Genomic DNA, 71,746 nt, shown 5'->3' with positions numbered 1-71,746 from the left:
CTGATTTCTGAGTGGCTGGTTTTAAAAAGGCATGCCTAGCTCCACCTCTGGAGTTGAATAGGTCTGGTCAGGGCCAACACCAGGCAAATGTCCTGGAAACTCTGAACTCCCTAAAGCAGGGGTGCCCAAATTTTTTCCAAAGAGGGCCAGATTTGATGAAGTGAACATGCGTGAGGGCTGACCAAAGTTGAGCTTTTTTTAGGATTGAGGTTGTTGAGCTTTTTAGGATTTTCTCCTGGGACATATACTGCCACTGGGGCCTGTTTAAATTGACCAGCGGGCTGGATTAGGCCCCCAAAACGGACTTTGGACATGCCTGCTCTAAAGGAAGATAGGAAGGATAGACAATGGAGGAGCAAAATATAGCAACTAACAAGGCTGCAATTCTGAGCATGTTTACCTGGGAGTAAACCATGTAATGTTAGGATCCCCCCCCCCGGTGTTCATCACCTTACTATTCCCATTGAACCACATTAACCATTTTGTACAGTTGCTTTGGGAGTTCAATTCCAATCAGCGCCCTCCATGTGTCTTCCTCCCCTACTGTACTCAAGCAGAGTGAACTTGAAAATGTTTAGAGGATGTGGTCAGGGCCCCTTTCTTATGAATCCTGGAACTGCCTGCTAGCAGCTGTCTTTCATGACATGGCCTGAAGGGAGGAGGATGTGGCAACTGTGCAGAAGCTAAGCGTGTCTGGATCTCACCAGGGTCTGGGTGGGTGAGAGACTGCATGGGAACTTTCTGCCTCCTGCCTTTGAGATCCATGTTGGAAGAGATGCAGCAAGCGTATCAAATAAATAAGCAAAACACCTTGACTGCAAGGAGCCAGAGTACTAAGTACTCTGCTGATAAAGCAGGTGAACTACTCGCTCACAAATAATTTCGTATATTTTAAATTGGGGGGCCTAACAATAAATTAGACAGGCAATGCCCCTTCTGAGTTTCAGACACCTAGTCAAAACTGCTCTATTTTCAGGAGGTCGGTGAACCCTAAATGCTTTACACATTTTAAAGAAGGGTTTTCAATTCTTGAGGCTTTAAATTTTGGAGGTTTGATTTATGTCTTAAATTTTGTATGCTGTAAGTTTCATTGTGAGACCTACATGGTGAAAAGCAGGATCTCATTTTTTATATATAAATAATAAATATGTGGGGAAGCAAATTTCTGCATGTCCATTCCCAGCACACACAAAGTGGCGGGGGGGGGGAGGCAGTAATATGCAGTTCCCTTTACTGATCCACCATTCCAATAATCTGTTTGGGGGGTGGGGGTGCCAGAAGCCAGATTTGGTGCCCTTTCCTTAACCTTTCTGGAAAAAGTTTGTGCCCGAAGCCCCCTGCTGCATGGGCAGACTTTGGTCTTTCCAATTTCAGCAGTGCCCTGTGCGAAGCCAAAATTCAGTGCCCTCACCTCTTGCCTTCTGTTCTGCATGTGCACTAGGCCATGGTTGTGATGCCACGAGGCGTACCCTCTTGGCTCGGTGCCCAGTGCGTGGGAACCAGTTGTACTGCCCTAAATCCGCCTCTGCCAACTGCTCTGTGGGTTGGGGTAGCCTCCTGAGCCTTATACCAGTGAACAATGCAGGGCCAGCTGGCACCAGTGGCACACACACACTGGGGGGTCATTTTTATGCTCTAGACTTGGAGGTCCTGCTGCTCATTCCGCTGAAGAATGACTGGCCTAGTACCAACCAGTGAGATGCGGGGGGAAATTACTTCCTTACCTGCAGCCAAGCTTCTTAGCTGCAGTATCAGATATAGACAACGTGGTACCCTCTCCAGACATTGTTGGACTACAGCGCTCATAATCCCTCACCATCCCTCACCACTAGCTAGGGCTGATGGGAGTTGTAGTCCAACAACACCTGGAGGTTCCTACATCGGCTACCTGTGCATTTGGACAAACAACTTGGCTAGGAATTTCAGGAAGACACAGACCTCTATGCTGGCTCTATTGTACACATTTGTGTCACAAGGTTACTAAGGCACTTGGGTGGTGCCCTGTGGTACCACACACATATACAGACCCGTTTGACAGAATTTACTGCCGTTCCCTACTGAGAGTGGAAGAGACAAGAGCTAATATCTACCACATGAGGTTGACCCACAGTCTCTGCCCATGCACAACTCTTGAGGCGGGTGGGCTTTTAGGTGTGTGTTTTAAAGATAAATGAGGTGAGGTATTCTGTGGGAGGATACTTCCATTTTCTCTACAGCTGCAGGTTTAATATAGCATGGGAGAGAGGAAGTGTTTTTCTGTCATGCCACTATGGTAACACCAGCTGTTGCCACAGTAACCTTACCGCAACCAGCAGTGCTGACATAGGGGGGCAACGGTCTGCCAGTTGCCTTTGGGCAAAAGACCTCTGGGCCAAAATGACTTCTGGGTAGTTATTGCACCACCTCCATCTCAACAGGAACACCAGCGAGGCAAGTTCAGCATGGACCCAACCAGATGTAATTGGTTCTTAACATCTCTTTTCTTTCTTCTGGCATTATCAGACCAATCTCTTTCCTCCTACTTTTTTCCTTCCCCACTTCCTCTGCTAAGTCTTGCCTTTGAATTTCTAAGCCTGAGGGCAGGGCCTACATGACATGTCTTATTTTCATTTATACACAGTGTATCCCAGTGGCACTGTGTATTGCATTTTCATTGGTGTCGAGACTTTTTTTTTTTTGCTGGAAAACAGACTAATAATTGTGATGCCCACTCCTGCTTTGACAATTGTCCCTCTGTGATCTAAAAGCAAAGCATATCCACGTTGCTTTAGATTAGAACAACTGCTTTTACCCAAATGAATATTTAATCATATTTTTTAGTAGATTAAACTACTAAAGATTTCTTTAACTGGGTGACAGACTTATTGAAAACATATTAGCCATGGAGTGCATATTTCAAACTCAGTCAACAGGAAATTCAGGACGTAAGCAATGTTACTATTGCCTGTCAATGTCAGTGAAGTCAGGGACGGCGCTACCATGAGAGAGTGTGGCAAATGTTCAGCGGCGAAGAGTGGACACAGTGAGTGCACTGCGACTTACCCTGTGCACCCATAGCTGCCAAGTTTTCCCTTTTCTCGCGAGGAGGCCTATTCAGCATAATGGAAAATCCCTTTAAAAAAGGGATAACTTGGCAGCTATGGTGCACCTAACTTAGCCAGCTGCATTCAAGTACAGAAGACGGTGTCCCATTGCCACTGTTAAAGTAAGCTTCAGCTGCCAGTCCAGTCTGCTTCTGTATGTGAACTGGTAAGACGACATCACCTTGCCCTTAGCTTAGCAGTGAAATGCCATGGGTGAAGTTTAAAGAGAAGGTTATCAGCATCCCTGCAGCCATATGAACATACTTATTGGCAAGTAAATACTAGAGCTGTGTGCAAAAAAAAAACACCCGGCATCCACCTATGGCCCCGATCTGGGTTCCCCAATCAGGTGGGTCCACCTGGGAATCACCTGCCCTGAATCCAGTCCCAAATTAGCTTGACAATGTTGCACCTCCTCCCCACATGACTTCTGACCAAGAGCAGAGGGGTCAATTCTCTGCGGGGAAGCACTCTGCACCATGCAGGATCAGTGCCTCTGTGCAACACCTTTGTTAGGCTCCTTTGCAAGCGGCCAATTCTTCCCCGAATCAGACATTTTACAGCAAACTAGAGTTAAGCTCAGCAAAGAAATCACACCCCAGTCTCACTCGCCTGCTTCTGTGGCCTGCTTCATACATTGAAATGTTTGAAGCTTTTTGATGCGGTTGGTAAGACAAACAGGAAGTGGGTGTCAGAGATACATGGGAGGGTGCTTTAAATGGTTCCATTGATCTCCGGCATGGTTTAACCACAATAGGGAGGATGTCTTCTACTTTCAGGCATGAGATAAATTATTTTTTTCCACCCCAGAGTGTTAAGTTTTATATGATGCACATTTCTGTATATTTCTGAAAGCATGGTGAAAATCCTAACTGTTGTTTGACTAGACACAAGAGTGGAACTTCTCTTCCTCCTCACAAAAGTGAATTTGCGCCTTGCTTTAGAAATACTGCTTTTACCCATTTGCAAATTTAATTGTTAGATTAAGGGTATGGGGTTTAGCAGATTAATCTTTAACTGGATTACAGCCTTTCTGAAAATGTTATTAGCCTGCATAATGCGCATCTGAAGCTCAGTTAACAGTTAATCTAAAATGTAAGCAATGTTACTATCATCTGTCAATGTTGGTTATTAAAAGAAAAGAACAGCTTATCAGAATGGGCATCATCATCATGCTCAGCTCTCTTAAAAACTATTTTCTGTCTCCATCCTTAGGATCAAACAGGGAATATGCAATAAATAGCTTTTTAAAGATTTAATACAGCCAAGAAATAAGTGTGTAGAAAGCCATATATGTTCAACTTTTAGCATTCACTGCAATACTATAGTTCCTACTACCCTCCACTGATAAAATTTCCATTCACATAGCCTCACTCACTGTGTCAGTGAACAAAGTTTGGAAGTAATCATAGGGTAGATCTACACACAGGAAACACCCCCCTCCTGCCACTATAAATAAGTCAGAAATTAGATCGTTATAACAATAAACCCTATGGAAAAACACACAAAATTTTCCTGCTCTCTCTCGCCATCTAGTGTTGCATGTTTATAGCACATTCAAACCGTTGTTCCTTTACTAATGCAGCTGAGTCCATGTACTGTACTAGCTGTACAAATAAACTGAGGAAACAAGGAAGTCAGTTGGGGAACAGCAAATGAACAGTGGTTTAACTTCCTTACATACAACTGCCAGATATCAAATGCATATATATATACACCATAAAGATTTATACTCTGTTTCTAAATTACAGCCTTGTCTCTCCCATGGCATTCATTGATTGCCTTTGATGACATGATGCACAGCAGTGTTGGCTGCCATTGAAAATCATGTAGCACCTCAATTCCTTGTTATGCCTGAGATTTGAGTGAGGGCTTGGCTGCCCCACGCAGTGGGAGTCGGAAGGGTCCAGGAGCTGCATCAATGCAGCATAGTAACATTGCAGATAAGATTCATGACCACCAGTTTCAGTTTAGGACTCTGCTGAATTTCTGTGAGGTTCCATTTCTGACAAGGGAGTTCTGTCCAGGCAAGGGTGTGTCTGTAAAAAAAGAAAACCCTAGCTTCTGCTCTTGTACACGTCTTTGTTTCTAGCAGCCCTTGTTGCCCAACTTGCTGCTGCATTGTCAGGCGGTGGGGTGTGGGGTATTGTTATCAGGAACGCAGTGGGCGGGTGGCAGTGGCGGTGTGGAAACCTCAGGCTTTTGCACAGCTGGGATGGAGCTCACTGTACAAAGATAAGACTCGAAGGTTGCCTCCAGATCAGCAAATTCTGCCTTAAGAGGGGTGGGTGGGTGGGCCAAATCACAATACATCCAGTGCTAATATCCATACATACCCTGATGAAAGCTGAGCAGTGAAATTCCTTTCCACAAGAACAATGCTCTAGCAAAGAATTTAGATACAGTATTCCTAAAATGGATTAGGTATCAGTAGAAACTGCCCCAGACCCTGCAATCACCTTCTGAGGCCCTTCTTCATGTGCCTCCTCCACGAGAAGTCTGGAAGGTGGCAACACAAGAACAGGCCTTTTCTGTAGTGGCCCCCCTTTTGTGGAATGCTCTCCTCAGGGAGGCTCTCCTGGTGCCTTCAATACATATCTTTAGCACCAGGCAAAAATGTTTCTCTGCAACAAGGTGTTTGACTGATTAACATTCTCTACATTCTTTTAAAATGTGTTTGTGGGAGCAGGAGGTTATTGATTTTTGTTTTCTTGTGTATTTTGCATTCACATTTTGCATTTCTCTTTTGTGAACCACCCTGGGATCTTTGGGTGAAGGGCAGTATAGGAATCATAAATGATGATAAATGCCAGCTAATCAAGCAGTCTCTTATGTTCCTTTTTCATTTTTAACATTTTCTAATGGCCTCCGAGGGTAAGAAATTTGAGAACCCCTGGAATACCCTAATGTAGACATCAAAGGCCGTTGGGAGGAATAAACTTCTAAAAGTCACATGGCTATTTCATTTAGATACGGCAGGTAATATTCTATCTATGGAATAAAATGATTTGATAAAATTGCATAGGTTTCATGATGTCACTGCTGGTAAGAAATCATATTAACTGGTTTTGGAGAAAATGTGATTGTGATTCGCTGGTTTATTAGGAAGCTGGTTGGCCTTTCTCCACAGAGCACATTATGTACCTTCAATGCTAGATTTGCTTTTACTGATTCTAGGTTTTAAAGGGTTTCTTGATGTCCCAAGAATCAAGGGATTTCTTTATCCCCTGCTTAACCTCAGGATAAAGAGGGCAACTCTAGCTTATTAACAAAGGAAATAAGAACTCCTATTGAGAAAGACTTTTAAGGAATGCCACTATAACAGCCATTGTGAATTTGCTCACATATTGCTCAGTCCTTTGTATTGATAACTGGAACTTGGAGAATTTGCCTCAGTTTGTTGTATGAACCAGTAACAAGAATTGTGCCAATATTTGTTGATCAAAGGCTACCTGTGGTACATCTGGACACACAGATTATTTCTAATTTGCGGTGTACAGCATTTGATGCTCTGCAGACTACAACAGATTTTTCAGTTTAGATTAGAATGTAATTTGCAGCAGTGTCTAATTGCAAAAAATATGTTTTGATGGGACGTGGGTGGCGCTGTGGTCTAAACCACAGAGCCTAGGGCTTGTTGACCAGAAAGTCGGCAGTTCCAATCCCCACGACGGGGTGAGCTCCTGTTGCTCGGTCCCAGCTCCTGCCAACCTAGCAGTTTGAAAGCACATCAAAATGCAAGTAGATAAATAGGTACCACTCAGGCGGGAAAGTAAACGGTGTTTCCGTGCGCTGCTCTGGTTTAGTCACGCTGGCCAGATGACCTGGAAGCTGTACACCGGCTTCCTCGGCCAGTAAAGCGAGATGAGCGCCGCAACCCCAGAGTCATCTGTGACTGGACCCAATGGTCAGGGGACCCTTTACCTTTATGTTTTGATGCAAATAGGTGGCACTAGTAAAAACGAAATTTGCTGTGGTACTCCAAAAAAACTATCATGGGAAAGTGATTGGAGGCCTTTCTGTCTCTTACATGGAGAAATATGCTGAGTGTAAAAGGCATACCCTCTATCAGCCTACAGATATTCTTACACAAAGGAAAAAGGTTTTAATTTTACTTCTGCAAAACAGAGGCACTGCAAAGGCAGCACCAAACTGCACAGTGCTACCGTATATATGTTGTTTGCATCCGTCTGCCTTGGGAGACAATGGAGGTGTGCGCCTTTGGGGGTGAAGTCAAACTGTTGGAAGGTTGCAGCACCTGCTGTGGCTGTAGAGACCGAAGTTTTGTTGCAGCCGAGGCTGATGAAGGCATGAGGTTCTGCTGATGCCGACATTTGTTCTCTCTGCGCTCCTCCCAGCTGTCATTCCTCCTCTGGTCACTGCTATGGATGCACAACCTGTCTGTCTCCAGGCATTGCGGTCATCTGCAAGGGATTCCCACATAGCAGGGTTAATGTTGCCTGCTAAGGACCACTTTCATAAGTTTCCTTGCTCACTTGGAGAAGCATAGCTCAGTGGTAGCGCATCTGTTCTGCATGCTGAATGTCCTCCCAGGTTCAAACCTTGGCATCTACACAGGACTGGGAATGCCCTGGAGAACTGTTGCCAGTTGACACTACTGAGGTAGATAGACCAATGACTTGACTCAGTTTAAGACAGATTCCTAAATTCACATAGCATCTCATAATTTTCAGCTTAAGATAAATCTCGTGTGCCTTTTTTCCTGATGCATTTCAGTGGGTGGAACACATTCCTCCAGTTTCAGTTTTTATTTTCAGTACCAATGGGTCTTCAGAGCCAACATATGGCTTCAGCTGTTCATGAGAAGTCTAGTTCATTTATATCCCATGGTGGATCTCAAGGCAGTGGACTTGAGGCCACGTCGCACCTGAACCTTGGCCAGACACAGATCAGATCAGCTTCAGCAAGGTTATTGCACTATGTGCCTTCCTTCTGCCCACAACCTCCCCACTAGCATCTCCCTCTCCCAGACTTTATTCGTTTCAGTGATTGCACTCAATCATGCAAACTTGCATTTGATGCTCCTATTCATCCAGGATTCCTATGTCATGTGGCTTGCCGAGTGCCAGGCCGGAGCTGTTTGTTCCTCTCTTCCCTTCCAAGTGCCCATTTGAGATGCTTTCACTGCTAGCATAATTGAAGGCTCTATAATTACTCTCTTGTCTCATGGGCCCCACAGGGATTGCGGGCTGCCAAGGCAGTCCTTTGCGATGTAGTACCCAGACGAGGACATAATCTTTCTGTCATGGCTGTGTGAGTCCCCTGTGCTACAAATGATAAGAAATGATATGGAATTCTGCAGCAAGGTAGCCCATATTCTGCAACGAGGAAAGCCGAATTCTGCGATATGAATAAATAATGGCTTGCTCTTTTGCACAATTTATTCATAATTGTTCAAGGAGTGGCACTGAAGCAGGCTACACAGTAGGAGCCAATCTATACTGGCTGAGCCTCCATGCGAGAACTGTACTGTGATAGGAGGCAGTCCTAAGTCTCTCCTTCACAAGGCTGTTGCGAAGCTCGTTGGTAAAGCATTATAAAGGATATCTGTAGGGAGCAATGGAAAAACTCAAGTCTGGTCCAGCTACTCCTAGAATAACATTCCTGGAGGGCACTGTGCTACATCTGGCCATAAGAGTAGGGCATTAAAAATAAAGGACATTGTGTCCAGCTCAGGAATGGTCCCAGAGGGAGGCAGTCGACAGAGCTCATAAGCAGGAATGACTTGCCTGGGGCAGCAGAGCCACAGCAACAGCATCCCAGCAGCAGCACTTACTTCCTAGTGGGGTGAGGAAGTTATGAGCTTGGAGCTACATGCTTTCTCCTCTTCCAGCAAATAGCAGTGGCGTTGCTGCCAGGAGGCTATTGCTGTGGCTCCATCCCACCGGCTGGAGTCGCTGTTGCTGAGAAGTAGCTAGGCAGCCAATTGAAGTCTTTCCAAATAGGAGTTTTTAGGGCACTCTGGCCGTATCAGTCAGGATTCTGGCAGTTGAGTTTTGCAGTTACTGTAGCTTCTGGGTCTTCTTCAAGACAGACAGCAGCACTCCAGCCAGGAAGTTACCAGAGCGTTAAGCACTGCCAGGGGCATTTGCTGCCCAGGAATGGCTGCAGCTGCCAGAGCAAGTGAAGCGGGTGAAAGGAACCCATTTAAACCAACCATAGATGGTGAAATGTGAAATCTGAAGGAAATCAGCCCTGAGTGCTCATTGGAAGGACAGATCGTGAAGCTGAGGCTCCAATACTTTGGGCCACCTCATAAGAGAAGAGAAGACTCCCTGGAAAAGACCCTGGTGTTGGGAAAGACGGAGGGCACAAGGAGAAGGGGACGACAGAGGATGAGATGGTTGGACAGTGTTCTCAAAGCTACCAACATGAATTTGACCAAACTGCGGGAGGCAGTGGAAGACAGGAGTGCCTGGCGTGCTATGGTCCATGGGGTCATGAAGAGTCGGACACGACTAAACAACAACAACAAGATGGTGAAAACGTTTAAACCATAAAAACTTTTAAGTATCCTACCACTACCATAGACTTCACCAAAGGCAAGTAGAAATAACCAGTGTGGCCCAAATAAGCAGCCTTGTGAAACCAGAGGAGGAAGAGGCACTCCTCACCTCAATCAGCCAGGTATTCCAAAGCTTTGGGCCTGTGATAGCAAAAGGTCCCACTCCTTGCTGGATAACTCAGTTGGTAGAGCATGAGAACCTTAATCCCAGGGTCGTGGGATCGAGCCCTACGTTGGGCGAAAGATTCCTGCATTGCAGGGGGTTGGACTGGATGACCCTCATGGCCCCTTCCAACTCTGCAGTTCTATTATTCTATTATTCTGCCGTACTATTATCCAGATGGGGAGAAAGGATTTCCTTCTCATCATGACTGCTTTTACCAGTAAAAGTCTGGCTCATTCTACACCTTCACAGCTCATTTGACTCTCATGAACAGCCATAGCGATAATGAGTCACCTCCTCCCAGCTCATCTTTATGACAGTGATGACAACTCTTGATTGCCCCTAGTAGAAAGGATGCCATATAAAACAGCAAATTATTGTCTTATGTGGCTTTAGATGCTGGGCCAGTGAAGGAGATAGTGAAGGCTTCTCTATATATACACATCAACCCAGCAGGTTCTCTCTCTTAAAAAATATGTTGTTTGACTTTTATAAAATGTATGCTTCTTAAACTCCACATATTGTTATGTGCCACAGGTAGCCCAGACTCCCATTCACAACAAGCTTGCTCATGTGTTGCAATGAAAATAGGTACTGCACACATTCACATGCTTGTGTGAATGTACACCTGTTAATCTGCACAAAACTATTTGTGTTACATAGGTTCACACATCGTGCACTCATCAAATTGAGCTCATCGAAAGAAAATGTGTGATAGAAATATAATTCAACAACACTGAATGTAACATTTGAGCACCCCTAGGATATAATGTGAGGATATAATTGCATTAATTGCACATTGTATGAAAATTGAATGCATGGTTCCTAATGTGGCCATGTAATCTGCATGCAGACTGATTCTGCTTCCAGGTCTCCTTCATTGGCAATGTACTGGTAGCAGGATATGACTGCATATTAATATTTGGAGTTGTTTGATAATTAGTCTCATGGGAAGCATAAAATAAGCACTGCTGATTCATCTCGCAATGTGTTGCATTCTCTGTACTGCTGCTTATTTAAATCTGACTCTCCACCCCACCCCGTTTTTAAGGGCCAACTGCTTCTCGAGAAAGGCTGAACTCTCACAATGCCAGGAGAACAAGACTTTGCAGAGTTGAAAGAACTTGAAGTTTATATTCTCCAACTCCTTATGTATTAAGGCCACACTCTTCTAAATCTGGCATCTCACTAGATTAGCCTATTTCTTCCACAGGCAGGATCAAGAATAACTATTTTATTAAAAGGTGCACCATGCCAGATGCATATTAAGGATAAATGAGTCCATTCAGCAGAACATAGATAGTTGGCTCAAGTAACCAAGTAAGGAATCAAGCTGAGATGAGAAGGTGAAAATTGCCTTCTCATCTCAGGATAATTTCTTCTTAATTTTAAATTGTGGGGAATTTACTAATCTTAGACCTCAAGACCAAGATTACTCTATCCGATAGCCATTTGTAGCCTTTCCACATTAGATAGAAAACTTCTAGGCAACAATTCTATGCCTATGTAATTGGGATTAAGCCCCACTGAACTCAGTGGTACATCTTTCCAGGTAAACATGGGTTTGGTAGCAAGCAGACTACTCCTGAAGCATCAGATTAAAAACAGGGTTTCAGCTGCTGGTCAGCACCTAAAACTAAGGAAGTGCCTAGCAAAGTTGTAGAAAACAAAACCAGTCTTGGGATCTTCATCTCTCTGGATTCTATTTTGAAGACCAACCAGGACTGGTTGGTGGTGGTTGGCCTCTAAGCACCATGTTCCATTGAGAAAGGGCATGTAGGTATGTTGCTCCCTAGCTTTGCAATTCTGTTCCAGGGATATGAGGGTTTCTATACACATTATGTACTGTTCATGGTTTTTGCTAAGAAGAACAATCCTCTGCACCCTAGCAGCCCACAAGTTATGCTTATATGGCTCTACCATGTGCACTGGTCTAAATTAGAGAACATTCAAATGAGATATTTTAGAAGCTATTTTTTGCACCTCTGTACTGTTAATGGTTGGGGTGTTGTTGCTTTTTCTCGTAAAATTATAGTTATACGAGATTATTCTAAACCAGGGGTGAATTGAATCTGACTGAAAGGCCAGATCCTGGATTCCATGATTTATTGAAACTCTGCCCGCCCCCCTCTGAACCATCAGTTCCCTGACATCAGGTGATCCATTTTCTTTTGTAGCATGACAAGTTGTGCTACAAAGGAGAATCCAAGCCAAGTGAAGGTTTCAGCCTCCACTTTGGACAGTGACTAGTTGTGCTACCAGGTTCCCCCAAGTAGAATTCAGTAGCACAGCTGATTCAACAAGGTTGAAGTCACCATTTTCCTATTTATTTAACTTCCTTAAAGTTAAAAAGTTGTCCAAAACTGCCATGTGCTTGCAAAACAGGCCTGGAAATGTGCCTGGAAATGGTGCTATGAGATCACATAATGTTGTTGGTAAGGGCAGTTCAGGGGAAAGGTGGCTTCTCACATGTGGTGTTGTGGGGGGCAGTCATCTTTTTCCCTCATGTGAGAAAAGGGTACAACAATTAGGGCTTTTTAGTTTGAAAAAAAGGCAATCGAGCGGATAGTGGGCATGATTACAGGTGTATAAAATGAAGCACAGTATGGAGAAAGTGATTAGAGAGAGTTTTTCTCCCTCTCATACAGTGCCAGATTACCAAATAGGCAGAGCAGGCAGCGGCCTATGGGCTCCGTGCCTTTTAGGAGCCTGCAACAATGGATCAAAATAATATTGATTTGATCTTGAAAGTAAATTACCATCAAGCTTTCTTAGTTCAATGTTATCCCACTAGAGCATGCACACAAGGCACCCCACGCCAAGATTTTGACTGCTTAGGGACCTCCACAGGGTTTAATCCAGCACTGCTCTTATAATAGTAGAACCTGGGGCTGTCTAATGAAATTGAATGTTGGAAGGTTCAGGACAGGCAAGAGAAAGAACTTCACATAATTAAACTATGGAATTTCCTCCCACAGGATGTAACGATGGCTTTTTGCCACCCTGGACTCCTTTGGGTGGAAGGGTGGGATAGAAAATTAATTAATGAAGTTAAGTAAAATGAATAAGATAAAGAGGATAAGATGGTCCATGGAGGATAAAGCTATCAAATATCAGGCTATCAATTCATGGAGGATAAGGCAACTACTCTTGGCAGCTGCATTCTACCTCCAAAGTCAGAGGACATACACCTCCTGATGCCAGTCACTGGGACTCCTAAGTGGGGAGATCCATGTCCTGTTTGATAATTTTATTGGGTTTTGGCATTATTTCATTTTCTTTGTAATTGTCAGGTCTCTATAGAGCGGAGGAGGAAAAGTGGGGTACAGACAAAGACGGACATGAAATAAACATAGGCAAATGAGATAAACTATCTTCAGGTGATTGTGCCATGGCTGGCATAGGGATCCTGTGGTCCCCACAAGATGAATCAGATGACACATAGATTAGTTAGTAATGCCCCTACCCCTTACCACACACACACACACACACACACACCTCCCTCCATGTGCAGAGTGCAGCAAGCCTTGCCTGGAGAGATACAGTTTGCAGTATACATTACTGGGCGCCATTGCCTTCACAAGAGAACAAGGGAGGCATTCATGGTGAGTTCTGACACCTCTTTTTCTAGAAAAATAGCACTCATTACTGTATAGGGCAGTTTTTAATGTTTGATGTTTTATTATGTTTTTATATCTGTTGGTGGCTGGGTACAAAATAAATAAATAAATAATAATTTATTACTGATAGTCATTGTGAGAATAAAAGGCTGGACTTTGTACTGATCCAGCGGAGCTCTTCCTATGGTAAGGACAATTGCCATTTGCCTAACTGTGATGCTTGAGCCAGTAAGAAAAACTGGACCAGACAAAATTTCTCATTTAAAGTCATTGTTAAAGGCACAAGATCCCTATGCTTTGGCGCATTGGATGCCCATCCTTTTAGCATATAATTTTAATCAATTGTTTTAAAGCATTAAAAGAAAAACAACCTATGAGCTTTTGTGGGTAAGGACAGGTTTAAAATGGAAATAATTGGGCCCGTGGGTGTGTGATGGTGGCAGATGGAACACCGAGCTATCTGGAAGAAGGATAGCTGAAAGTGACACAATTGCGTGCAATCCTTCCTCCCTCACTTCCCACTTTCACAAGTTTCAAATGGACTCTTTGTCCGAACAAGAGCGATTCAAGGTTTAAGCAGAACATTTAACCTGTTTGGGAATGTTAAGCTGGTTAACTCACAGCTAATGTGACTCAGGGTAGTCACTTGGTGTGGATTAAAGATTTAGAACAATCGCCACTCCTGTTACAAGGCTGGCATACAAAGGGCCATTTATGACAACAAGGACAACAATCTCTGTTTATTACTGCCAGGCTGACATGCTGAAAGCCCCACTCCTGCATGCCAGCACAAAAAGCTTTGTTGCTTGTAGATTGTTTGTTTATGTAAATTGACATGGTGCATTTTATTATGCAACGGGGGAAAGGCTCTAAGTGACAAGAAAAGTGCTGATTGGACAGCCTCTTGGAAAGGGACCTCTGACAAAGCCAAGGCAAATCCTGACATTATTCCCTGCTTGGCTGCAACAACTTCAGGAGGACAGAAAGCTTGTTGACTCTTCAATATATCTATCTATTTGGTGGGGGAGGGATAGTTGTGGATGGTTTGATTTCTGCAGCGATTCTGGGATACCAGATCATCTCTGGATACATATCTGCAAGGAACCTCTTGGATACTGCAGGAATCATGACAGAAGATGTCCAAGTTCCAACCAGCATGTCTGAATATAATCGGAACATGCCCTCTGAAAAACCTCAGCTCCAGGTCATTGATATTATTGATCAAATTGCAAATTCTGTCGAGATATTTCCTTACGAAACGGCAGATCCTATTCCTGGTTCCCCACTTGCACAAGGAAACCGAGGAGGAGGCAAACATTTAGCAAAGAGCACAGCATATGAAGTTTCAGTTGGGATAAAGGAACTTCAAGGTAAAATGCCAGCTTATGCATTCTCCCCCCCCCCCCCTTTTTGTCTTGGGAATGATGTGAGAATCTTTATTATATTTTTATTTTTCATGAAATGTGAGAAATATAAGTGTTTTAAATGTTTTTCTTAAAGCGTTCTTTTTATTTCTGTAAGATTATAAATCCTTTGTGTTGAATGAGTAACAGTGGCTGACAGTTTCTGAAATTTTCTCCAACCCTCAAAAAAAAAAAAAGTCCCATCATTGACACGGATATGGATATATATATATATATATATATATATATATATATATATATATATATATTAAAAAAAGCAAATGTGGATCTAGTTCTAAACACGATCTAGCCAAAGTTAAGTGCTTTTTAATTCTCCTTAATGGGAGAGATATGAAATGAATGAGAATTAAAAGCAAGAGAGATTGAAGCATGTGCTGCATTCTCTTTGAAACTGACGCAGTTTCAAGTAGCTTAACTTTGGCTAGATTGTGCACAACTTTCACTGATTTTCTATTAATTTTAATTGAGTTTTAATTTGTCAATTGAATTTGCTTCCAAGTGTTTGGTGAAACCCCCCCCCCCCCAAAAAAAAGAAAAAGAAAAATGGAGGGGAAGGCACTACATTCCATTTCAATGGAAGTGAGTCCATTGATTGCTGCAGCACATATTTCCTGCTGCAAGTGGCTCTAGATCAAAATCTAATGGAAAAAGATCACTCCAGGCAGAAAGGTTTAAGCTGCACTATATGGCTGAAGAGATTAGTAATTGCCACTGTAATCACTAAACACTTTGTAGGAGATGTCAATTTTACACTGTCTTGTATCTTCTAAAGGAGAGCCAGATGGAAACAAGGAGAGAGAAACTGACATCTTTTCCCAGGAGACAAGAAGTTGGGAAGAAGAATCCAGAGAAGGTGAGGAGTAGAGCTGCCTTACTTTTTAAAAAAGTAGGAAGAAAGCCACAGCTTTTGTTAACGGTCTAACCAAGATCCAACTTAATTCAATGAGGCACTTAAGCATACGCACAAGTCTCTCTCATGGAAATCTGACGAAGTGTGCATGCACACGAAAGCTCATACCAAAATAAAAGCTTAGTTGGTCTTTAAGGTGCTACTGAAGGAATTTTTTTTATCATGGAAATCAGTTGAGGCTAATTCAGTCTAGATATAAGAGCTCAACTCAATATGAGTTTATACTAAAACTGGTGGCTATTTCTTCAGGGTCGACAGCCAACTTTGCATACATGATTAAATCCCAGTGAAGGATGTCAGTGATACTTGCAGGTACAAGATGAATGGATGAAAGACTACCGCTAAATTTGTGCCCCACAGCAGGGGTTATTTGTCTCCCCCCCTCCCCACATTTATTCATTCTTGCTCACAAATATTATGTACCTGTTCTCTTTATCTACCCATCTCTCTAAAAATCATGGTTTGAGCTCCAATGATGGACTTCATTAGGCAAGGCAGAGTAATTAGGGCCAAGTTAGATCATACATTTACTTATATGCGAGTCCCATTGTGCTTCGGATTTCAGTCTAGGGGAAATAGGATAGCAATTTTACAGCTGTCTTGGCTTCAGAAAGGTGCTAGTGGTATAATTTACACATTTATCAGAAGTGACCTTGTCAGTCTTAAAACCTCAGTATTTTGGAGAGATCAGCTCATGAAGAATGGCTTTTCCCGCCAACACATATCTGCATTCACGCTGCATTGTACAAGTACACAATAAAACCTATTAAGTAAAATTTGACACCTCCCCCCCCCAACTCCCATGCACAAGCACTTTATCTCTAAATTGCAGGCAGCATTTTTACTACCTATCCAATTCAACCTAATTAATACTTAAGGCGCCACAGGCAGAAGTTGAATGGAGAATTTTGTAACAACATTAAAGCACCAATTAAGCCAGAGAAGAGTTGAATACGACAAGTGTGCGACACCCATATAAATGATCATGTAGCCTGCCTGTCTTCGGGTAATGCAGAGAGACTACTGTATATACAACGTGGCGTTTGGTCAATCCATATGGCTACTTGCTTAGCCGAGTAGCCATGCACACAACTGGGTCACTTGTTGCACAATAAAGAATAAATACTACACATAATGATAGGTGGGTTAGTCTCTTCAAGGCAGCCCATAGTGTGACTCAGGTCTCACAAACATGTCTTTAAAAGAGGGTTTGACCAATTCACGGAGGGTGGGGCTGTCAATGGCTACTAGGGTTGTGAGCTGCCCAGTCCAGCAGGATTTTTCTTACATTTAGGTCAGAACCTTTAAAGGAGCAGCCAGCAAACTGGCACAGAAGGCAGGGCACTCTTTAGAAAAAAAGTAGTAGTGTGGAACAAACGTTCGTTTCTATTGGGGATCAGAGCTATGAGTGCCAAAGGCCTGCCATGCACCCTTTTCAACTACCATAGTCTGATGTCCTCAGACATTTGATGGGTGAAAGACATTAACTAGGTTTGCCATATGTCAGGAAAATCCCTGACATGTCCTGTTTTTTGGGCATAAAAATGGCATCGGGGGGAATTTTGCTGAATCAGGGAAAACCGGGATGTATAGCAACACGATGGAAATAGCAGTGGAAGCAGCTCCAAATTTTGCTCAACATCTTTGCGGATGTCACGATTTTCTTTAGATAAAATATGGCAACCTGAGATAGCTGTTTTTAACTGTTTTAGATTTTAATTTTTTTAAAAAAAATGTTTTATTATTGCTTCCTGCTCTGCACCCCTTTGGGAGTAAGGGTAGGATAAATAAATAAAAATATTCTGTTGCAACTGCTGGAAATAAGATTTGACTACCAGACCAGTCGGCTTGTTGTAGTTTTGTTGCTGAGCAACAGTGTGCAGAGCTCGATGGAGTGGGAAGCCAGCCATCCAGAAGTCTGAGATGCACTTACCTGGAGACAGAGACAGCATCCGAAGTCTGGTCTAGTCCTAGGGTCAGTTGAACAGCAATCTATGTGATCAGACAGTCCAGGAGTCAGGTAATCCAGTGATTAGCGGGCCCAGGGTCAAAACAACCAGGAAGCAGCAAGAACTCCAAACATTGTTACCAGCAACTGACTGTTTCTGGAAGCTCTGCTTAAGAAGTCTGAACCCAGCTGCTTCTCATCAGCACATTCTCCTCTGTGTCCTTGATGGCTGATCAGTTGCAGGTGGAGTCTTTCCTCTTTCTTCCCCTTCAGGCTGTTGTTCAGCAGGCAAAGCTGACTCCTGGCTCATGACACATCTTCTACATGTAGAATGGGGGAGGGTGCCATTTCGTCCTTTGCCTCAGAAAGCAAAATGGCTTTGGCTAGCCCTGTTAAGGGACTATACTGCAATAAACAAAGTCTGAAATCTGGGGTAACCAGGAGTCTCCCATTTAAGGTACTGATCAGGCACAGTGAATTAACTGTGTCCTGTTTAAACACAGCCCCACATCCAGATAATGTTCTCCCTTTTCTTCCCTTAGACTAGGGGGAAATCCCTGCTGTAGGCCTGCGTTTAGGTCTCTGCTTAAGGAACCCTATATATCTTCCAGTTTAATAACCCTGTTATATTACAAACACCTGTGTGGAGGCTGAATGCTCAACGTTTCATGGACAAACCAAGTTCTGCTCTTGCTTAGTTTTTGCAGTTTCTAGAACATTATATATAGTCTCAGTCACTGATGATCCTTGGATTTGTGTGATGTAAAAAAATAAAATAAACAAAAATCTGGAGTCTACTGTGGATTTAGAAATGATAATTAAGCTAATAACTTCACCTACAGTAGAGTGAGGCATTTCCCACCTGTGGCAACTGCTAGTAATGGAAACTGCAGCCTAGCCTCTTGCAATATCTTCCAACTTGCTGTGATGATGCAGCTGCTTTTGGCTTTTGCATGTCTGAAGCTGGACACAACAGCAACTGCAGCATGTTGCAAAGCGAATGGCCAAAATGTCATGCTTAGGGACAAGGTATATATACTCTACATGGTTAAATGGTCTTCTGTGATACATAACCTTTATGGCTGGTTTGGACTCGTTCATGCAAGTGGTCTGACTGCCCATGAGCTTCCACTCTTACTGAGCAAACACCATCACTGTCAACCAACAGGCGATGGCAGGCTTCTAAACATATATATGATGGATTGAATCCCATGGAGTGTGATGCAGCACATTTGGTTTCCTTTTTCTGGGGCTTTGGACATGGATACCTGTCATATTTCCTTTTGTTACACAGCTTCTAACAGATGGTCAGTGTGGTCAGCTTGGACAGTGATGATCATCACTGGTAGGGACTGAAACTGGATTCTACATTCCAACCAAATTTGCATCCATTTGGTAGGCAGGAATTGTCTGACTCGGGTTATTCCCTCAATTGTTAATCTGAATTCAGCTGTGATCTTCTAGAAAATCCCACATGAAGTTGTTAACTATGAGAGAAATTTAAACAGAGTGAGGTACATACTTCTATTGAACTGGTGTGCATTATCTTCTATTTGAGGATACTCCCTGCGCCCCTCAGATTCCTTGGCATTGGCACAGCTCTGTTAAGAAAGTTTATATTTTAGAAGGAGGCAAATGTTTAGACAGTTCATGCCTATGTATATAAGGTACATTTTGCCATTTATCCTTCTCTTGACTTTAGATTCCCCAGTGGCAGTTTGTGTAATAATTTAAGCAAGGATAGCAAAAACCACTGTGCTCATCTTTATGGACCAATGTCTTATATGAGGGAAGAAAGGTAAACAAGGGCTGTAGTTAGAAACACAAAATGGAAGTCAGATAATATTTAACCAGGACCATCCAGAACCTTTGCTTTCCCGTGTTTTTGTGCACAGCATTAAGGATCCCAATTCTGGCAAAGCTGGGGGGTGGGGGGATGGTGCTCTTGCAATATGTGTTCACACCTAACACCAGTCTCAGAAATGGCACACTATTAGTGTTTGTCTGCATTCCCAAGATGACATATGAAGGCAGGAAGGGTATCTAGTCCAGGAGATGGCATCATCATCAATGCCTCTTCTTATGGGAAGAGAGAGGTAAGCACCTGAGTGACTTGCCTGACCGAGATTCTCATGAAGCCTGGGGACATAGGCAGCCTCTTTGCTTGTGATATTTCTAGAGATCTGAAACAACACACTTTAGAACCCTAGAATTGTAGAGTTGGAAGGGACCCTGAGGATCATCTAGTCCAACCCCCTGCAGATGGTTCAAAAATACTTTTAAAAAAACCAATGGGCATGAACCAATTGTTTAAAATCTACTTGGAAACTCCAATAACTGCCTGTTTGAATGCAACAATTGCAAAGTTCTTCTTTATTATAAGTTCTTCAGAGAAACTATCTGAAGATCACGTTCCTTGTCCATGTTGAGTTCTAACTAATATGAATAACAGTGCAATGATATGCATGGCTGTGTGCAAACCATACGCTTAAAACATATTTAAGTCACACAGCTTCCCTCAATAAATCCTGAGAGCTGTAGTTTGTAAAGGGTGCTAGGAATTGTAGCTCTGTGAGGGCTAAATTACAGAATACCAGGATGCTTTGGGGGACAGCCATGTTCTTTAAAATATATGGTAAGTATACAGCCTAGGTCTACTCAGAAGTAAGTTTTATGGTTTTTTTGGTTCATTGACACCTACTCCCAAGTAAGCATGTATAGGGCTGAAGTCTAAAAGTACCATGAACAGTTTTTGCCCCAACCCATACAGCTCTTCTTCAACCAGAGAATAATCTGGCAAATTTTGCTAACATCAATTTTATGTGGCTCTCCATGGGTTGCGACATTCCTGCTAGCCATACAGCTTAGTCCTGCACATGTTTATGTGGATATAGGTCCCAGTAAGATCAGTGAGACTTGCTCCCTAACAAGTGTGCATAGGATTGTATAGTCCTACAATTGAAACCACATTGGGTACTCCTATTAATTTAAATAGATGCCTGCCCTATTTGAAAATTACAAGTGAAACAGGGGATGGTACTGAATTACCATGTCTCTCCCAAAGTGGGTTATGGTTTCTTCCACCTTTAAATATTTTCTCCAGGAGTATAAGGAAGCTGTATGTATGCCTATGTTCTGGTGACTATTTTAGGAAGGGATTAAAAAGGGCTTTTGATACCCCTTCTCACCTAGAACATCCATGCAGGAAGCTTGTAGAAATGTGACCCAATAGTTCAGATTGAATCAAGTTGGATAAGAGAAGGCTTTTTGCTTTTATAGCTTTATGCCTGCTAAGTGTGCGATTTCACAACCTTGACAACGCATTAACACCAGTTATTTGGATTTTGTTGGCAAGTCATTCCATACATTTAAATCCACTTTAGCTACATGCCAAAAGCCATCAATATCCTGTGCCACACAGAGGGGCACAAGTGATGCTATTCTATCAGTGTGCACACCCTCCGCAGAGCTTGTTGTTGTTGTTTAGTCGTTTAGTCGTGTCCGACTCTTCATGACCCCATGGACCAGAGCACGCCAGGCACTCCTGTCTTGCACTGCCTCCCGCAGTTTGCAGTCCATGGGACCCTCAAGAGCCTCCTCCAGCACCATAATTCAAAAGCATCAATTATTCGGTGATCCACAGAGCTTACAGAAGTGCATTGAACTTTTATAAAATGACTTTGGGCAAAATACTCCAAATATTGAAAGCAGCTACAATAGAAGGCCTAGCATAGTTATCTTATGCCAGATGTTAGTGTTTACTCATTAAGTCTGGACTCTAGGCCTTCCAGATGTTCTTGGACCACAACTCCCATCATTCCTGACCATTGGCCATGTTGGCTGGGACTGATGGGAGTTAGAGTCCAACAACATTGGGATGGTCACAGATTCCCTGGTCCTGCTGTAGACAACTGAATGGGACGCTATGTCTTTCTCTGGCTATCCCACCATTGAGCTATCTAGCAAGCCACACTGCATTTCACTGCGCGCGCGCACACACACACACAATAATTTCAAGAGGTAGAGATGACCGTCACCTGCATGCTGGTGTTGCTGTGACCCAATCCTCTAGATGACTTTTTCTAGCAGGCACCCCATAGCCTACTGGCCAAAGGATGGAAAATAAGCTTCTCAGTACCGATTCTGAGCTTCTGAGGCTGATTCTCCAGGAAGGACTGAAGCCACTGTAACACTACTAGGCCCAGCCAAGAGTTTTATAGTCTACTGCTTATTCAGTATGTTTGCCCAGTTAGATATCAGGATAGAGTGACCATGTGTCCTACTTACAGAGGACAGTCCTGGGTTTGAAGGGCTGCATGGTTTAAATCCCGTTTCAAGGTTAAGAACCATAAGGGAGAGCATTTGCCCATCAACAGTTACCACCAGAACAGGAGACTGAGCAGGCAAGACAGGTGACATCATCATAGTCTTTCCAGCTTCTGTTTCTATTAGTTATTTCTAAATGTGCACCTGAACATATAAATTAGCATAAGCCTATTTTATACAAATCCGTATCATCTTTTGTCCTTTTATTGGGTGGGGGGGTGCGTTTCTATTTGTTGGGAATGCATAGGTAGTCAGTCTATATCAGGTATTTTGCTGAGTAAGCCAGTATCAAACTAGGCTTCTCTCCTATGGTACCACCTCCTGACTGGTCAAAATGATACCAGACTCCACCTACTTACCTCTCAGAATCCCCCTACTGACCAGATATTGTCTGAAAAATTCCAGGCATATTACCCTAATAAGAAGGTTGAGAAAAGTGGCTATTTGCAGACAATTAGTTGCGCTTTGAGTCAAGAAAATATAGCAATCTGTGCCACATTGAGTAAATATCTATTTCAAGGCTTCCAAGCGCTGTATGTTACACCTCAGTTATCTTGCTAATTTGTTTGTGTGTGTGGTGGTGGTGGAATGGGAAAATTAGATGGTTATAATTTTTTTGCAAAATAATGATGATAAGACCATCTGCTCTGGGGGCAGTTCCTATTTTTTTTTACCCCATTTCTGGTAAGCCCCTGCCCTTCCTGTGTCCCTCTTTCTCTTTTATGGATGCCTCACTAACAATTTGTTAGTGCAAGCATATTGCTAGAGAGGTCATGCTTCAGGATTCAAGTCGCTCCACTGGGCCTCCTTAGAAGTACTGTAGTGTTGAAAAATAGGGTGGTAAGGATGGTGGAGAAGAGGGCATGGGGGTCTCTAGTCCATTTGCTTATAAACTCCCATCAGCCCCAGCCAGCATGATTAGGGATGGTGGGAGATGTAGTCAAGCAGGTCCCCCAGCCCTGGTGTATAGGATTGTAGGCACAATCACTTTATATATTTCAGCAAAGGCATGAAAATCAGAAGGGGGGGGCATTCCCCAATCCTATGAATGTTTAGATTGATCTGTAGGGCACTAGTAGACTCTATCAGATGCTGTTGTTGTATGTGGACCATGGCCATACAATCCCATTATTCTATAGTAGAATGTTGTTGTTGTTGCTTTTTGTGTGACAGTATTCACTAGTCCAAAGTACCATCGCCTCTTTTTTTGCTGCCCATTGAAGCCATTTTGTACTGGCACCCACTTATTTTTTTTAATCAAAATACTTCAGTACTTCAGTTTTTACAAAGACTAAACCTCTTCTGATTCTGCTTCCACATATATTATCTCAGTATTCCTCACACCAACCCTGTCAGTATTATTAGTCTTAAATAGCAGGTGGTTTGTGAGTAGGGCTGAGAGACAGTGGATGCCCATGGGCCACCTATTGAGGTAACGGCAAACTTTAAACAACTTTAACCCCACTGTTATTTGTTACAGGCTTTTGTGAGGAGAAGCATCCTGTGAGCACTACAGACCATAAAGTAGCTAAGATGGAAGAAAGAAAGATGGAGGAACCCCAGATTGAAGAAGTCTACAGCACTAATGAGGTGGTGGTAGAGGAGGAACAGGAAGAGGCAGAGCTGAGTGAACCCAAGGAGCCAATGAAAGAGGAAACACAACTAGAAGAAAATGAATCCACGGCAGAGGAAGACTTCGATGGCACTGAAGAAATAATGCAGAAGGAAAGCAATGAGGATAAACATGAAAAGAGGCTGGAGAGCAGCAGCAAGGATTTCCTTTCTGCCACTGCCAGCTGTAACTCTCAGACTGAGAAACCTGCTGATCAGCTGAGCTTGGTGAAGAAAAATGATATCTCCAGGCACAGTTATTCTCGATACAATACAATATCTTACCGGAAGATCCGGAAAGGAAACACTAAACAGAGAATTGATGAATTTGAGTCCATGATGCATTCATAAAACTGAGGCAGAGGATTTGATGGGCATGCTGCGATTCTCCTCCCCTCCCCAATGCCAGACATTTATCCACCTGTAATATCAAGTTATCAAAATAAATTTTGCAGCTTCAATCCAACCTAAGCTTACCTGTAATCTAAGTGCTACAACCCTATGCACCCTTTCTGTTTGGGAACAAGCTCTCTTGATCACATTTACTTCCAGATAGATATGCATAGGATGGGACTGCATGGTTGCAGGCTTATGCATTGTTATCTGGGAGTACTGTCCGTTGGACTATTAGGGGACTTGCTTCTGAGTACATAGCATGTGGATACGCTTGGGCTGGAAGTCTCCTTGAAACTAACAGAACAAGTTAACTGTGCTCCTACTGCTTTTGGTGGGACTGATGCATGTCTGCTCAAAAGTAAGTCCCATTGAGTTCAACTGGACTTAATCCCGCAAGTGTGTCTAGGATTGCAGTCATAAATTACAACTAACTTTCATTGGATTGGAGCTAGTATGTGCAATTTGACCGCACGTCAGAAATGTAACCACAACAATACATGCAGTAACTTAAATCAGCAATGTAATAACTTTAACCTAGCTCAATCAAAAAAGGTATTTTAGAGATAGTTTCCCACCCAACCACCCATTTTTGGTACTGAAATGGAAGAAACAGCTAGGGGATGCCAACCTTTGGCAGCCAGCAGGCACATTTTGAATTTTGAAAGAGTATTGCAGGCACCAGTCATGAAATGGCTGCCGTGGGATCATGGCATGACACAAAACTGCTGCTATGAGGGCATGTCATCTACATCTAAAAGAGAAGAAAATAGACAGGACCACAAAATGGTGTGAGCGCCTCCTCCCAGCTGTGGGGTGGGGAAGGCACATCAGCCACTGTTACACTCACACAGAGAGCTCTTTGCAATTCTCCTCAGTTCAGAACAGATGGGAGGATGGGTGTCAAATCCTGGCATCCAGTGAAATGTGGAGACATGTGCAAACAGGAACTGAGTAGGGAGAAGAAACATTTTTGAGGGGATATTTACTAAGACGCTTTTGTGGGTGCCATAGGACACACCGCCACAACATGGGCATAATATTGGTGACCTTTTAGATAGCCCTGGACTAATTTGTAATCTCTTTAAAGCACACACACAGAATAATCAAGATGGTTCTCCATTCTGGTGATTTCCTGACAAATAGAGTAGACTTGAGGATACCGTTACAAGAATAAAGTTATTACTTGTTGCAATTGCTATGATCTCTGTTTTTAAAGGTTTTCTGTGAGCATGAACTATACCACCTTTGAAACCCACTTCCTGCCTGTTTTCCTATTCTATCATTCTGTGTTGAGAGAAAATAACTGCATACATTTGCACCAGCTAGTTGTATTAGTCTTACATTATAGGCATTGACAAAATGAGTCCAGGAGCTACTTTAAAACTACTTTAAAATCCTTTTCACATTTTCTTGGGAGAAAACCCCACTGAATATGGTGAATCCTCTGCAGAGCTTTGGTAGCCGGTGTTAGAATGGTTAGCAACATATGTGTTGTTAATAAAAAGGCTGAAACACTGTTTTCCATTTCAAAAACTTGAAATCCAGACTAGAACCAGATTTACTCATCTCACAAATAAATAATAACTGTATGCCCACTATTCTCACAAAACTAGTTCTCACAATTTTGTCTGCCAAATATTGTTCCATCACATTCCAGTCAGCAATTGAGAACATCAACACTGCGTACTAGTATCAATTAATATACAGACTGAATGTTAACATCATGTTTGCAAATGACTACAGTATTAAAATATATGTACTTCAGCTGTTAACATTCTTTGGTTGATATATTGTTATAACCTTTTTTTATAAAAAAAACCAGATTGGGTATAAACTGTTTGTGTGTTTGTGTGAGAGTGAGATTGTGTGATTCAAAATGAGAATAGGTTTGCCTTCCTTTTTCTTCCTACCCCAATCTGTATATTTTAGCTAGTAGAATGAAATGCAACTAAAAACCCTTTAAAATATCATTGAAGTTCATTTCCTACCAGTAAAACAGGGAGAAAATTTGCATATCCAAATAGTTGCAGATGATACTGTTTATTGAACCAGCTCTTGTTAGTGCAGATAGCAACTTTTCCAGTAGCAACAGAGTTCCTCAATAAGAATAAGAAGGGGAAAATTAATAGAATTGGCACAAATAAAAGGGCTTTCATGTGATGGCCTGAATAAAAAAAGTTAAGAGTCCACTCCTGAGAAATGTTAAGTGGGGGAACTAACCGTAAGGGAAGCACATCAGTCAAATAAACAGGCTGGGGTGAAATTAGAGGCTATTATAATGCTTATGAAGACAGTTTCTCGATTTCAAATGCTTTGAGAAACCAAGAATTACATGACTTTTCATTTCCACATTCATCTTCTGAAACAGATTCTTTTATATTGGATTCACACGACCATTTTGACAGGGAGGTAGCCAGGGGAAACCATTGTGAGGGATTTTGGTGAGGTGACCAAGCACAGGAATTAAAATGTTCTGCGTGGGTGGTTTTATGGCAAGCCTGGGGAGCGCCAAGCAAGGAATCGAAACCGAGAGCAACAGGCATTTTAAACACCATTGTTAAGAACTGCATGGTTCAAATAAAGTTCCTTGTTAAATACTTGAGTCTCCTGTTCGTTACTTTTCTCATATATATATATATATATATATATATATATATATATATATATCCATTGGTATGATATATATGGTGAAAAGGTGACATTCTGGTAGCTGGATGAGGGCCAACCAACAAACTAAGGCTGAATCTTGCTATGACTAGACATTTTCGGTGAGTAGTTATGTGGTCTGAGAGTTAGGGAGAGAGGTGCGTTCTTTCTGAGGGAAGAGGTAGATAGTTTGGAGGCATTCCTACATTCACCTGTCATTGGACACCCAGGTGACCTCAGTGGGAAGGAGCACCCATTATCAATTTCAGTTGGTACACCAGCTACGCCCTTTCCCGGACAGGGATGTATTGGCCATTATGAGTCAGGTGATGGTAATGTCTCAATTGGACTACTGTAACACGCTCTATGTGGAGCTTCCCTTGAGACTGGTACAGAAACTGCAGCTAGTGCAGAACACTGGGGCCAAGTTGTGGAGTGGAGAGCCAAGATGCAAACATTTTTATAGCTGCGCTTGAGAGAACCGCACTGGTTGCAGAATAGTTACTAGTCAAAAGTTTTGTCAGTCACTCCCTGTCCCTATATTAGACCTGTAAGTTATGGGGTTTTATTCATGGCACTGCACTTTACAGAATATCACAGGACAGCGACCTGAAAACAGGCACTTCCTGCTGCTGCTGCTGCTGCTGCACTTTGGAGAATGTCCTTCCCTCTTCCATACAAAAAGCAGCATCAACTATTTGCTTCATATGTCTTGCAAAAAATATATATATATTGCTGTGTGTAGGCTTTCCTTGATCATAAGATTGGGCCCTGTACCACTGGATCACTGTTTTTATATGATTTCTCCAGCTTTATGCTGATTTGTACTATTGTGCATAGCTTAAAAATAACGATAATAACAATAACAATAATAATTTAAAAAAAATTCCTTCAGTAGCACCTTAAAGACCAACTAAGTTTTTATTTTGGTATGAGCTTTCGTGTGCATGCACACTTCTTCAGATACTTCTTCAGATACTTCTTCAGATACTTCTTCAGGTATCTGAAGAAGTGTGCATGCACACGAAAGCTCATACCAAAATAAAAACTTAGTTGGTCTTTAAGGAAGAACTGAAGGAATTTTTTTTAATTTTACTTCGACCCAGACCAACACGGCTACCTACCTGTAATAATAATTTATTTATACCCCGCCCATCTGGCTGGGTTTCCCCAGCCACTCTGGGTGGCTTCCAACAGAAGTATTAAAATACAATAAACTATTTAACATTAAAAGCTTCCCTAAACAGGGCTGCCTTCAGATGTCCTCTAAAAGTCTGGTTGTTTTTCTCTTTGACATCTGGTGGGAGGGCGTTCCACAGGGTGGGTGCCACTACCGAGAAGGCCCTCTGCCTGGTTCCCTGTAAATTGGCTTCTCGCAGCAAGGGAACTGCCAGAAGACCCTCGGAGCTGGACCTCAGTGTCCAGGCAGAACGATGGAGGTGGAGATGCTCCTTCAGGTATACTGGACCGAGGCCGTTTAGGGCTTTAAAGGTCAGCACCAACACAATTAAGGGCTTTATAAATTTAAATTTAAAAACCCATGCAAAATATTAATGGCAGATCATCTGGAGTTCTCTGGACTGCCACTTTCTAATATTGAAATTAAATATTAGAAATTTAATTAGGGAAAAACAGCCACTGGGAACTGAAATCAGGAGCAGAGGAAGGGTAAGTGCAGTGGTGGTGCTTAACCCCTTTCCCTTCCAGATTTTCCTTGCAGTCACTTCTCCCTACCATAAAAGAAAGAAAGAAAGGGGTATGGGGCAGGGAAGCCTGGGTTGCAGTGAAATCTGCGAGGGTCTGGAACTGGGAGCTTATGATACTGCAGTACTAAAGAGTTCTTTGATGTTTCGCATTTCTGGCAGGATCAAATATTGTTTGAGATTTTTTGTTGTTGTTCATCGTACAAGGCCATTCTTTATTTTCTAACTGGGAGGGGGAAAGACAGTTCTGCATTGTACAAACCGAACACTAACCTCATTGTCCCAATGGAAGTTGTTTATTTGCCCTCTGGTCTGTGTACATTCAAAGGATGTCTCCTCTTCCCATGTTAAGAGTAGTATGGTTTTTGTTATGAACGCCCTCCAAAAGACAAATCCTGGACATTTCATATTCAAAACCTAATTCCTTCTGGGATTGTAGTGTGAACAGGGATGTTTGTAATTCTGATTTAACGGGGGAAAATATTTGTTTTTATTTTTACAAAACCCTCTTTGGGTTAAATATTTGAGAGAAAATTAAAGCATAGTTCATGAAATGTTTTTGATAAATAATGGTTTTTTTATTGTTTAGTTTGACACCCCCTCCTCCAAAAAATGAATGTGCAGATTTTGCTTTTATATTGGGAAGCTGGACCTGTTGGATTTATGCCTGTCATGCAGTTATTAAGACATAGGGACCTCCCTGAGAGAAACACTCGCAAACACATACATAGTGGCAACTGCACACGCCATCTGGGCAATCTCGACAAGGTTGTGGCCCTTCACCTTATGGGTAGCAATGTGATGGTCAGGGTTGCCAAGAATGTTCTCAATGCAGAGGGTTTTTATATGTGCATCTTGATAAGCAGCAATTCAAAAGTTAAGAAATCAATACAGTCATACCTCGGTTTAAGTATGCTTCGGTTTGAGTACTTTCAGTTTAAATACTCCGTAGACCCATCTGGAACGGATTAATCCACTTTCGATTACTTTCAATGGGAAAGTTCGCTTCAGGTTAAGTACACTTCAGGTTAAGTACCAATTACACTCATACTTCGGGTTAAGTACGCTTCAGGTTGAGTACTCCATGGACCCGTCTAGAACAGATTAATCCACTTTCCATTACTTTCAATGGGAAAGTTTGCTTCAGGTTAAGTACGCTTCAGTTTGAGTACTCCGTGGACCCGTCTAGAACAGATTAATCCATTTTCCATTACTTTCAATGGGAAAGTTCACTTCAGGTTAAGTATGCTTCAGTTTAAGTACTCCACGGACCGTCTGGAACAGATTAATCCACTTTCCATTACTTTCAATGGGAAAGTTCGCTTCAGATTAAGCACGCTTCAGGTTAAGTACAGACACCTGGAACCAAATGTGTACTTAAACCGAGGTACCACCGTAGTTGAACAAGCTTTGTAGTGTTGGGCTTTCAGTAATGGGCTTACATGAGCAGATTTTAGTCTTTTGCAGATTCCACTACTATTAAAAGGGAAACGATTGACAGATGCAGTGAGACAATGTTTGTAAAAAATTATGTCAGATTTTTAATAAGAATTTCCCATGTGTAAATAACATTTTTGTCTGAAATGCATAAAAGCTATGTTTTAAAAAACAAACAAACAAAAAACCATCAGGTTAGAGCATTACTGCTACCTACAGATAAGGGTACAATACGAACGCCAGACAGGAAGGAACTAATTACATATATATTTTAAAACCCACAAATTATATTATATAAAAGAAATCAGCTCACATTAAAAAAAATATATATACAGCTTTTTTTATTTAAAAATGAATTAAGTCACCACTCTTTTAGTTCATTTATCAATGTGGGTTCATCTCTGAGCTATATACATTGCATAGCATAGTTAAAATCAGGCATCCCCAAACTGTGGCTCTCCAGATGTTTTGGCCTACAACTCCCATGATCCCTAGCTAAGAGGACCAGTGGTCAGGGATGATGGGAATTGTAGTCCAAACATCTGGAGGGCCGAAGTTTGGGGATGTCTGGTTAAAATTCACAGTGGACAGGTGCATTCAAAGCCATTGCGCAAGGCTTTTTCCCCATTGGATGCAAATTCAGGTTCCTTCCTCCCAACCCCCAATAACAAAATCAAGCAAATTAAACTTTGAGAATGAAACCTATACGGGATCCATCATTAAATTACGTCTGGATAAAATTTATGACAGTATATAAAATGCTAAAATGACTGGTAGGGTCAGATTTTGGTCACTAATGCACCTCCTTGTGCTGCTCCAGCAACGTAAGAGTAATGTTCAAGTTTCCTTAAGTGGTTAGGTAGTAATTTCCTTGAAGGTCATGTCGACGGAGAGGAAAGAGAAGCACAGCTCTGATGCCTTGCCCTGATCATTACCATCTTAGTTCAGCTAAGCACTAACCTCTAAATAACAGGACGCTCCTTATCTTAAGATGGGACTCTTTCATCTCAAGATTGCTACACACACACACACACACACACACACACACACACACACACACACACAGCTACTGGGAAAGTGGTGCATGGAAGCAAGCTTTGGCATGCTCCTTTTCTGGAAAAACAAAACACAAATGCTTGGATGCTGTACTGGTTTGCACATGTGACTCTTAGCACTGGGGTGGGAAACGTGGCCCAGTCCAGAGAAAAATTAGCTGTGCTTAAGTTCGACTGGCACAGAAGGGGCAATTGCACTGAAATTTCAGTGCGGATTCTGACTGGATTGAGGCTGGGTATGAGCTGATGATCAAGCACTAATCACCTATTTGGAGTGTATTATTAAACCTGACAGTGCTAGCCCAGATGTTGGGTTGATGGTAGAAGTATGGACAGACAAGTATTACACAGCAGGACATCTCACTTATTCCCCCGCCCCCCAAAGACACATACGGTACTATTCCTGTGCCAAAATAGCAGTGTTTATTCATCTCTGTTTTCCCCTAACCCCTCCCCAACATATGCTTCCTGCCTTCTTCTGCAATCTAGCAGCCAGTGAGTATTGGGTTCCTAGCTTTCTGCACCCATGTTATTGCTTGCAAATACAGCGGTTTTATTTTTATTTTTTAAAAAGGTTTGAAAATCTATAGCAGAGTGTCTTTCCCACCTTCCAGAACCAAGCACGTTAAGGCTGTGCACAGCTACAAAACAGGAGATGGCAGAGGCCTACCTGTAAAAGCTCTAGCCACAAAATCGGGTCCAATGTAAATGGCGGACACTCTTTATTCGAAGCCATTTCCATCTGCATCGTTGAAACCATCTGCATCTTTGGAAGTTGCAATGGTTTCCTGCCTGGGAATATCAGGATGGAGGAATGCCTTGGGAACATGTTCTTAGGTTTTGGGTTCCAGGAGCTCTCATCTTGCTCAAAATATACCGGTAATTATGATTTTTAAATATCTAGCTGGCATGGTTGTTGTTCCTGCAAGAAAAGCCTACTTGGGCAGTGTTCCCCAGTACTCAATGTTGTAGATTTTTGTGTGTGTCAAGAGTCCAGAAGGGTCACCCAATATGCTTTTTTTTAAAAGAATAAGCAAAGACAGGGTGGACGCGAACGTTTTGCAAATGGCACGAGGGGAAATGCAATGTGACTGTGACATATGGCCACTCCGTGCCTGCTAAATGACAAATGATGGAATGTCAGCGCACAGAATGTAATGAAATTCATGCTCTTGATAAAACGTGAGTGTTCAGACAACATCTGTGTAATTTTTCTGATGGCAACTACAGGGCAACAATACTGGAGGATGCTGGGGGGAGTGGGGGGAGGAGAGACTCAGAAAGACAGTTGGGAATGAAGCTGACTGTGAAGTCTGTTAGGCAAATCAATATTTTGGCAGGTTCAGCTTGCCAAACATTGTCAGTGCTGATATGCGATGTCACGGCAACATTATACAGAGGCTCTCTTGGACATAAAACAGACTTGTAAAAGGCTGTAAACATCACGGATGATGAAAGCTTGGCTGTCATCGAAGCTTGTATTGTGAGGTACAGCTTCAGGACAATGCTCTGAGGCAAAGGATGCTTCTTACTCCAGAGTAGCCCCACCGCCTTTGTGGCTCCTGAAGGCTATGGCTGTCTGATGTTTATGTGGTCCTTCAGGAAGTTATCTTTGAAGTTGCCCAGAGGGCACTGCTCTGAAATAAAACGGTTTGAGGCCTCAGGCTCGCAAAGTTACAGAAGCGATTTAACAATGGCTGTCATTCTCCAACAATACCCAAGACAGCCTACATGAGAAGGGAGATGCAGTGCCATGACCCACTGACCTAACTGCTGGCATTCACATGTTCAGCGGAATTTCTCTGATGGGGCGCATACACAAGACAGCTCCTAGGATCAGAGGGTTTCCAATTACTTCAATCACCTATGGACATACACACATGGGAACTCTTTTTCAGGCATCCCTCTGAGCACATGGATGTTGGGAATTTGTTTATGAAATGTATCACTTGAGCGCATTGGCATGCTGGTCAGGGCGAAGTCGCACTTTCCCCCATGCGCATAGACTAGATGTGTAAAAAAGGAAGACACCTGAAAATCCCTACTGCGCACATATGCTGAATCTGTTGCTGGACTGTGCCACTTGGAGCTTAGAGACTGTACGTCTGATCTCTCCAATCTGGACTGTTTTAGCCCGAGTTTGTCCCCAAAGCTTCTTGAAAGTGACAGCAAGAGGGCTTGCCCCATAAGACATTTTCAAACTCCTGCCACCTCCACACATGTAATAAAGTCAGACTCTTGCTACGACTTCAAAGTGTAGCCTGGCCATTCACCTGGCAGCCACTATCAATCAAATTAGACAGCTCTCAACTTCTATACTCACAGGCCACACATTTTGGGATGCAGATTTGAGATATGTGATTCTCAAGGTTTCCAAAAGATTGGCATTTTTTTTTTTTGAAATAGGGAGAAGAGTGAAACTTGTGAAGTGGAATCTCCATAACGCTCCCGTAAAAAAACCCATACCAAACCAGAAATGTAAACCCTCTAAGGCAGGAAGAACTCTGGTCATTTTTTCCCTGGTCATTTTTTCCTCCCCTGCCAATATGCCAGCCGTGTGTCATTAAGCCGCATCAAACCAGCTGCGCTCTCGCTCCATCTTCTGATCTGGCCATATGCTTCTTCCAAAGTGTTCGGGTTCCGACTGCGGTTTGGGAGGGAGATCGCAGTTTTATGCTCGCTGCTATCGGAAGTTCCACAGCTGTCGCTTTCAAATTCATCGGATTACAAAGCGACTCTTCTGTCCGGTTTGCTCGGCTTCCTCTTCAGGCAGCATAATAATTTCCAAACTGCCACTTCTGATAAAGATTGGAGGAGGAACAAACGCCGGCCCTCAGGGCTTTCTGAGACTGATCCACTTCCAAACACGTGGCCCGCGGAAGGTGTTCTAAGACAATGTGATCCATCTGGAAAGAAAGGAAGAGAGAGAAGGCGTGGGCAATGGGCTGCAAGTAGCAAGCTGATAAACTGCTATTTACACGGGACTAGGGAAGGACCTCCCTAGCTGCTTCTTCTCAGTATGTATTATTGATCCTTCAACAACCAATGGCAGGTACTTATAGCCCAAAACATCTGGAAGAGACCAGGTTGTCGGAGGCTGGTATGCAATTATGAGCTGAATGGGGATTTTGGACAGTGCTCAATATTTCCACCTGTTCTCAAACCGCAACTTTCCTACCCTCTGTGCCACATGGCTTTCCAGTTCTTTGAAAAAGCAACGAGCAGAACGCTTGCTGCCTGAATGGTAATTACCCTGCAAAGGAAATCATCCCAGATGGTAATTGCAATATAGGATGACTTATGGCAGGAGATCCTGCCTTTCATATCGCATTATGTCTCAGCTGATGAAGTAGAAAGACACATACCATGATGGGAAGTGGATTGGGTAATTTGTTAATTAAATCCAAAGGGCTGGGATACAGAATTGGATTATGAAATCGTGAGAAGTTTTGAATGAGCGGGGTTCCTATTCTCATTATTTTGCATTTAGGTGTAGCTAACTTTAATGAGGCAGAGTACCATTATACAGAAGGCTGTTCTAGGCTTACTTTTGAGAAATGCAGGTTAATATCTTGAAGCATCATTTGATTGAAACAGCAAATCATAAAAAATGAAAATGTATTGTTGGGGGGCGGGTAGGCGGTGGAAATGCTATTATCTTGACATATATGCTATAGCGATTGTTCACAATCTGGTGAATGTTGATGTTCACAATGCTGAAAATGCTATCTGAATTTTAGGATTGCCTAAAAATTAGACAATAGGCATCTGCCCATTTTCCAGACAGTTAAACGTGAATGTTGATAGTCACATTTCAGTGGTGTATCTGAGTTTTCAGACATTCACATAATTTACTCTTTTTCTCAGACGACAGTAGTATGTCAAGTATCATAGCCTTTGGTTTACACCATGCATATTTCTCATGTGATGACTGCAATATCTAATGATGGATTTTCATGTGTGAATCAGCCATTGTATATCTGACATCAGAGACAGAACTCTTCAGGTACAACATTCATCAATGAGTCAGTTCACATGTCCAGATATCAGCCAATACAGTACTCCAGGATTGGTCAACACATGCTGGTATTATAATGCAATTGCACCCAGTGTTTTCTCTACCTCTGATCAACTCCACTTGCTGCTCCTTGCAAAGGGCAGGGAATTTTTTTAATGTGATGATGTTGTATCATGTGTCTTTAAACTACACACAACTGGCAAAATGCAGAAGAATACACAAGTCAGCAAGAGCTGTTCATTCCTTGTTAGGAATAACTTTCATGGTTCATTCTGCCTGCAACCAGGGACAGACAAATTTGGCAATTTGGGTGCCGTTTTTTTCTAGCCTTAAATTCAGTTACCCACATTTCTGCATCAGTTTGAGATTTTTTTAAAGCACTCACAAAAATATGCCAGCGTTTTTGTTCACATTTCTCATAATAGACACGCAACATTTGTATATAATTTTGTTCAATACACATATTTTACAAGCATTTTTTGCTAATAAAATGCATTTTAATGTTATTTTCACTAATACGTGCATTTTTTAGCACACTCTGCCCTAACGTATGCGTCTTTGTGCACATTTTCTGTTGCTGTTGGAGAAGTGCACTGCACAATTCAGAGAAGTGCAAATTTCGAAGGGTAGTTGCATTTTGGTTTACGTATTGTTTCAGTAAGTGTGCATCACGGTAGATTCTGGTTAAAGTTTCATCCTACTTATGCCCATAGAGTTCTGAAAGCAGAGACAGCAAGCACTACACTGATCAAAAGCAAGGTAAAACCTGCTCTGTGGATTTGTCCAGAGCTGTTTCTATTTACTACCTTAGTGCAGAGTAACACATCATAAAATGGTAATCTTGTTAACTAATTAATGACAAAGGCAAAGCCTATAGTACAATGGACGCACCCCACAATACGCTTTTAGCTGGGAAAGTTCTTTTCTATTTGATTTCTATCCAGTCATGAACATGGTTGATTGGGGGGGGGGGGGATAAGATTATGTCAATATGCCATCTTCAGTACATGGCTGTCTTAGCAATGATGGAATATTTTTGAAGAGCTGACATTTGGTAGAAACCCAGGAAAAATCCCCATCATTTCAATCTTTGGATCTGCTCTCTCAAAAGATCATTGTTTGTTTTCTGGAAAATGCCCTCTATAGATTCCAAAACGACAACAGGTTTCCCTCCAATCACTACTGTACTTAAGCAAATGCAAAACATTAAGGAACAACCCATTTAAGGAAAACTCAAGGCTAATATATCCTTTAGGAATAGTGCTGTAGTTGTGCCAACAAATGCACACTGGGATGTGACCGTATGCAGGCCACCAAAAGCTCATTGCCCATTCCTGGTTTTTGAGAGTAGAAGGGTTCAAAAATAAAAATGTGCATCAAGTGGCTTGGGTTCTTAGTTTTCACACCTGCATTTAGATTTGCCATTTTCAATTCAGCTCTGTTGCGTCTGGACCACAAAGCACCATCCACCGTGAAGTTGTCGTGTTCCAGTGAAATAAATTTGAGCAGTTCCACCAGTGCTCTTGCACAGCCTCCATTCATTTCACACAAGGATGCCCATGTGGATTGCATGGGCAGTAATGTTTAGGGAAGTTTTAACTGTTCGATTCTATTTTTTAATATTCTGTTGGGAGCCGCCCAGAGCGGCTAGAGAAATCCAGCCAGATGGGTGGGGTATAAATAATGAATAATAATAATAATAATAATAATAATAATAATAATAATAATAGCGTGTTCATAGTGGTGGCAATTTTAAAAACCCAGTTCATGCAAGCTCATGCAAGTGCAGCATAGTGGTTGGAGTGTCAAGCTAGGACCTGGAAGGAAGACCAGGGTTCAAATGAGGTTCACTGGGTGACTTTAAGCCAGGCATTGCCTCTTAGCCTAAGCTAAATCACAGGGTTGTGGTGCGGATTACAAGAGGAGGGGAGAATCCTTGGAGGGTCTAACCTCCTTCACTGGAGGTTTTTAAGCAGAAATTGGGTTATGGATGCTTCGGTTGAGATTCGTGCATTGCAGGGGGTTGGACTAGATGACCCCTCGGGATCCCTCCCAACTCTGCGATTCCATTATTCAATGTATGCAGCCTCGAGCTCCTTGGGAGGAGAAGAGGGGCTATAAATCAATCAATCCATAAATTCCATGCATTGCTCCATGTGTATATATATTCAGCTGCCAGATCTGGGCGAACATCACTGCAGCTGTGTGCATATAGAAATGTCATGCAGTAAGTAGCCCTGTACAATTGGGAGTCCTGATCACCTGGGGCTGCCTATGCATGTACAACTGCAGAGTACCAGTGGCAGAACTGGCGCACATGGGAGCTGTTTGCTCAAATCCTCCTCTTTGTACTCCAGCATAAGCTGAAATGTACAAATGAGAACACCAAAAGCTTCCAAAAGGTACAGGTTTGCTTCCTGATTACCCGCAAAGAACAGGCTGCGCTGTGGCTGATTTTTCTTCATTCTGAACAGTGCAGGTACAAGACGAGCCTGCAGAGGAGAGCCCTTAGCTTTGTAGAAAATAAATCCATCTTTTGGTTTCAAGTGACGGCAATAACTTTAGGCTCCCACAGGGCCAGCCTGCCATCCAAAGCTTTCATAAAAAACTAATTTGATCTTTTACCTTGGCGGATAAAATTCTACGGCTCAAACTTGCTGCTGGCTTAGTTTTGTACAAGTGCAATTGCCCGTATCCAATTGTGCTGAACTGGGTAGTACAATTTAGCAAAGAAGAAGAAGAGGAGGAGGAGGAAGGGGGGGAACACAACAACTTTCTATATTGTGGAAGGTCCAATCTGTTTTAAGGCCCAAAGTTCAGAGGTAGATCAAAGAATTTGAGTGGTGCCTGACAAGCTAACTTAAATGGCTGGCCATTTTTTCACATGCTTTTTCATGCCTAAAAAAAAGGAGCACTACCACTTTTTAGGAGGTTTTGCACCAAGATTGGCAAAGGAGGAACAAATGGAAAGAGTCACAATGCCAGGATCTTGTACAAGATTATCGATCAGATCCTATAATTGCTATTCTTCCCTCTCAACAGCCCCCTCCCCCAAAGTCTTGAAAGGACCTGCTAAAAATCAGCCTCTTTCAGATAGGGAAAAATCATTTTAATTTACCTTGGTCCTTTTTAAAAAAAGGCCTTTAGAATTATTTCTAGAAGCTACAGCTGAGGAGGCTGCAAACGATTTTGGTGTTCGTGTTTTAAATACAGTCATTAGATTGATTTTTGCACCAGGACTGTTTAGAGAATCTATTCTTTATCACTGCAAAGTGTTTCTATGGATGTATGGATGACCACCCTGGAAGGAAGATCTGTGAGAAACTGAAATCACAGTACTTAGTAAGACAAAGTTCAAGTCTTAAAATAGAAAACCACCCCCCGGCACCCAGGGCAGTGTGAGGTAATTGCCTCAGGCAGCAGGTGGGGTGGGGAGGGGGTCAGTCCCCCAACCATTTCCCTTGAGTCCCCTAAACTAGCCTATTCTCTAACTTCTAAACTACCCAGCTGCCTCACCTGCAGTAGAGGATGTTGTTTCATTGCCAGTGTTGAAACACAGGTTCTGCTGGTGGAATTGGATTGGAGGGTGGTGGGTGGTGGACACAACACAATACAACACAACACAGGGGCCAACACTGAACCCCACCCATTGAGATCAACATGACTTAAGTTAGTCACTTCAATGGGACTCCAGCACGACTCACTTATAGTCTGAATCCAACCTGTTATTTTTATAGCCACCTGTTTTCAGACCTTTGCCTCAAGACGTGTGCTGATGTTGCGACCCAAGGAAGCTTTTGGAGAAATCCCACAAATTCATTGGCCCACACGTATGTCTCAGTGGAGAAACAGGACTGAAGAAGCACACCTGCTCGAAAAAGTTCCAATGACTCCTTCTGTTCTCTCTCTCTCTCTCTCTCTCTCTCTCTCTCTCTCTCTCTCTCTCTCTCTCTCTCTCTCTCTCTCTCTCTCTCTCTCTCTCTCTTTCACACATTCACAAACAACACAAACACATATAAAGGTAAAGGTAAAGGACCCCAGAACGGTTAAGTCCAGTCAAAAGCGACTATGCAGTGTGGCACTCGCTTTCAGGCCGAGGGAGCTGGCGCTTGTCCACGGACAGCTTTCCGGGCCACTTCTGGCACAACGGAACACTGTGACGGAAACCAGAGCGCACGGAAATGCTGTTTAACTTCCCGCCGCAGTGGTACCTATTTATCTACTTGCACTGGCATGCTTTTGAACTGCTAAGTTGGCAGGAGCTGGGACAGAGCAACGGGAGCTCACCCTGCTGTGGGGATTCAAACCACCAACCTTCTGATCGGCAAGTCCAAGAGGCTCAGTGGTTTAGGCCACAGCGCCACCCGCGACCCTGTCTGCATTGATTCGTTTCTACGGCCTGGAAGTTTAAGTACGTAAGCTTGCTACATCCTGTGTGGTTGCATGATTAGAGCACAGGTGTGTAATATGCAGCCCTCAACTTAATTTCATGTAGGTGGGGGGAGCCCAGAGGGGGAATTGGGGGGGGGGAGCTGAAATGAATGGAGTGATCAAAGGAGAGGAACAAAACCTTCTGCAAGTGGCAAATCCGGACAACTGACAAAAGCAATCTACACCCCTGCCTGCACCAGGCTACTAGGTATATAGAGGAAGGAGAGAATTGGTGTAAAAAGAGGGTGGGGGAAGGGCGTGTCCTGTCCACTTTTGGCTTCAGTCTTTCCCACTGCCACAATGTGCCACAGTTGATTGACCCTGGTGGACTGTGGCACTTGACAGTCAAAAGGTCTGCCACCCCTGGCTTAAGTGTGTTGGGCTAAGGACCAAGGAAACCCATGTTCAAGGCCCCGTTCAGCCAGAACGCTCAACTCACTGCCGCCATCATCTCTCAGCCTAACCTACCTCACAGGGCTGTTGTGATGAGAGAATGGGTTGATAAAATTGAACTATGTGCACCCCCCAACCCCTTGGACGAAGGGCAGGATAAACATATGGAAATAACTAAAAATGCCCTTGATTCATCAAATACAGCTAAAAGTTAACACCTGCACAAACCTTTTCTTTACTGGAATGACAAATGCCTCTCACATGGCCCCATACAAATGGAAATGAGAGAGAAAAAGGCTCCCTTTGTTTTGCACCCATTCCAGTTTGGCCACAGCGAAGCGGGGTGGGAGGGAGGAGGAGCCCTTTGCAAATGCTGCACTTACGAGTTCTGGATGAAAAGCCACCAGTGATTTATGCAACCATTTCAGGGTATTGTTTCGTTTATCGCAAGGGTGCAGGCCCAGTGTCCCTTCCGCATCAGTCACTGCCACACAGGAGTCTCTGTGCTGGATCAATCTCAGCCAAGTATAGTTGAACTTTTGGTTCTGCGCATGGGAAAGAATTAGTAGCAGGCTAAGTTTCGGTGGTTGGTTATCACGGTCAATTTCAACCCTGCTTTCAGGTGCAGCTTGGAAGACATTTTTATGCCAACAGGCCTACACAACAGGCGACCAATATCTGCACTTTCCAGAAAAAGTTGAAGACCTTTTTGTTCAAACAGGCTTTCTCAGCTAGATAAATGGGTGTCCACTTGTTAGGACTTTAAACTTGTTTTTAATGTATTTGTGGGGTTTTTCTCTGTGTGTATTAAACTGTTTTAAATTATTTTACATGTAGATCACCTGGTTTGGAAGGCGATTTAACAAATAAATTTTAGTAATATTAATATGCAGCTCCTTAAAAATTTATTCAGTAGCCAGTCATTTTAATGATTGTTCTGTATTGCTTTTATTTTACATGGTGTTTTTTTTTAACATTGCTGTACACCTCCCTGATGTTTTGTGAGAGGCTGGTATACAAGTATTTTTTAAAAAAGAAATGACTAAAACTGGCCTTTCTAGTATGCAGTTGAATCCCTCACTATGCAAAATGCAGGCAATCTAAAGCAGCTTTTGAAATTTGCCATGCGCCAGGTGTGTTTTGCACCTGGCCACTGGCCACCTGCAACCAAGTGAAGATGCCTGGGAAGCAGGATGGGGCCTGACGTCTCCGCCATCTGGAGGTGCATGCCTGGGGATCCTTGGATCTGAACCATTTTCACACACTTGGAACACATCCTGCAGGATTCTATCCATTATATTTTATCTGCACAGTCAGAATGACTTTCAGGAACCAAAAAGTCATATTGAAAAACACAACTTTCAAGCCCATCTCGCCCCAAAATGGCAACTAGGCATTCCGTTTGGGTGATGGTTAACCCTGGTTTAAGGAGTTCTTTTGCTGCCTGGCTTATATATCTTCTAACACTGACCGAAAGGCAACCTGTGAAATGGGTAGAGCTGCTGAGACCGTTCTCTACGATCCTAGGATAAGCATCAGACTGCTGTTTCAACTAATTTTAATATTGCAGTTTGATATTGTTGTTACCTGTATTTACGGGTGAGGGGTAGGCATGAAAGCCTTGCCTTTGGTTTGGTGGGTGAAAAACATGTCTCACCACCGTGGCACTTCGCAGTAGTATGAATGGGAAAAGGAACTGGATTGTTTGGAACAACCCACTAGTGCAAAAAGTAGTAACCAACCCCATGAAAATATTACATATCTTTTATGCTTCCTGGAAGCTGCAGGAAATGGAGTGGGGATAATCTGGCCTCCAGAGGCCACTTACATGCCACTGGCCAGTGCCACTGGTTTGTGACTTCACTGGAGACTGGGCTACAGATTCCACTCCATCACCTGTGCTTTCTGGTAAGTATAAAGGGACTCCTTGCATCTCCCGATAGTGAGGGAAGCCTAGCTGTGAGCCCAACACGAGGTCTGTGCCCAGTATTAGCCTCCCAAGTCGAAATTTCAAAAAGGGCGTTAAAGCAAAACAACCATATTGGGCCTCCAATATGAAAAAATGCAACAGGAAAATGCAATAAACACTCTTACCTTGTTGTTAACGTCACATGTTTCAAAGGCCAGGCTAGATCTATTCACAGTGATGCATTTAGCCAGTGCTATGTTAATGATCTAAAATAAAACAAGCAAATTGAAGCAAAAGGTTAGAAATGTTATGTCAAAGTAATACTACTACTACTACTACTACTACTAATAATAATTTATTTATACCCCGCCCATCTGGCTGGGTTTCCCCAGCCACTCTGGGCGGCTTCCAACAGAAAAATGAAATAAAATAATCTATTAAGCATTAAAAGTGGGCGTAAAGACCCTGAAGAAGGAATGTAGCAATTTTTTTAAATTAAAAAACCCCCAATTCAATGTCTAGAGGTGGGCAATAGCCACTAGAGCTCCTCCACCCCATTTCTGACATTTGATGGGTATTTCGTAAGTTGAAACGTAGTCATTGAAGGTGATCAATCAAGATTGGGCTCACTTTTAATTGGTTGGCCTGAGCATCTGAAGCTATTTTGATAGGTGTGTGACAACTAACAGGGAAAGAAAAAGAAAATGTAAAAGATGGCCTTTTCTTTTAACAACTTGGCAGTGCTTGTTTATTAAATTGTTAGCTGTCTTTGTTATCTCATTAAAAAAGTTTAGGTGACATGCAAATTGTTTCTCATCAGTTTCAAATTCTTGTGTTTGTGGACAGCCCTAAAATCAACCCTTTTTTCCTGTTTTGGAAGTATGAACACTTTCATGCTACTGATTCAAATGCTGTAATTCAGGTTTGTTTTCAGGCTGCAGGGAGCAACGATGACTTATCTCTATTTGTTGCAACCCCCTATCAGCAAACCTAAGCCAGGGACAGGTAAAAAGAGCAATTCTCCACAGCTGACCTTATGCAGTCAATTGGGTTGCCCAACCCATCGTAATAGCAATCTTCCACCTTGAGATTATCTTGCCTAAGCAAGACTAATTTGGAGTTTTAAACAAAAATCTTCTGGGTTAATGATGTGCACTGTAATTTGTTAATGCAAAGGTCAAAAAAATAAATATAAATAAGTGGCTAAGCCCTCCTGCTGTCACCAGACCTCAGTTTGCTAATGGATTTGGGGGATGAGTGACTGATTGAATTTTGCAATTTTTACAGCCGTATACTAAGTGGCCTATCAAGTATCTCTTTCCAACTCCCTCATCACAACACCTTCCTCTTGCGCAGGGTCAGGGATGGGGGACCTGCAGCCTTCCAGATATTTGCTGGACTACAGCTCCCAGTATCCCTGACCACTGGTCGTGATGCCCAGGGCTCGGAGTGCAGTAACATCTGGGAGCCCACAGGTTCCCCAATCCTGCCCATGATGGCATAGAGCACGGCACTCTCTCACTTTCTCCGCACACCTATTGGCCCTGTAGAAACAAGGAAAGGTCAGAGTTCTTGTGACTGCCAGGCACAGAAAAGCTCCCGCAACATCACAGGTCTGCGCCTGCTGTCGTGGAATGAAAGGAGGGGACATCCCACGACAGGGGCAGAAGGAACACTGTGCAAATATGCATAAGGAGCAAAGCAGGAGTGGGGAATCTTTGACCCTGATAAAACTACAACTCCCATCAGCACCAGCAATGCAATTTTCGTGCCCTCTCTCCTAATTACAGCTTATAAATTAGCATTGAAATTGGATGGTGGGCACGGAAAGTTCACCACTGCTTTACGGAAGAAAATTTTGGGTTTGGGATAAGGTACCAAAATGCAAATTTTATTCCAGAAACTGGAGGAAAATTGGATTCTACTGCACTCTAGTGGCTGCAAGCAAGAAGTCTGAGATCTGAGAGGAAGCTGAGCCTCTGTGATTTGAGTTAGGAATGTAAGAAGAAGAAAAACAAACCAAACTTAAGCACCAATACTCTAGGGCAAATATCTAAAATGCCAGTTGGGTAGTTTCAACAACTCTTCTTCAGCTGCTAATTGTTACTGCAGGGGCTACCGACACTACTAGGCTGCTCCCGACATCTTCCCTTGGCTTCACCCAAAGCTTCTCCTCCCTGACAGATTCCAATGCTTTACATGGGCAGAGCTACATCTCAGCTACAACAGCTGAATAGAACCATCATCTTCAGAGGCCTTTGAAAAACTAGGTGCTGGGGACAAACAGCAGGGTCCAATGCCCTGCTCAAAAGCTTCTAAGAGGCATTTGGGTGGTCACTAACGAATACAGAATTCTGGACCAGATGCCTTAGCTCAGTTGGTTACAGCATGGTGCTGAGAACGCCAAGGTTGCAGGTTCAATCCCCACATGGGGCAGCTGCATATTCCTGCATTGCAGGGAATTGGATTATGATCCTCAGGATCCCTTCCAACACTATAATTCTACGATTCTAAGATAAGTGAGTAGCTTCAGCTCACAAAGCAAGCCCAAGGCAGAGAGGTGGGGTCTGGGCCCCAAACATCAACCCATTTAATATATTGCAGCACATGCAAAATCCACCAAGATCTTTCCCCCCACATTAATTTCTCACTCATCCTTTGGACCTGAGTTCATCTCCTTAGATCCTCTGGTCCTCCAGATGTTGTTCGATTCCATCTCTCACCAGCTTCAGGCAACGTGGCCCATGGTCAGGGATGATGCAGCTGTACTCCAACAGCATCTGGGGGGCCAGAAGTTCCTCAGCTCTGGGCTACCAAACACTGGGCGAAATCCATCTCAGGCAAATATCACACAGCAGCAAAAGACATAAAATTTTAGACGATGATGTGTCAAGTTGATATTAGCCCAAGGGGCACATTGGAGTTGGGAAATTGAACATACCAGCCCACTAGCTTTAACAAGGGGGGCTTCTAAATCAGGGTAGACGTTCTCCAGGTACCATTTGAAGTTTTTGCACTGAAGCCGCTTCCTCAGTTCTCTCTGCTGAGTCAAGTCCCCGACGTCCAGGTTCTTTTGAATGAGGTGATAACCATGTCCGTAGAAGAGATCTTTGTATTCATCCAGCCAAACCTCCGCAACTCGGGCCAAATTCCGCTCCACCGTGGTAAGGCGGTCTTTAGGGAAGGAGTAGGGGTTGTCGTTCCTGAAAATGTGGCCCACTCTGGAACACGGGGTGATTTCTATTTCCCCTCCACACATCCAAACCTGGTGAAAAAGAGGTAGGATTCATGAGGCACCTACTGGCCAATGGATTCTGTCATGTAATATGCCTTAGGGTGCATCTGGATAGAGAAGGTTTAGCACAACTTACTGTTGATAATTATGTAAAGGGATTCCACAGCACACCAGCTCAGTTCAGACAGCATGCGTAACCATAGTTTACAGTAAATGTTGCTTAAGATCCCAAACCACAGTTGGAGCTTCTGTATGTATAGGCAACCTGTGGTCTTGTTTTTGTTTTATATCTGCTCAGCACTACAGTCTCCGGTTGCAATGGCCTTCAGAGGCACAGCAATGGCTGTTTACAATGGTTTGTCAATTCAGACGTCACACCAATGAGAGATAGCACAAATCATGATTTGCAAATCCATTTCCCATTCTAATCTGCCACTGGATCACAACCCACAATCTATCAGTTCACGCAAAACATTAACCTTGTTGAATGTTCCTTAATCATGGTTTCAAGGGGTATCTGACATGAGCCATTGTCATTATTTAGTGCTTTTTGCCTAGGATTTTATTTTAATCTATTGCATGAAAGCTATACTTTGTTAAATCTTTATACATCTTACAAAGCACCCTCAAGTTTAAAATGTGATTGCTGGAGGGATGTGACGGAATAATATGTAAATATAACAGATACAATATACTGCTTGCCCTGATGCAGTCATTTTTGACCATTTATTTCTACTAAGGAGCATCTGAAATCACTATACAGTGATACCTCGGGTTACAGGCGCTTCAGGTTACGTGTTTTCAGGTTACGGACCGTGGGAAACACGGAAGTACTGGAAAGGGTTACTTCTGGGTTTCACCACTCGCGCATGCGCAGAAGCGCTAAATCGCGCATGCACAGAAGCACCAAATTGTGTCACGCGCATGCGCAGACGCAGCGCTGCAGGTTGAATGCTGTGGGTTGCGGATGTGCCTCCAACACGGATTACGTCCGCAACCCGAGGTTTCATGTGTATATGCAGGACTGTTGCCGTAATATGACCATTAATATGATTATGAATGTGATGCAAATCAATTGGGGTGGGGGGAAATACAAAATACTGTTACAGTTAATGCAACATACCTTGAATGAGATCTCCATGTTTTCACCTCCCCAAACATCAAGGCCAGGATCATATGTCCCAAGTTCAAAAAAGTACTTCTTATCAATAGAAAATAAGCCACCTGCCATCACAGGACACCTAGTAATTGAAACATAATTTAGGATTATACATTGTGCTTTAAAAGAAAATACAGGTTTTGCTATTAAAGGGCGCCTACCACATGAATTTTAACAATGCTTCATGTGCTTACATCAGAGTTCCCCTTATGACTTCCAGGATGAATTAGATCTGCTCATCCCTGCCCACAAAAACTTAGCAGCAGGCTCTGCCACTCTTTATAAACTCTGAAATATAATCTTTTTTTATTATTATTATTTTTAAAAATATTTTTATTAATTTTCCAATTAAAACCAATTATATCACATTCAATATTTCAAATTATACACATATATATATCAATCAAACCGAATGTTATGCCAAATCATCTAAAGAATTTTTTATTTGGGTTCCCATGCTTCAAGAAATTGGGAATTCCTCGCAACTGTCCACTGCCGTCTTTTTTCTAAAGTTCAAATCGTCCTCCAAGTTCATAATAATCCAGATCTTCCCCTTACAGTCACATAGGTGTTTTCCACTTTCATCCGATTGTTTCCCAGCCGCTGAGATAAATATCAAACCAAGTTTCACAGATGTTCTTTCTCCTGTGTGAGTTAATCAGTCCAGCCTCCCCATAAATCTTCTTAATGGAGCTCCTTGTTGCGTCGAAGCAGCCCGAAGCAGCGCCATCTCAAAAAGCTCAAATCACTTTCGCTTTCTCTCATAGCCATGAAGATTCACGATCATTATAGAATTTACAGCTTTTTCAGGCAGGAGACCCAAACATCAAACCATAAACTCTTGGTAAATTAATGGATCTCCTTGCCCTATAGCTGAACTTAGCTTCAGGTCGCTGCTCCAATTTAAAGTGCGTCACAACTCATAAATCCTCCGAGCGCGTCCAGAACCCCTTCCGCCCGACTAGGGGGAGGCTTTTCTCATCGGCAACTCCACATCTTTAAAAAAATATGTTCAGTAACAACAGTTATAAAGTTCAACTCACACAGTCTTTTGCTTCTCTTTCACTCCAAACAAGCCAGGACATCGCGTCCGGGAAGGTACGATGCAGCAATATGAAGGAAAAAAAAATAAAAACTCACTTCCCTTATCGCTCCGTCCCCATCAATCCTTCTTCCAGATGCAGTGCAATCTTTGACTCCTCTCCTTTCAGCAGCATAAATTTCTCAGCAGTAAACAGCGCTTCTTCCCCTCCTTCTGAAGTATGTCCATAGATTTAAGCCTAATTATCTTCTTTAACCATGGAAATCCCCGCCATGCAGATTAGCGTCCGGGAGTCCTGGCCCTCGTAAGTGCTCAGCCCAAGCTCCCCCCACTCCAAAAACAGTCGGAGTGGGTCAGGGGGCATCGCGGGCCAGCGGCCCCTCTCCGTAACCCCCGGAGAGGGTAGGGGGTTGCCATTTACTCCCCTAGCAACCGCCAAATTCCTCACGAAGGTCAGAGAGATGGAAAACAGGTCCGCCATTCCTGCAGGCGGAAACCGGAACCGAAATATAATCGTTATATGATGGAAGTCTTGAATATGGTGTAGATGGCTTGCCTTGCAAATGCAGAGTTTGGATGCAATTGCATCTAGCCAAACATAGCATTAGGTTCCTTGCACAGGTGGTAGTTTTAACATGTTTATAAATTGACAGCTCCCTATTTGTATGATGCATACTTTAAATAAATCAGGGGTAGCCAATGTGGGGCTCTCCAGATGTTGATGGACTATGACTCCTATCATCCCTGAACACCCTGGCTATGTTGGAGAGTTGCAGTTCCAACAACATCTGGAGGTACCAAGTTGGCCATTCCAGCTTTTCTATTGCAGGAAATTGTGGCTGAACTAAAGCTTCAAACATCCCTGACCATGTTGGCTATGGGCAGATGGGAGTTGGACTCCAACAACTCTGGTCTAGAGGCCCAGTGTTTACCCAACCTTGTTCTTTGTATGGGATCCTCATAGCTGAACTCGCTGTGTTTTAATGATGCTAGTTTGCACCCAGGAAAGAGTAAGGTTGCACACCCAACAAATGGTACCTATGTTTTGCAAACCTGAGTAATATACGCCTTTCTCCCAACTTGTGGGTTTAGTGCTTAAGGAGCAATTCTGTCAACAAAAGCTTAGCAGCATAAACCTACCTAATTATATCGGTGTCCTTAATTCCATTTTTCTTGATGACATCTGGAGGAATGGGCTTCCATCCAAAATTCATTGGCCATGTAAAAACACCACGCTGAAAGCTGTCCACGGTCATGTAACTAAGGAATGGAAGTCACAACAAGAATTAACCTCAGAAACAAAAGCTATGTCTGAAAAGGGTAACGGTAACTTGAATGATATACTTTTTAAAGGGGAGGGGCTGTTAACAGATCCCACGGGTAACATTAAAACACAGACTTTAAAACATGTGGTGAAATGTGCAACATCCTTTAAATATAGTTCTTAAATTCTTGGTGCAACATCTTTTCCTGTTTGCAATTTATTTTTGAAACTGTCACAACCAGAAGATGCTTAAGAAGATAAAGGGTAGAAAGGATTGGTTCCAAAACGGAGAAGGGGAACCTGTGGATCTTTCAGATGTTGTTGGACTGCCACTGGCCATGTTGGCTGAGGGTGATGGGAACTGGAATCTCACAACATCTGTCAGGCTACAGGTTCCCCATCCCTGCCAAGAAAAATGATGCACGTGAATAAGTATTTTTCCCTGTGCATGGATGACCAAGGCAGGACCAGAACAAATATGGAGGCATCAAAATTACCTCATGTCTTTGTCACTGATGACTTCAATAACAGGACAGGCAACTTTCTTCCTATTCAAACGGATTCTGTCCAGGAGCGGCTCCAGCCACCCTACGTTGCATTCCACATGAGAATCTAAGAATGTCAGTACGTCACCTAGAGTAGAAAATAAAAAGGGGCAAAATTCCATTGCAGAAGCTGAAATGGAACAACTCTGGAAAGTTGTCACTCCAGGGATAGGGAACCTGCAGCCTTCCAGATAATGCTGCAGTCCAACTCCCACAAGTCCCAGGTACCCTAAGTGAATGGCTCGAAAATATGGGAATTGTAGGCCAGCACAGTCTGAAAGCCCACAGGCTCCTCATCCATCGTACTTGATAGCTTCTTGTGAAAACATTGCTGGGTGTGTGTATGTGATAATAGTAGCAGAATTCTTCTTAGTGTCCTATTGAAGAAAGAGATCTAGGAGAACATCCACACCCAGCCAGGGAGGACAATGTCCAACTCACTGTTTCTCAGCTTAAATAAGAGTGCTTCCACACAGCAGTTTTTTTGTGGACTTGGTGCTGCTCATGCACACAAGTTTTGTGTAGCATCAACATGATGTTGCTCTCATCATAATGACATCCTACCCAACTTCCCATTTTATCTGGGTTCTCCCCTTTTTTACTTATCATATTTTCAATAGAAACTGCAAAGGGGAAATAACAGTCAACTAGTGTAGACAACCGGGAGCTAGATGGACCAATGCTGTGATTCAGTATAACATAGCTTAAAATGTTGCTATCCCACGTCACCTGGAGAGACTCCATGTGTTTACATTGGGATGCACACAGGACCCTCTTCTCCCGATTCACCTTGTTTTCCCTCAGCGAGATCTTCACATATCCCAGTTATATTGTCTGTATTGGTTTCATGACTCCTCGTGGGCTAAGATCACCTGTGTGACTGATTCAGGAAGCACTGTCCTCATTTTCAGTTAGTTTTGTTTGCCCCCTTCTCCCATGTCATCATCAGGGAACAATAATCTCTTGTGATTTTAAAATGTGTTTACATTATGACCTGATTTCCAGTTGATACCAGAAAGTGGGGATGCTGATAGCACCAAATAAAGATTATTATTTTAAAAAAAATATGAATGGTGTCACAGTTAAAGAGGTTTTCAGGAAATGCTTTTAAAACATGTTTCAACTCACTATTTTGGTATAAAAAAAATTGAAAGGAAGAGAATATTTGGTGCCACCTTTGTAGTACTACTGAATCTACAAGACTGGTGGGGGGAAATATCTGCCTTCTAATGCTCTGATTTTCACTTTGCGTGTGTTTTAAAATTGCGTGGTGATCAGGTACAGTCCAGTGAAGGTTAAGTATCCTACATCCCAATGAGTTAAAGCTACATTCTTACGCACATTTTTCTGGGAGAGAGCCCCATTTAGCAGAATGGCACTTAACTTCTGATTGGACCCATTTAGTTTCATTGATGTCAGTGCAATGAGTCACATTTCCACTGGATAGCTTCCAGTGACCTCTGTCTGTTTTTAAACAACAACAACAGCAACAGCAAATAACAAACTGAACTTTGTTGATAAAATGCAACTCTTCTTACCTTTGGCAATCTCTGCTCCCGCTAGTCTAGCTCGTATTAAACCATGCCTTTCCTTGAGATGAAGGATCCGGACTTTGGGAAACTGGGCCATGTACTGATCTAGTTTGTCCTTGAGGTATGCTAAAACAGAACAGAAGAGAAGCAAGGAAATGGACCACAGATTCGTGCCGATGAGCAAGAAATAAAGAGGAACCAACCAAGCCTCAGCCACTGCCACTTGTTCAGACTACTGGAGGAGAGACACTGGAAAGCAAACATTGGTTCCCTTCTTCTGAAAGCCACCATGACAGGGACAGTGGACCCCCTTCCCCTGGCTCCCCACCCAACACTCACTTGCTGCCATGCTACCTTCATTACATATGAATTGTTGCCGCCCAAAAATACTTTGCTTTTTAAGCACTTTTTGTTGTTTAGTCGTTTAGTCGTGTCCGACTCTTCGTGACCCCATGGACCATAGCACGCCAGGCACTCCTGTCTTGCACTGCCTCTCGCAGTTTGGTCAAACTCATGTTCGTAGCTTCGAGAACACTGTCCAACCATCTTGTCCTCTGTCGTCCCCTTCTCCTAGTGCCCTCAATCTTTCCCAACATCAGGGTCTTTTCCAAGGATTCTTCTCTTCTCATGAGGTGGCCAAAGTATTGGAGCCTCAGCTTCACGATCTGTCCTTCCAGGGAGCACTCAGGGCTGATTTCCTTCAGAATGGATAGGTTTGATCTTCTTGCAGTCCATGGGACTCTCAAGAGTCTCCTCCAGCACCATAATTCAAAAGCATCAATTCTTCGGCGATCAGCCTTCTTTATGGTCCAGCTCTCACTTCCATACATCACTACTGGGAAAACCATAGCTTTAACTATACGGACCTTTGTCGGCAAGGTGTTGTCTTTGCTTTTTAAGATGCTGTCTAGGTTTGTCATTGCTTTTCTCCCAAGAAGCAGGCGTCTTTTAATTTCGTGACTGCTGTCACCATCTGCAGTGATCAAGGAGCCCAAGAAAGTAAAATCTCTCACTGCCTCCATTTCTTCCCCTTCTATTTGCCAGGAGGTGATGGGACCAGTGGCCATGATCTTGGTTTTTTTGATGTTGAGCTTCAGACCATATTTTGCGCTCTCCTCTTTCACCCTCATTAAAAGGTTCTTTAATTCCTCCTCGCTTTCTGCCATCAAGGCAGAAAGCACTAATTGACACATTTCTTTCCTTTCAATAATACTCCCAAAGTTAACATCTCTTAAGCTGCATCTATAGTGCGACTACATAGCGGTTTCTCTCAAGCTGAGTGGAGAAGTGATAGCCCACAGTGACATAAGGTTTCAGCTGGACGTTACAAGAAACATTTTAACATTAAGAACACTTTGACACCAGAACTATTAGCAGAGGGGTGGGACGGAGGTCTTCCAAGGAGAGGTTGGTCAGAGAGCTCTAGCTATGGATTCCTTGCATTGAGTAAGGGCGTTGGATTGAGTGGTGGACTCGCCATAAGGAAGTCCATCAAATCCTGGAAGTGAGTGTTCCGGTTTTCGAACATTCTTTTGGAAGCCGAATGTCCAACAGGAACTTCCTGCAGCCAATCAGAAGCCGCGCTTTGGCTTCCGAATGTTTTGAAAGTCGAATGTAATTCCGGAATGGATTCCATTTGATTTCGAAGGTACAACTGTATTCTAATTGTCTTTATTTTGTACATAAAAATAAAATGTCATCTATAGGAACCAAACAAAACCAGTTTGAGCTCACAAGGAAATGTAAGGCAACAGAATTTCACTAGAATATCACAACCACTTGTATTAAGTTACATTTGTTTTATTGTTGTCACAGTGGCCGGAGCGGACTACTTCAGAGTAACGACGCTACGCAGCTCTGCATTTTATTCTTTTATTGGTGCTGCGTATTTACAGTGCTGAAGTCATTGCTATTTACACGGAGTGATGTGGTCAGTCGGTTTCAGAACCTCCTAATGGCTTTTGGCGCGTCTTTCTCCAACACAAAAGCTTTGGCAGACCCATCCTCTTTCCCCTCCTCTTTCTGCGTAATTCCGGAGTTGGGGGGATGGGTCTCCCGCCCTTATTCGCCCCTTCCTGTCCCACCTGGGACCCTGGCTCCTCTACCTTGCCTGAGCCTCGGACACGACTTCCTGCTTCCCCACTGGAATCGGAACTCTCTCTGCTTTCCCCTGTGCTCGGGGATTGGCTTGAACTCAGGAGGGGAGGGACTTCGCGATATCCCCTGTCCCTCACATCCACCCCCCTCCCAAGCTCTCCTTCACCCCTCCCCAGGTCCCCCCCAGGTGTCGGTGACGACTGGAAGCCTAAGAACTCAGTGCTTTCCGAGCCCGTTGGTGTGAACACCTCCCCCCAGTCCTGCAAGCCCCCCCCTTCCGCCTGGGAGGACGGGAATCCCAAAAAGTCTGTGGCGTCAGAGCTGGTGGGGGTAAAAATGTTCTGCCAATCTGCTCCTTCCTCTGACTGGGTGGATCTCGGTGACACCCATACCTCATCCTCTGGTTCCTCAAACTCCGCTTCCCAGCGCCATGGTGAACTGCTCTCCCGTGCTTCCTCCCCCTCCCCCTCCCTTTCCATGTGCCAGGGCTTGGGTCTATGGGGAAAGAGGGCGTGAAATTCTTCTACCAGGAATTCCTCCTGTATCTGAGTGGCTGGGACCCATTCATTCTGGGACGGTGGAGCATCCTCCCATGCCATGAGGTACTCCAGTCCCCCCACCCCCCACCTTGAATCCAGGATGGCCGTGGCCTCATTGAGTTGCTCCCTGCCTTCCCTCTCCCCCCCTCCTTCAGGGGTTTGTTCGCTGTCTCGGAGCCTGCTGCTTTCCCTGTACGGCGACAGCAGCGATCTATGAAACACTGGGTGCACCCTCATGTCCTCTGGCAGTGCCAGCCTGTATGCCACCGGGTTGACCTGTTGCGTGACCGTGAAGGGGCCCAACCTTCTGGGCGCCAGCTTCTTGCATCGCCCTCTGATGGGAAGGCCCTCCGAGGACAACCAAACTTTGTCCCCCACCCTAATGACCTCCCCCGGTCGCCTGTGGCGATCTGCCCCCCTCTTGTACGCTTCCTTGGCTCTCTCCAAGTGTTCTCTGAGCTGCTGGTGCACCGTCTCCAGTTCCTCTGCCCAATCCTCAGCCTGTGGGCCCTCCTCCTCCTCCTCCCCCTCCCTCTCAGGGAAAGATCTGAGGTCACGCCCGTAATTGGCCTTAAAGGGCGACACCCCTGTGGAGACGTGCACCGCATTGTTGTAGGCAAATTCTGCCAGTGGCAGGCGATCCACCCAGTCCGTTTGCCTCTGGCTGACGTAACATCTCAGGTACTGCTGCAGAATGGCGTTGACCCTCTCCGCCTGTCCATTGGTCTGCGGGTGTCTAGCCGTCGACAAGCTGACCTCCACCTGCAGGAGGTTCATGAGCCGCCGCCAGAACCTGGAAACAAATTGGCGGCCACGATCCGAAATAACCCTTAAAGGTAATCCATGCAGTCTGAATACGTGATCCACAAACAGTTTGGCTGTCTCTTCTGCAGAGACCGCCCTGGCACACGGTATAAAATGGCACATTTTGGACATGAGGTCCACCACCACCAACACTGCGGTCTTGCCCCTGGAAGAAGGCAGATCTGTGATGAAGTCCATGGACACCACTTCCCACGGCCTGTGTGGCGTGGCTAAGGGCTCCAGCAATCCCGGTGGCGCTGCTCTGATCACCTTTGCCCGCTGGCAGGTGTCGCAGCCCCGTACATAGTCTCGAACATCTTCCCGCACCCCTGGCCACCAGAAGTGTCTCATGACTAGGTGAGTGGTTTTGTCCCTCCCAAAATGACCCGCCGTTGGGTTGTCGTGCATCTGCTTGAGGACCGTACGTCTAAGCTGGGTGGTGGGCAGGTACAGTGCACCCTTGTAGAAAAGCAGCCCCCTGCGTTCTGCAAAGTCTTTTGCCTGCTCCCCCCCCTCTCAGTTCTCTGAAGATGCGGTTGGCAAATTCATCCGCTGCCGTCAGTGCTGTGAGTTCTGCCTCGCTCACCACTGCTGCTCCGCAGGACCATGCTGACGGGGGGAAAATGTGCCTGGGTGCCGGTGGCGCCTCCTCCTCCATGTACTCTGGCTTGCGGGAGAGGGCATCCGCCCTGACATTCTGCTCTCCCGGGATGTAGTGTATGGAGAAGTTGAAGTTCGAGAAGAACTCTGCCCACCGTATCTGCCGCTGGTTGAGCACCCTGGCCGTTCTCCAGAACTCCAGGTTCTTGTGGTCTGTGCACACCTGGATGGGGTGCTTGGCGCCCACCAGGAAGTGTCTCCAGTGCTGGAACGCAGCGTGGATCGCAAGAAGTTCCCGATCAAACACTGTGTAGTTTCGCTCTGGCTGGGTCAACTTCCTGGAGAAGAAGGCACAGGGTCTCCACTCTCTGTTGGCGTCCAGTTGCAACAAAATGGCGCCCACAGCTTTATCAGAAGCATCTGTCTCCACGCGTAGGGGCGCGTCCTGAACCACGTGGAACAGGTTCTGGTCTGAGGCGAACACCCTCTTGAGGCTTTCGAACGCTGCTTGCGCCTCTGGTGTCCACCTGAACTTCTGCTTGCCTCTCAGGCAGTCAGTGATGGGAGCCGTAACGCGAGAGAAGTTCTTGATGAATTTCCTGTAGAAGTTGGCGAAGCCTAGTAGGCGTTGGGCATCTTTGCGCGTCCTGGGGCTGTGCCAGTCCAGGATGGCCTGCACCTTGTCCTTGTCCATCGCCAGCCCCTTGTCTGACAGCTTGTAGCCCAGGAAGTCCACCTCCTTGGTGTGAAACTTGCACTTCTCCAGCTTCACATACAGGTGGTTCTCCTTCAGGCGCTGCAACACCTCCCTGACATCTTTCACATGCTGCACTGGGTCATTGGAGTAAATAAGGATGTCATCCAGGAAGACCAAGCATTTCCTGAAGAGGAGGGACCCCAGGACGTGGTGCATGAAGGCCTGGAAGCATGCTGAGCCCCCTTGCAACCCGAAGGGCATCACCAGATATTCAAAAGAGCCCAGAGGCGTGAACATCGTGGTTTTCCATTCATCGCCTTCCCGGATCCTGATCAAGTTGTACGCCCCCCTCAGGTCTAGCTTGGTGAAAATCTTGCCCCTGCGTGCCGCTGTCAGGAGATCATCCACTCTGGGCATGGGGAAAGCCACTGGCTCTGTCACTGAATTCAGCCGTCTAAAATCCACCACCAGACGGCGCTGTTGCGTGTCTTTCTTGTCCACCCAGAAGACCGGGCTGCCCCCTGCTGCCTTGCTTTCTCTGATGAACCCCCGCTTGAGGTTCTTGTCGATGAAAGCGCGCAGATCCTCCAGTTCCTGGTCTGACATGGCGTACAGCTTGGCTGGGGGTATAGTTGCCCCTGGCACCAGGTTGATCTGGCAGTCAAAAGGCCTGTGTGGGGGTAGGTGGTCGGACTCCGCTTCGCTGAAGACCTCCTGCAGGTCCCAGTACGGCTTGGGTATCGCCTCACCCCCTTTGACGTGCATGGTGGCCACCGTGGCTATCGGAGGCCCCTCCCCTGGTTGGTGCTGCATGCAATTTTCCAGGCAAAAGTCCGATCCAAAAGTGATGCATCTCTGGTGCCAACTGATGGAGGGGTCATGGCGCGCCAGCCAGCTCATGCCCAAGACGATGGGGGGGTCTGAGATGGTTGTGACGTTGAATGCCAGTGTCTCTGAGTGCCTTCCCACCGTCATTCTCATGGGGGGGGGGTTTGATGAGTGATGGCCCCTCCCAGCAGCTCTCTGCCGTCAATGGTCGCCACGTGCAGAGGAAAATCCAGCTGCAGAAGCTGGATCTGGTGCTCTTCTGCAAAGTTTCTCGAGAAGAAGTTCGCTGACGCCCCACTGTCAATTAAGGCGAGGACTGTCAGGGGATAGCCATTTGGGAGCGTTAGCGTGACTTCTAAAACCACTCCTGCTCTGGGAGGGGTGGGCTGGCTCTGCTCCTCTCTGTGCGGGTGGGTGGGCTGGGGCTGTTGTCTGCTGACTGTGCCTGGCTGCTGCCCCTTGTCTCCTGCAGCCAGGCTTTCCCGTTTCCCTGCTGTGGTGCTGCGTCAGTGGGGGAGGGCACAACCGTTCCCGCCTTTCCTTGCCACTCCCTGCGATGTGGGCAGTCTCTGACGAGATGCTGGGGGGAGTTGCAGAGAAAGCAATTCCCACCCCTTCCCTCCTTGCGTCTTGGCGCCGCTGGGGTTTGAAAAGCCCCCCCCCCCGCGCGCGCGCGCTATCAATCTGCATGGGTTCCTGGTCCTGACTGGCCCCAGGCGTGGCTTGAAAGGGTTGTTGGGGGAGTGGCTTCTCCTGCGACCGTGGGAACCAAGCCCGCTTTGCGCGCGTTGCTTGCTTGTCGCTCCACCGGGATTCCTGTCTCACCCCCACCGCCAGAGCCGCTTTGCTCAGCTGATCCATATTACTGGGCTTTGGACCTCTCGAGAGCTCATCCTTCACCTCCTCATGCAACCCCAAGTAGAACGCCGCTTGCATTGGGGGTGACTCTAGTTCCCACCCCAATCTGTGCACCAGCATGGTGAATTTCGCCCAATACGCGCGAACTGTCATATTTCCTTGGCGTAAATTATGAAGTTCCTCCTTAGTCTGGTCCATATGACTATCGGACGAATACATCGTTTTCAAACCTTCTAGAAATAGTTTGACATTCTTCATGCAAGGATTCTTTGTTGCGATTAACGGTCTTAGCCACTCCCTGGCTGCCCCGGTAAGGTGCTCCACAATAAACGCTACCCTGTGCTCATCATCAGGGAACTCATCGTGGTGCAGCTCAAGAGCATACACAATCTCAGTCTCAAAGCCCTGATATTCCTTCGGGTCTCCATTGAACTTGCTTACTAGCGTCCCGGCTCTCCTTCCTGGCAGCACTTGGACTTGGGGTGCCCCTCCCGCCTTGTTTTTCTCTGCATCCAGCTTGTTTTGGAGGTCTACCGCCACCGCCCTTAATTCCTGCTCTCTTTCCTGTAGCGCTCTCACCTGTTCCGCAAGTTGTAGCCGGTCGTCCTGGACCTTCTTAGTCTCTTCTTTAGCTGCCTTCAATTCCCCCTGCGCCTGCAGCGACAGCTGCTGCAGTTCTTGCTGGGCTTGCTCCGCGATCTGCCGCCATCTCTCCGCCTCTGACACGCTCATCCCGGCAACTCCAAAGTAGCCCAAAAAGGATTAGGAGGTTGCTGTCACAGTGGCCGGAGCGGACTACTTCAGAGTAACGACGCTACGCAGCTCTGCATTTTATTCTTTTATTGGTGCTGCGTATTTACAGTGCTGAAGTCATTGCTATTTACACGGAGTGATGTGGTCAGTCGGTTTCAGAACCTCCTAATGGCTTTTGGCGCGTCTTTCTCCAACACAAAAGCTTTGGCAGACCCATCCTCTTTCCCCTCCTCTTTCTGCGTAATTCCGGAGTTGGGGGGATGGGTCTCCCGCCCTTATTCGCCCCTTCCTGTCCCACCTGGGACCCTGGCTCCTCTACCTTGCCTGAGCCTCGGACACGACTTCCTGCTTCCCCACTGGAATCGGAACTCTCTCTGCTTTCCCCTGTGCTCGGGGATTGGCTTGAACTCAGGAGGGGAGGGACTTCGCGATATCCCCTGTCCCTCACAATTGTTTTTATCTTGGTATTTAGTGAGAGTTTTACACATATTTGTTTTTTCATTGGGTTTGTTTATTTTAGTCATGGTTTATATATAACTGGACTGGTTTGAGTTTTGTTTTGTTCTTTGGGATTTTTTTGAGCAAATTTTCTAAATAAATAAACGGCAACCTTAAAAAAAAAAAAACACCCGACAGCATTTTTAAAAGAGCAAAATAGCTTGGAAAACAGGACATTCCACAAGCCGAAACACACTGGGAAACACCAACCAACCTTTTGTGCTGAAGTCATCCACCAGAATAACCTCTTTAATAAACTGAGGAGGGGAGCGGTTGAGGACACTGTGAACAGAGCGCAAGAGTGTGGACCACACTTCGTCAACAAAGCATATGATGATGCTGGTGGTGGGAAGGTTGTTGTGGACGAGAAGATCTCTACATCTGTAGCGAACAGAAACAGGCATAAATAGCACTGAAGCAGCACACACAAGTGGGCAAAGGCACATGCAAAAAAGACGGGAGGGTTGGTGCTTCTAACAAGTTGCCATAAAACATTTTGCCTCAAGATTGCCTCACCCTTTATATACTCGGTCGATCACTGTGCTCTGCAGAAGGGGGTCTCATGCAGACTCCGCCTTACCAGGAAGTCCATTCCATATGATATAGAAAGAGGGCCTTTAGCGTGGTTGCACCTACCTTTGGAATCTCCTCTAGACAGCTGCTGCCACTGTCGTCTTTTTGGAGCCTTTTGATGGCCTCCCTCTTTCAACAAAGCCTTTATCACAGCCTGCATCTGCACTGGAAATCTTTCCCACTGTTTTTATATATGGAAATGTTTGTAATTGTTTTCTGCTTCTCTTATTTTACGGTTGTGACTGTTTTTTTGATTGTGTATTTTTTTAAAATTGTTTTAACCTGCCCTGGCAACCCATGATAAAATCCAAATAAATGCTAGTGGTGTTTTAAACCGAAAGGAACGAAGGGAACCAAGGAGCAAATTTCCATGTAGCACTATGATGCTGGTCAGCAGCACCAGGGGTTGAGCTGGCAAGAGACGAAGTGGTTATACTTTCCGGTCAGGAGCTAACATCAGTAAGAATAGATGGTGTTAATGAGTCTCCTTTTAATGGAGAGGAGCTTCCTAAAATACAGAGATTAGTTGCTATAATTTCTGATTTTTTTGCCACTTGGGCAGACTCAATCAAAACACCACCACCACCATCACCATTATCATGTAGTGGTACCCAATTAGCTTAGCACTGCAGTACCTGTGTTTTTCAAAAGCCAAGAAATGGAGCCCCTATTGTTTGAAGAACTTGGTATCTCTGTCATAGCTCTTGTTATGTGAATGGTGTCAAGGAGGCCCTGCGTGGGTTATGCGGACCCCCCTAGGGTCCACCGGCCACCAACTGGGAACCACTGATCTAGTCTACAGTCTGCATTGCTGCTAGTCAGCTTCTGTGTTTAAGAGAGCATCTGCCAGCTCAGAACAAGCAGGGTGGCCAACCTTGTCTTGAAAAACCAAGACGCACAAATTATTTTTCCAGAGGAGTAACCTTATTTTTTTTTTCAATGGCTTGGCAAGTGCAGTGTGCTATAATGAACTGAAGTCAGGAGAAGTGAAAGAGCAGATGTCCTGTGGATTTTGTAGCATATGGAAGCCAGCTGTAGAGGGCGGGGTGTGTGTGAATCCCAAGGTATAATCTAAGAAACAGAAAAAGCACCCAGTGGCTATTTAAAGTGAAAACCAATGCATGGCTTGCCTGCGATCCTGACATCCATCTCGCTACCTGATTAGCGTTGCAACAGACAACTGTTCATTATCCACCTGCACTGTGACAACTTATGGGCGACCAGCAAAAGCATGGTAGATAAAAAGCACAGGTGTAGAATAGGAGCAAATCTTCTTTCCTGTCGTCTAAAAAGCTGTGGAGTTGCATGTGGCAGGGTGGAGCAGCAGATACAATATCAGGACCGGGAAAATATGAGTACATATCCTCCCTTAACCATAGAACTCACTGGCTGACTTGGGGACTTTTGGGGTAATACTTCCTCTCAAGAGTTTTTGAGGGCTGGGTGGAGAAATGCAGTGTTTGAAATTAGCCAGGCGCTAGGCACATTTTGTGCCTGACTATTGACCGCTTGCATCCAAGTGAAGATGCCTGAGGAGTTTTGGATCTTGGCTGTTTTCTCACACCATATCCCATCAGATTAAACCATCAGATTAAATTTCTGGAACCGAAATGCTTTTTCTGTGCAGCCTGAGCAGGAGCAATGAAATACATTATAGCTAATTGTTGTAGCTTGTCTTCGCTTACTCCAGCCCACTGCCCTGCTCACAATTGTGCAGAATATTCTTACATTTTGAATGATCCATGTCACCATTAAGAAAAAAAAGATGTAGGAGTAGACAAATATATATGTGGACTATCCCTGGATAAAGTTTTCAAAGCTCAAGGTTGGCATCGGAACTAGCCAGATGTTTAACTGATAATCAGTCAAAGACAGCCCATCCTTTTTTAGAGCAGGCATCCCCAAACTGCGGCCCTCCAGATGTTTTGGCCTACAAATCCCATGATCCCTAGCTAACAGGGCCAGTGGACGGGGATGATGGGAATTGTAGTCCAAAACATCTGGAGGGCCGAAGTTTGGGGATGCCTGCTTTAGAGCCTTCTTGGCCAAAAATGACAGCTAGTGTCATTCGTTTCTGGCAACTGCAACCTTGGTTTTAAGGAGCCGTTTGACACCTAGCTTGTGCATATGAGTTTCTAACAATGGAGAAATGGCATGATGTGATACACACACCTTGGAGGCAGAACAGTAAACGAACGGTAATAACAGCAATGTGTAAAACATGCAGCACAGTTTTAAACACAAAAGAGCTCTTAGACCACCTCGAACACAGTCCCTTTAAGAAGAACATTAGAAGTGTTCTGCTGGATCAGACCAATGGCCCATCTAGTCCAACATCCTGTCCTCACAATGGACAACCAGATGCCCACAGGAAGCTGACAGATAGGACCTGAGCTCAAGAGCACTGTCCCCCTCTAGCGGTTTCCAGCAACTGCTTTTCAGAAAGATACTGTCTGAGACTGTGGAGGCAAAGCACAATGTACCCTCCATGAACTGGCCCAGGCACCCCCAAACTCGGCCCTCCAGCTGTTTTGGGACTACAATTCCCATCATCCCTGACCACTGGTCCTTTTAGCTAGGGATGATGGGAGTTGTAGTCCCAAAACAGCTGGATGGCCGAGTTTGGGGATGCCTGAACTGGACTAATCCTCGCCACCACTGCCTCCTTGTGGGAGAGAGTTCTCTCCAATTTAAGTGTGTGCTTCATGAGGAAGCAATTTCTTCCTGGGAAGCTTCAAAATGGAACCTCTGTTAGGCCTAGGTACAATGGGCCAAGGGAAATGTAGTTCCCATAGCTCCTCACATGCCCAGGAGCCATGGGAACTACAAACCTATGGTCCCTTGAGTCTAGGATGTCAGCACTAAAGGGAGCCCTTCTTCTGAATCTCTCCATTGCTGTCACAACCACTACGAGGATAGGAAATGGGAGGAGCAACTGGCAGGATTGCGAACTGGGCTGGACCTGAAATTTGGTTGGCTATTGGGGTGTGTGTGTGAAAAACCACACACACAACAACAAATTTCAGTCTCGTCTAATTACTGTAGTTAAACTAACCCTGGGGGCTCCTTAGAACAGAATGCAAGCTCAATACAGTATTCCGAAGTGATTTTCAGTTTGGAAACAAATACAAAAAATCCTAGTTTTATTCCGGAAGAGGTGGAAAATGGATTTCTAGTACACTCTAGTGGCTGCAGGCAGGATGTAAGAAATTGCTGTAGTTTTTCCGTGCTTCATAGAAGTAGGAATGTGAGAAGATAAAAAAGATAAAAGATAAAAAAGAAGATAAAAAAACACACTGAAATGTTAAGACTCCAGCAATAAGGAAAAACAGCTAAAATGCCTATTTAGCACCAACAATATTTCCTTAGCTGATATGTGGCCATTTGTCCTTGTTAATCATGATTAAATAAATCACTGTGGAACACTGCAGCCAAAGCAGGCTGCAGAGACTGGGAGCTGCAGGGCCAGTTAAGTTAAAACCTTGAACTGGGCCAATTATTTTATTGGCAAAATAAAATAATAATAATTTATTATTTATACCCCACCCATCTGGCCGGGTCCCCACCACCACTCAGGGAGGCTTCCAACACACATTAAAATAGCATAGATTAAAAACTTCCCTAAACAGGGCTGCCTTCAGGTATTTTCTAAATGTCAGGTAGTTGTTTATCTCTCTGACCTCTGATGGGAGGGCGTTCCACAGGGCGGGTGCTACTACCGAGAAGGCCCTCTGCCTGGTTCCCTGTTGCTTTGCTTCTCGCAATGAAAAGGTACTTTAAATGTAAAACATAAAAAATGCAAAACAGAACATTGCAACTGCTTCTGAAGCCATTCCCCAGGCATCCCTGCCATGTAAGGTTACGTGGGTGGTGACTGGAGAGGGTCTTCTCGGGTGTTGCATCCCAGCTAGGAAGCGGTCTCCCTGGGGATGCTTGCTGGCAGCCCAATTCAATGGAAGGGCTTTGACCAACGCACCCCACTCTCTTCCTCCCTCTGTGTTTACTACAACTGGTTTTCGTATTTCTGTTGTGTTTGTAGTCACTTTGAGACATTTCTAAGAGCAAAGCGACTAACTACTGTAGCAACCATAATAATATCTGCAAAACTTTTGTTGTTGTTGTTGTTAGCTTGTCAAAATAAAAGCCTCTCATTTCGCTCTACCTAAGCCAGCAAACACTGATGTCTGCAAAGCAACAAGGTCTGAATGTAGCCCACTAGGCCTATACTGTATATCAAGAAGGAACAGCACAAAATCTGCAGATCTGAGGGGCGATAAAATTTTCTCCCATTTCAATGAATTTGTCATTTCATATCATGGCAGTAAAAAGAAGAAGGAGGCAAAGGGCTGGGTCAGGTCTGAGTCTTTCCTGCTTGAACAAAAGGCTGAAGGGAAAGCATTTCTCTCCATTCCTATTTGCAATTCATTGGTGGGCTTGATGTGGTGCCTTCGCTCCCTAAGCGCCAATATCTTCAAGGGGATCTTGAGAAGGCCACAACATCCTACCAAAGAACTTCTCACAGAGTCAATTCTCTCGATTGTTCCTTGAGAATGTTTTATGTGGTTGTTGTCTCTACCCCCATCCGTATCTTTGCCTCCCTTGCCTCTGGGACGTTTTGTTTGGGGAGATGGCTGGAATTTCCAAGCAGCCCTCACAGGAAGGGAAGTGCGGCTCAATGACAGAGCACATGCTCTGCGTGCCGAAAGTCCCAGGTTTGATCCTTGGCATCTCCAGTTAGAAAGAGAGAAAGAGAAAGAGAAAGAGAGAGAGATGATGGAAAAGATGCTGGAGAGCCACAGCCGTCAGAGTAGAGAATCTTGGCTTGATGAAAAAAATGGCCTGAGCTGGTATAAGGCAGCTATATTCACTGCTGGTGCTATGAGGTAGGCGCATGTAAGGTGAACCTGTAATATTTGGTGCAAGCGTCCCCTCCAATTACACAGGGGTTACGTCCCGGGCCCCCGTGCACATAAGTGTAATTGCATAAAGTGGGTGGGGTATAATTGCATAAAGAGGTGGGGTACCAACACCCCCAGGACAATTTCACCTGAGTGGCAAGGAAGACGGGAAAAGGCGGGTGGGGGGAGGGGTAGCAGAACGAGACGGAGAAAAATACAAATAGAAAAGGAGGTGGCAGAAAGAGAGAGAGAGAGAGACAGAGAGAGAGACAGAGAGAGAGAGAGAGAGAAAGAAAGAAAGAAAGAAAGAAAGAAAGAAAGAAAGAAAGAAAGAAAGAGAAAAAGAGAGTCATAACAACTTTGGATTTGGACCTCACCTACCTGGCCCTGCCCCCCCCCAAAAAAAACAAATTGCTCCTGTGGCAATGTAGCCCTTGGCTACATTTACACCATACATTTAAAACTTATTTCTTCCTCAAAGAACGCTGGGAACTGTAGTTTGTTAAGGGCGCTGGGAATAATAGCTGTCTCTGTATGTACGAGGGGGTAAACTACAGTTCCCACGATTCCTGGGGGAGGGAGACAATATGTGCTTTAAATGTATGGTGTGTACACCAACCTCGACAGTAAAAGCGTTACCTCAAGCCCTGCACTAGGATAAAACAAACTCCCAGGGCATTTTAAATAATTTAAACATGGCTAAAATCATCATCATCATCATCAAAATGAGAGTGTGGGGTTTTTTTTTTTAAAAAAAAACCACACACACATCCACCACCCTAAGCAGATTTTCAAGGAGGAAATACGTGTTTGCCAAAGCAAACTTTTCAGCATGTTCACAGTGGAGAAACTTGTTCAGCGCCAACAATATACTCACACAACTTCCTTGTCGACATATGCAGAGCAAACAAGTTGCTTTGCCGATGTGAACAATGAAAGCTAAGGGTGTCCCGTGTCAGTGGCTGACTGTTTGCTTGTTTGGAGTCTGCAACCGGCCTATCCTAGCCGATACACCCTGACACACTTTGGCAACTGATTTCCCACATGGGCAGGAATGTTCCTTCTCCAAAGCTGATAAGCTAAGCAAAAAAAGGAAAGCCTTGTGCTCCGCATTCAAGGCTGCAAAAAGAAACAGTCTCTCCCCACAAACACCCCTTTGAGTGAACGTGTGTCACTAACTGTTCTGCTAGCTTTGGAGTAACAGTGTAGGCTACCTAATCTGATGGACAACTTTCCAGTTTTCTGTGTGTATTCCGATGCCTGAATTAACACTCCCACAGCAGGGCTGGGCATCTTGATCGAGAAAACTGCAGGCTCATTTCTCTAGACACCACTTCTACTTTGGACTCTGACACAGCGCCCTGAATGCACATGCCCTGCAGATTTATGCTGTTGTGGGACTTACTTTCGATTAAGAAAGGATAGCGGAAAAGCTTAGTCTGGTGGTTAAGGCCACAATCCTATGGCCACTTAATGAGGTAATACTCAGGGCCAGACCAGGACATTTTGCTGCCTGAGGTGGGTAATATGGCGTTCCCTCCCGCACAATTCCATATCGAGAAGCTGACAAGACTGGCCATCAAACCTCACTTCAGCTCTACAAATGTGAGTCCTCCTATACACCGGAGGGCAGCTGGCTAGCTTAGGGAGCAGCACAGAGCAGGCCGTGTCCTGCTCCGCCCTCCCAGCTTCTATCGCCTGAGGCTGCCGCCTCACTCTGCCTAATGGTAGGACTGGCAACAACAGGCACACCTATTCATTGAAAATGTTTTACAAGCCACATTATCTTATCAAACCAGTGCTAATGAAGCACGACAGATAAAGGGCAAGGAACTAGATCCGGTCGGCTGCCTAGATCCTTCTGTCCCCACCCCCACCAGCCAACATCAGAATGATTTTGCCCACAGGTTTTAAAGTTTAAATTGGAGGAGGGGAAGATGCCTCTCACAAAACTTTGTAGTGCTAACAATCAGCTGATCTTCGGAGCTTGCACTGAGCCCATACGCAGCGTGGTGCAAGCACCAACCATCAGCCGATAGTCAGGTGTTCAAAGGGATGCGTGCCGTTCTGTTAGAGTCCTGCTGGTCAGCTGATGGCCAGGGCTTGCAAACCCCTTTTGGACCTAGACACACACCTGACGACATACACGGCATCTGGGACAGCTCAGTTGTTAAGAGCATGATATTCTTAATCTCAGGATTTTGAGTTTGAGCCCCGTGTTGGGCAAAAGATTCCTGCATTGCAGAGGGTGGGGCTAAATGACCCTTGTGGTTTCCTTCAACTGTACAATCCTATGAGGGCTAGGGCAGATGGGTGACTTGGTTGAGGAAGCTGAGGGGGTGTTCATTAGGCCTGCGGGCTGGAGGTTCCTCAATGCTGCAATTGGCCAACAATAAGATTAGGGAGCAGGTCCTATTGGAATAAGTAGGACTGGCTTTTGAGCAGAACTGCTTCAGATTGTGCTGCTTGAATTCAGTGCAAGGGATCACACAAGATTCTTGAAGCTCAAGCATCTTCCCATTATTTTCCCCAGCCCTCATACACTTGAGAAGTGGCTGAGCCACGTCCCAATGTTTGAGTTCCTCCACATCGCCCTTCAAAAGAGTTGACTTTGTCTTCTCTTACAGCAAGGCGCTGGATTTGCCTGGGAGAATTCCCCCACTTAACGCTTGAGAGTTTATAATAATGGCTCTCAGGCTGAACTGCTGCGCAAACAGAAAATATTAGAACAATCCACAGCCGCTCTGGAAAATATACCTGCCCCCCCCACTCTATATTGAGTGCCGCAATCAAGAAATTCAGAGAATCAGCTCGCTCCCAGCATCAAATCGAGTAAGGAAAGCTCTCTCTTGAAGTGCTTCCTTGCCATCAGAGGAGCTTAACAGATATTCTATATATTGCCAACACGTCAGAATGATCTACAGTGGAAAAAAACTCATGTTCCAGGATGGAGTCCCAGTGTGATCAATGGTTAGAGCGATGGACCCTCTGGACCTCCAGATGTCATGGACTACAACTCCCATCATCCCAGACCACTGGCAGTGGCGGAGCTTCATGCTCTGGCACTGGGGGTGGGGCGCGCCTCCCGGAGGGCCGTGGCACACGTTCCGGGGGCGGGGCAGGCACCCGCGATGGTGCCCCTTGGAGCCTGCCGCTCGGGGCGGCCCGCCCCCACTGCCCCTATCTTCCTACGTCCCTGACCACTGGACATGCTGGCTGGAGGTGATGGGAGTTGAAGTCCAACAGCTGCTCACTTGCCGAGGCTCCAAGGAAACCTGTACTGTTTGCGTGTTGGGGCTTTTTTTGCAACACACAGTTGGAAGGAAGAGACATGATGTTGGGGTGGAGCTGAAAGAGCAACCCCACTCTGAATTAAACACTCCATTGCCCTGCATGTTCTTTTTGTTAATTTTCTTGGGTTACACAGAACACCTCAACAGACCCAAGAGCATCCTGTTCCAGACATTTCTTCAATTATACTGCCACCTAGTGCCCAGGTTAGGTTAGCATTCAACCAAGCCAGGACCTGCTATCTACACAGTACAGTGGTACCTCTACTTACGAACAACTCTACTTACGAATATTTCTACTTACGAATGGATCTTCGTCTGCCATCTTGGATGCGGTTTAGATAGGATTTTTTCTACTTACGAATTTTTAAATAGGGTTGCTTTGACTTATGAATTTTTTCTCCTAATGCATTCCTATGGGATTTGACTTACAATTTTTTTCTACTTACGAATGTGCGTTCGGAACACATTAAATTCGTAAGTAGAGGTACCACTGTATAGGAATCAAGCCACCACTATAGAGAACAGCTACAATGCCATGAACTATGAAGCCAGGCAATATAGTAATGAAACTTTTCATACTATGGGCCTATCACAGTACAGTGATTACCTATCAACAACACGGCTCAGATTTGGAGAGCTAGTGTGAGCCAGAAAACAGGGTTCATTGAGAACCTTAAAAAACTTTAGCTCAATTCTCAGCTTAGCTGCAGGAAAAAGGTAGCATTATTCAGGGACACAGGGATTTGTTTACTATAAGTATATTATTATTATTATTATTATTATTATTATTATTGCATGCTAGCATGTGTAAGGCTGGATGTTAAAATTTAAGAAACGGTAATTATAAACACACATATTAAATTAACGTGTTAATTTGGATTAATTTAGACTATATAGGATGCTTGTTTTCAATTGATACTTTAGGTTAAAGTGGGAGCCAGTCTTAAAACTGTGTACAGTGGTACTTAGGTGTCAAACTTAATCCGTTCTGTGAGTTCGTTTGACTCTCGGAACCGTTCGAAAACCAAGGCGCGGCTTCCAATTGGCTGCAGAAGCTTCCTGCACTCAAGCGGAAGCCGCAGAAGCCATGTCAGACATTCGGCTTCCAAAAAACATACGCAAACCAGAACTTCCAGGTTTGTGGCATTCAGGAGGTGATGAGTTTGGGAGCCAAGCCATTTGACAACCAAGATACCACAGTACAAAGGTAGTACTTGCACCCAGTATATGAAAAGCATTGTTGTGGCATCCCATAAAATGAATGGGGATGGGTTTCTTTTTACACGAAATGTTAATGTTTCCATTGCTGCTCAATATTTATTGGCAACTAACGCTAAGCAACTGGCATAAAATCCATTTGATCATTGGGCAATTAATGCTAGCCCAAGTCTAGACTTGTGCAAGGCAAGAATTCGGGTCTCTTACCCAGCGGGCCTTGTGTCCTCGATGGCTCGGTCTAGTGGGATGAGGTCACTTAGGAAGACATTGAAGTTCCCCTCCTTCCACCTCCTTTTTGCCTCCTCTTCCTTTTCGCCTGGGACCACTGCCGGGCGCCCATACTGACCCAGCGCTTTGGGGTCCCTTGGGGCCAAGGTCCTATCAATAGTAAACACTTTGTGAAACTTGGCCCTTTCTGTGAAATGGGTCCCATTGGTTTGCCTTGATTGGTCCTGATGGGCGGAACGGACCCCATCTGCCTTCCCTAGCTCAGCCCTTTCAACTGGAATAACTTTTAGGGTCGTCGCCGCAGCCCCCTTAAGAGCGGCCTCCTGGGTCGCACCCGCCGCTCTCGGTTCCTCTTGGTTTTTGCCCGCAGTCACTTGCGCCTTCTTCCCGACGGCTCCACGTCCTCCGTCTTCGGGAGCGGGCGCGGCCGCCGAGACCACCCGCGCTCCCTCCTTGCTTATAAGCACCACTTGGTTAGGCAGGATGACTTTTGCACCGGCAATTCTGGCCTCCTCCTCCTCGGACAGCTTTCCTGGACGTGGCGCACCCGGAGACTTCTGCGCTGCTTCCAAAGCGGCAGGCAAATCCAGCCCCCCGGGCCGCTTTGCGGGGACATTTGGCCCGCTCAGTAGCCCGGGGCTGCCCAGAGTTCCGTTGGCGGGCAAGCCAGCCAAGGCGCCTTTCTCCCCTAATCCACCTTCGGGTATAAAAACCGCCGCCGCCTCCTCTCTCCCTTTGGATCCCGTGCTTAACGGCCCAGGCCCTTTCGCGGCGACTTTGCTTCCGACGGCAGGAGCGTCGAGCGCCCGCCCCGGCGACCCGCTGGCAAAAGGCGGCTTTGTGGGCGGCGGGCGAGGGGGCCCGGCCCCCGCGCTCGATTTCTTCTCCGCGGGGGCGGCCGCAGCATGGGTCCGGACGTCGACGGCGGCCGTCCAGTGCAGTCCGGGAGCTGCTGCCGCTGCCGCCGCTTGGGGGGTTGCGCGCCTCCATTGGGCGCCCGGCTTCCCCCTCTTCTTGCTTGGGCCGCCGCGTCCCTTCTCCTCGAGGCCCCTTGGCAGCGCCCCTGGCGGCGCCCGGAGCTCCTCTCCTGCTCGGGCGCCGTCGAGGCTCTTCTTCTCCCGCCAGCCGCGCAGCCTCTCCCGCCGCACCATCTCCTCCTTGAGGACGCGGGTGTTGATCTCGCCGAAGGAGAGGCGCAGCGCTGCCATGTCGAAGAGCAGCCACACCACCGAGGCGGCGAAGATGAAGGCCAAGGCTCGCCCGCTGCCTCGGAAAAGCTTCCGGAGCTTGTTCATCTCGGGAGAGAGGAAAGTTCTCCTCAGGTCGCTCCGGGCACAGCCCGAGGCCCTCCTTCCCGGCTCGGGAGGCTTCCTAGGCCTGCTGCTCTAGCCGAGGCTGCCGCTGCCCGCTGCCCGCCCTGGGCATCTCGATCTCGGGGGAGCCTCCGCCGCCGCGCCGGCCGCCTGTTGCTCCCTGCCTGCGTGGCATCGTCTCCGGGGCTCGGCGCGCGACTCGCAGCCACGCGGCATGGCCCGAGCGCCCCCGGGGCCACTTGCTTGATGGTCTCCCCGCCCGCCTCGCCTCTTCGCCCGGACCCTTCCTCCAGGCTAGACGCACCCTGCCCTGGCTGGGCTGGGAAGGAACCTTGCAGGCGGCTGCAGCAGATCAGCTGCTGGAGAAATTGCTCCCTTTCTCTCTTCCCGCTTCCCCCACCCCCTCTCCGCTCTCATTCCTCCTCTGTAACCCAACACCTTCCCGGAGCAGCAAACAACCTCCAGCTTTGCAAAGTTCCTGAAAGAGTGCCGCGTGGCTCCTTGGCTGCTGCCACCTCCCGACCTCGACCCGGTTGCGCCTTTGCAAACACTGGCAGCGAAGATCTGCTTTGTGGTTTGAAGCTGGCGATTCCTCGTCACCGGGAAAATTCTCCCTTTCTGATTGTTAGTATCGTGATTATTTATTAAATTTGTATTCTTTCCCTTCACCCGAAGATCCCAGGGCGGTTCGCCACAGAAAAATGCAAAAATACCAAATACATCATAAAACTAAAACAAACCAAGACTTGCTTCCTCAAGAAAAGGGGTCATTGTTGGGACACTGATAGCTCTTTGAAAAAACAGAGTTGCATGCAGTTCTGGGGTACAGTAAGGATTTCTTCTCTCTCTCTCTCTCTCTCTCTCTCTCTCTCTCTCTCTCTCTCTCTCTCTCTCTCTCTATTTATAATAAATATTTTTAAGATAGGACTTTGCTGTGTCCATTGGCAGCCTGCTCTGCCAGCAATGGAACAAGCGGTGTCCCTTGAGAAATAACTTGCTTCTGAGCATATTAAAAAATCACCCCACTGCTGAGACATCGCAGAGGGTCTTAAGGCCACCACCCTTCAAAGATGTTTTGCATAAGGCAGGACTGAATAGCATGTTTTCAACCATGCAGCTACATTCCCTCAAGAGGAAACTTCTGAGGTCTGTGTTCCAGTGCTGCGTATGGGTTCCAGTTACAGCAGTGGGTGGAGTCAGAGTCAAAAAGTGGGTGGAGCAACAGGTGTGACTCAACCTTTGTACAGTAGGCTACATTCCATGCATGCAAAAGTCAAAGGTGTATACAACCCCCCTCCCCCGATCTTGCTCTATCCAGGCAAGAAAGAGGCACTATCACAATTCAAGGATGATTTCCACCACTCAGGCAAAAGCACTTGAGAGTGTGGAGCAGGGTCTCTTGAGGGCTGTGGCCCAGGAAAAGTCCTGATAGGCCTGGAAGTTTAATACATGCATTAAACTCCTGGGCCTAAGGGTATATTCACATTAGTGGCTTGAAACACAGAAACACATCTGCATGTACACAATTGTTGGCATCGGGGTGAGGATGTCTTCACCCAATTGACATGACTTTTTCAGTTTCCCAGGCCCTGCAAACCCCCTAGAACTCCTATTCATTTGCATGCTCATCCTCACAGGCACAGACTATGTTCCCACTACCGCTTATTGCGCATCCAGTTTTCTAGTTTGACTGAAACTGGTTTGAGGTGGGGGGACACATCAAACAGCAGTATGTGTTGCTGGAGTTTATATATCACACCACGGGGCAGTTTACAACAAAGTAACACAACAGGCGACAAAGTACATATATAACATATACAGTTGGACAGTGTTCTCGAAGCTACGAACATGAGTTTGACCAAACTGCGGGAGGGAGTGGAAGACAGGAGTGCTTGGCGTGCTCTGGTCCATGGGGTCACGAAGAGTCGGACACGACTAAACGATTAAACAACAACAACAACACAGTCATACCTCATGTTGCGTCCGCTGTGGGTTGCATTTTTCCGGGTTGCAAACCTGGCAGACCCGGAAGTGTTTACTTCCTGTTTACTTCCGGGTTCCGCCGTGCGCGCATGCGCAAAAGCGTTCTTCGCGCTTCGCACATGCGCAAAAGCGCTCTATCGTGCTTTCGCGCATGCGCTCTATCACCGCTCTGTTTGCGGACTTTTCGGGG

General features: G+C 45.0%; 2 protein-coding genes across 2 annotated transcripts; one reads left to right on the top strand and one right to left on the bottom strand.

Annotated features, from left to right (window-relative positions):
• Nucleotides 1-14,393: 14,393 nt before the first annotated feature.
• Nucleotides 14,394-25,810, top strand: ERMN (ermin). The gene is made up of 3 exons (XM_035130557.2): nt 14,394-14,762; nt 15,589-15,669; nt 23,481-25,810. The coding sequence occupies exons 1-3, from the start codon at nt 14,519-14,521 to the stop codon at nt 23,960-23,962; spliced, it is 807 nt and encodes a 268-aa protein (XP_034986448.1). The 5' UTR covers nt 14,394-14,518; the 3' UTR covers nt 23,963-25,810.
• A 4,063-nt stretch (nt 25,811-29,873) lies between these two features.
• Nucleotides 29,874-70,080, bottom strand: GALNT5 (polypeptide N-acetylgalactosaminyltransferase 5). The gene is made up of 10 exons (XM_035111520.2): nt 68,240-70,080; nt 58,265-58,431; nt 50,383-50,502; nt 48,797-48,932; nt 48,176-48,295; nt 45,958-46,075; nt 44,541-44,864; nt 41,785-41,865; nt 40,074-40,235; nt 29,874-33,754 (listed from the first exon to the last, which is right to left on the bottom strand). The coding sequence occupies exons 1-10, from the start codon at nt 69,553-69,555 to the stop codon at nt 33,614-33,616; spliced, it is 2,685 nt and encodes an 894-aa protein (XP_034967411.1). The 5' UTR covers nt 69,556-70,080; the 3' UTR covers nt 29,874-33,613.
• Nucleotides 70,081-71,746: the final 1,666 nt, after the last annotated feature.

Source organism: Zootoca vivipara, chromosome 1 (genome assembly GCF_963506605.1).
Source record: "Zootoca vivipara chromosome 1, rZooViv1.1, whole genome shotgun sequence".
In the NCBI taxonomy this organism is placed as follows: domain Eukaryota; kingdom Metazoa; phylum Chordata; class Lepidosauria; order Squamata; family Lacertidae; genus Zootoca; species Zootoca vivipara.
The sequence above is the reverse complement of the archived record's forward strand: the minus strand, read 5'-3'. Positions and strand labels throughout refer to the sequence as shown.

Coding starts and splice junctions, on each gene's coding strand:
- ERMN (XM_035130557.2), top strand. CDS start 14,519: ATGACAGAAGATGTCCAAGTTCCAACCAGCATGTCTGAATATAATCGG. Junction 14,763..15,588: donor TGGGATAAAGGAACTTCAAG/GTAAAATGCCAG, acceptor TATCTTCTAAAG/GAGAGCCAGATGGAAACAAG. Junction 15,670..23,480: donor GGAAGAAGAATCCAGAGAAG/GTGAGGAGTAGA, acceptor TATTTGTTACAG/GCTTTTGTGAGGAGAAGCAT.
- GALNT5 (XM_035111520.2), bottom strand. CDS start 69,555: ATGAACAAGCTCCGGAAGCTTTTCCGAGGCAGCGGGCGAGCCTTGGCC. Junction 58,432..68,239: donor GAGGACACAAGGCCCGCTGG/GTAAGAGACCCG, acceptor TGTTCGCTACAG/ATGTAGAGATCTTCTCGTCC. Junction 48,296..48,796: donor ATCAGTGACAAAGACATGAG/GTAATTTTGATG, acceptor TCCATTCCTTAG/TTACATGACCGTGGACAGCT.